The following is a 70,913-nucleotide window of genomic DNA, read 5'->3' as shown; positions in this document are numbered from 1 at the left end:
ATCGAGCATGATGTCGTTAAGCCCAAACAAAATATACTTGAGTCTCGCTTTAATCGAATCCTCCTCGAGAACTCTTTCTCTCTCAATCCGAATAACCATGGTCAGAGATTTGCCTAAGCAAAAACACTCTAATGATATCAAGAGCGGATAATCCTCTATCGATACTCAATTGCCCTTATAAGGTTGGCTATCAATTCCGATGATTGGTTGTGTTAGATTTGAAACTTCCAAATCTATAAGTCTGGTATCAAAGAGTAGAGTACTCATACATGACATCCTTGGTGTCTCAAGTCTAAGGACTGGATACTCCATTGGGACGATAAAATCATTGTCTAATAATGAGTTATTATCAACCATCCAATATTTCGTGAGCGGATCGATCAGTGAACTCATTCTCCAATGAGCATATGCACTGTATCCCTAGTGTCTCCACATGAATAGCTATGAGATCAACCGCCTCCATAATATGGATGGGTATACAATACACTAGTCTGTCCAGTTATCTCGATGTCCCTTTCGAGAAACCTATGATCGAGATTATTTATGGTCTGTGTTTAAAGGTAAATTAATCTTATTATCGTGATCTCGTCATGATCCGATTCTCATTGTATAGATCTATGAACATCACAATATATGCAACATATAATATAAAATAAAATATATCAAACAAATAATAAGTAAAAAGAATATGTATTGTGTCACGTGTGTCATCACTCATGTGATTGGCTTGTAGGGCACATATGACTAGCAGCATAGGCTAGTCATAGGTGTCCCACATGTTCCCCTCAACTAACAACCCATGCTTGGGGCATTTAGATAGCAAAAAGAGTCAACCCTTTCTTAAAGATAGCACAATTTTGTGGTGCATGTGTAGAGAAAGATCATGTTGTGATTTGAGGACCATTGTCGCCATATCTGTTATGTAGATCACTGCTAGAGATGATGATAGTTGACATCTTTCATCCTCTCTTATAGATTGAAGATCTTTCAAGGATATATGATCTCCCTAGGTAACACATCTCACATTATATACATAAATTTTTTGGTTTTATGATTTCTCACAAACAAATCGTTGCACGACAACAAAATATTTTTCTTTGAAAATTTTGAGTTTTTTATTTTCTGATCTTTCGCTGTGTATATAATACTTTAACCAGATTTTCCAATGAGAGCAAACGAGGGTTGGACCATCGATCACAACATAGGGGTCGCCTGTTGGGCTAGTTGGGGTAGGCGAGGGATGGTTGCATATATCATTCCGATGAGATTCTATACTTGATGATTGAGACTAAAAAGGCATCGGAAGGGACGAGTAGATGCCTTGCTCTTGACTCCAACGAGTAAAGGTCAGGGTCATTGAATAGGTGCTAGTAGCATCTCAAAGTTTACGTTGAGGTGGAGGCTTCCACATGTAGGAAGGGGGGCAGTTGCCTTCCTTGCTCGAAGGAGTTGTGTTGGGGGTGGCATTTCCTCACTGGAACGCTCATTGAGAGGGTTCGTAGATGGACGTTCTTATAACATTTGGGTCCCCCTTCTAATGCCAAAATATTATTACGTTGATGTTATTGACCGCAAAGTTAGCATGACTCAATTTCATCCCGAAAGTACAAATCCATCTAAGGGACCCACGGGGGTCAATAGGGACGATCCAGTGGGAAGTAGACTAAGTTGGCGTAATTTCAAGGTGTTATTTACTTGCTGAAGAAGATTTGGTGTCATCCCAAGGTGCACCTTAGCCTTTTCGAGGTCCTTGTATAAGCAGTCAGAGTCGAGGGGATACTATCGACCCGACCCCTCCGATGCCTTAGTAACGAAGTGTGGAAAGAGTTCCGTGGAGTTTAGTAGTGGTTAGTTTGGTTCTCTTTCTTTTTAGATTTTGGGGATTAACTTTTATACCTGAACAACTAAAGTCAATGATGGGTTAGAGTGACTCTTATATCCTCATGAGCTCGTTAATGTCGATGGCTGATGGGTTAGAGTGCCTCTTACGTCCTCAAGAGCTCGTTAACGTCGATGGCTGATGAGCACGCTTCTTTTGTGGGTGGCGTTAGAAAATAACGATCATGAAGGTACTGTTTCTTAGGATTTTGAATCCGTTCGGGATAAACAGAGTGGTCCCTCGCGTCAATCGATCAAAAAGAAAAAACGAATCACGTTGTCGGGGGATTAATGCTCTCTGTCATCGGTCGTATGAGTCTTTCTAGAACTGTGATCGGTAAGAGATGTCAGATTTCTCGTAATGGACGTTTCTAACAAAGAGGAAAGAAGAGATGAGCCTCGTTTGTCAGCTTTTTGAGAGACTGAGATGGGTAGAGTTGGATGGGTCGGTGCTCTGTCGACGACCAGGGAAGAAGATGGGTGTGAGCTTCTCCGCTCATGTTATTGCTTAGGTGACAATTTTGAAAAGGATGAGTTGGCAACGTCATCACTTTCCTTTTCCCTAATACGGATAAAAGAAGTTGCTCATAAATCAAGGTCATGTTGGCAATGCAAGCATCAAAGGCCACGTTTCCCATCGAGATGTTAATGGTGTCAGGATCTCGATGGCTGGTTTATATGTCATTCTTGTCAAGAGCAGACTAACTTGACTGCATGAGTATGATGACGTGGTTAGCATCCAAGCATCTCTTATGGTATTATTATGATATGAACGTCTCTAAGTTTAGAGACTACGACTAAAAGGTGGAATATTTGTTCATCATGTTAAATTCTCAAAACTTGAATAACTTGCTCCACCAATTTGCCTATATCTGTACTATGCACCCAAGTGACCAATTAACCTTATTCAGAGCTTGAACATACACACACGTATATATAACTACTGCTCCTTCGTACGTGTATTCAAATGTAAACAGAAGACTCTTGAGATGTCACATAGGACTGTCATGTATGGAGTAGACTTTTATGGGGAGTCCCTTTCGGAACTCCACGAAGGGGAACGCGAACGCTTGATCCGGCTCGGCTAACTCCCACCTGTAGCGCAGTACGAGGTGGTGCAAGAAGACCGCCATCTCGAGCTTGGCGAGCTCGGAGCCCGCGCAGAGACGGGGGCCACCGCCGTAAGCCATGAAGTTGTTCGTCGCCGCCGTCACGCTGGAGGAGTTGTTCTGCACAAGGCAAAGGTAAGAAGAGGGAGAAGAAAGCAGTTCCTTAGACAAGCATGTAGCAAACAAATGCATGCCCCCTTTCTTCGCCTCCCTCTTCCTCCTCGCTTCTCATGGAGCATTTGAGACGTAGAGAGAGAGAGAGAGGGTGTGTGTGTTTGTGCTCCATCTAAATCAGAGAATAACCATGCAACTATACGTCTAATTTTAATCTAAAGGTGGCTGCGAGGTAGAACATCATGCTGGTGCCAAATCTTGAGCGTGGGTCCGGCGCACGAGCCGAGTCACGCACGCCCTCATGCACGCAACCATCATCCACCTTCTCCACAGGACTTTGGACCACGTCGCATTCATTCCGTCACACTGCCCCCCCATCCACTAAAGATTATGGATCAATCCGCTAAACACAGGACATACGTACGTGTCTGACTAAACGCCATCGTAGAGGTCAAACACATCAGCCAAGACAAATGAAAAGATATCTTGGTCGCACCACCACGCCCCACGAATGATCTTATATAGAGACGTATATCGAACCTAATTTTGTCAGAGCCACAGTTAACGACACATGTAGATCAGTGGACAGTGATTGGGTCACATTTGATGCTACCTTCGAATGAAGGAAGACATGCATAGCGCCAAAGAGTTAAGAGGAGCGCGACTAATTACCTGCCACCTCCATGGGTTGAATTGATGAGGATGATCATAAACAGAAGAGTCCAAGTGAACCGCAGCAAACACCGGAAGAATTTTCCATCCGCAGGGGATGTCGTATCCTTTGCAAGCGAAGGCAAAGATAGATATGTCAGTTCGTGCATGGCGAATCAGATCCCTCGATGATACATACGGACGGCGTACATGGCAGGCATGAATCGACGTACCTTTGTACTGCAAATCCTGTAGAACCTTTCTGTGCACGAACCTTACAACGTTGCCAAGCCGCAGGGTCTCGTTTATAACCTTCATTCACGAGACAAATCGAAGGAATCATAAGAATACAGAGAGATGGGAGTCTTCTTTGGTGTGTTGTACGGAGATCTTACGCATCGGGTGAACTCCATTTGCTTGTAGTCTTCCCAGTTTAGACCAGCCTCTCCTCGTTGCTTCTTTCGGTCGATCTCGCTGTGCTCTTCCTAATCAGTAGCAGCAGATATGTCAACAGCCGAAACCCAAACCTTCCCACTTAGAAACTGAAGCAGAGATGGTGAGACTTGCGATCTACCCGCAGTTGTCGAACAGCTTTCGGGCAGCTTTCGAGGAAAAAGATAACTAAAGCCAAGGCCATCGATGAGGTCTCATGGCCAGCAAAGAGCAAGCTCAGCAAGAGATCGAGGATCTGTTCTTTGGACAGGTTTGACTCCTTTAAAGACCATCCAAGGAGATCCTCTGCTCCTCCTTGTCTCTCGCTCTTCTCCTGGATCCTCTGCTCCATCTTTTGCTCGATGACCCTCAGGATGTTTGACCGTGACTGCGATGGATGCAATGTTACAGCATGGTAAAGAAAACAACATGTGTGAAATCGAATTCGGAGATATCTCATCAGGTATTATTTCACAGATTGTACATTTTGTGGGCCAAGAACTATAACATTATCTCCAGAATTGCTAGTATCTCATGGCTTAGTAATTTTCTTTTCTTTCCTTTTCCATTTGGAATGCTAATTATGATTGAAACCGAGCTGTGACCGTGAAGAGTAGCGTACCCTTAAGGCCTTCCAGTATGGAGTTCCGGGGAAGTTTAGAGGGGCTGATACTACACCCTTCATGAAGGTTATGTACTCCAGCCTCAGCTTCTCGGTCTCAGGTTCACATGGGTCCATGCTCATGATGTTCTTGGCCATCAAATTGAAGGTGAACTGCGTGTTAAGGGACGCGACCGACACTATCAGTAGGGATTCTCAAACTAAATGCTTGAAGATTGATTGACATGAATGTATACCTTCTTAGCTTCTTCCTGAGCAGAGAAAGGAGAATTCTCCCTCCAAGACCGCAGCACAAGCAGCGTGTGGCGCTCCACCTCCGGCAAGAGTTGCGACCGGAGCCTCACGTTGCTCATGAAGTTGAGAGAGATCATCCGCATCTCCCTGTGCATTTCTCCCACCTGAACCAGCATCGACCACTTCCCGAGAATTCCTCCGATGCTCTTCGGGTAACTGCACTGGAACAGCTTCCCTTCGTTCTGAAGTATGAAGCGGTTCAAGCCCGCGTCGGCTGAGACTATGGTCGGCTCACCGAAGAGATTAGACCGATAGATCTTCCCGTACCTAAGGGACAGCATCACTATGGTTATCGGCTGGATCCGAGGCAATATCTAGTGCGGTGGAGTTACCTGGAGACGTGTTGCTCCATGAACAGGCCAGTGGAGGTGGCCAGATGAGGCTTGAGGTATGCGAAGGTGTCGCCGATGAAAGGCCAACCGCTACCGGCAGGTGGGAGGTTCAACCTCTTCAGCCTCTTCCATCTGACGAGGTTGACGTAGAAGAAGAGGGCTACCAGAGCAGGAAGAAGGAGGAGGGGGAGCTCGTCTATTATGAACCCGGACATTGGAGACAAGGCTGAGCGCTGCTCTCTTCCCCTATCTCTTGGGAGTTGGAGCTTTGCTTTCACAGGTCCCTCTCCCTTCGTCTCCTATAGTTTGTGGAAAAGATGGGTTGCCGTTTCACATGGAGAAAGTATCAAGTGGCTTTTTCTCTGCTTGAGATAGGCCATGACACGAATGAGTTGAATTGTCTAAGGAACATTTTACATGTATGCATAGCTTAAACTTTAAAGATTATTTGATGTTGGGAGGAGGGCTCCCAGTGGGAAGAGACGTGCGTGTGGTCGGTCTCACATCAGTATCAATCCAAGAAAGAGAACCCAATGTTGTGATCACGATAGGAACAGACAGGTTCCGTCACCTACTAAAAGTAGTCGATAGAAGGATTGTGGAGATCAGTGGGAGATAGATGTCTGCTCCGTTGGATAATTAATGTCGTAATATTTACATTATTTATTGAAATAATATTACGTGGATTATATATATATATATATATATATATAATATTTTAATAGGAGTCTCATTTCCTTGGGCTATAGTGAAATCTAATCAATGTATTCAAATAGTTACAGAGTTGTGTGAATTAAGTGTCGGTGAGAAGTTACGAAGATATATGATGTGGCTGGAAATAATCGTGTTCTTTGTCCTTCAGGTAATATATAAAAGATTAATTTTTATCAATGTAATTTGGCAAACTATAGAAGATGACAATAATTTATATGAATTATGACGTGTTATAGAGTCGACCATACGTACGAATGTATGTATGTATGTTGTTGATTATTGATATAATTGTGTTCTAGTCATGGCCTGTGCACTGTGTGAGGGATTCCGATCATGTTCGATCATCCCGTTCTTGAGCTTGAATGATAAGATTCATCTACGAGACAAATAGAAAGAGGGCATCGATAGTTGATTGGAAATCTTTTAAGTCAGAGACTATCTATCACATAGCACCTTTTGAGCTTTGATGCTTAGATCAGAGGTTATCATCAGGTGCCTTTTTGAGCTATGCATCCTATTCACTCTCTTTATGAGTTGTTGTTCCCTTCTCATGAATGAAAGGGGTTCTTCGTTCATGAAGAGTACCCTCACTAAGAGAGAGAGAGGCTCGGATCCTTTGTGCAAGCACTATATTTGATTACAAGAATCTACGTAGGTCCTTTTCCCTTCTTCGTTCACGAAGAGTACCCTCACTAAGCCTCTTATATATTATAATCGATTCGATGATGAGTTAGAAAAAGTCAAGTAACATTATAATAAAAAACTTGACGATTATATAATACCCCCTCATAAGATATGTCATCTAATAAGCCTAGGATAACGATAGAATCAATATATAATAGGAGAAATAATATTTATTATTTTTTGATATCGAAAGTTAAACTAATTAATGTTCTCCGTACCTTGATGATGAAATACATAGTAAAAACTTAATTTTATCGATACCGACACAATATATCATGATCTATCTATAGAAGAATAATGATGTCATATATTCCTCTACCGTCCAATCAAAATTTTTAATTATATATTTATTTATTTATATAATTATGTGATGAAATCATGAGTATATACTCAATTTTATCGACATGACATGACATGACACATCTCGATGTATCTAGAATAATCACGGTGTTATATATTAATGGAGTCATATTTTTTTATTATTATACATATATTAGAAAGATATGACATTTGTTTCTTCACTTTATCAATAATCCATTGATAGATTCTCAAAATGGTACTCCCATGATATAAGGCACGGATCGATGCAAACAAATATCGTTACTTTAGAACAAGTCTAACCATGTGAACTTGCTTCTAGATGTTGCTTACGACTATTGCAGTCTCATCCACCCCATCTAGACAATGAACTCATGGTTTCGTACTACATCCCTAATTGCAATGTAAGTTATGATTCATGCTACCATTAATGCTAATAAATATGATAAGATTTTTAGGATAAATAAAAAAGAAAATAGATAATCATTTTGAACTGATCGATCGATTTGTCAAAAGACTAGAATAATATTTCATTAATTATTAAAAAGAAACTTATATGAGTTCTACCCTAAATCTTGTTAAAATAAAGAGATAAATGAGTTGTAGAAGAAGAAGTTAAATGTTATTGACATATCCTCCGTCTTTATATACAGGTTAGAAGGAGAAGTTTCCTCAACGGGTTAGAGGATTTCCCTCAACAGAGTAGAGAGATTTCCTCAACAGTTAGGGAAATCTCATCTACTTATCATGCCCCCGCAAGATGGTGCTCCTATCAAAGAGGCCAATCTTGGACTGATGTAATGCAAACAGCTTACGAGCTATAGGCTTCGTAAGTGAGTCGGCCAATTGATCAGCTGTATGAACATGAGAAACACGGAGTTGACGGCGGACAACTTGATCACGTACAAAGTGGAAGTCAATAGCAATATGTTTCATGCGGGAGTGGAATACCGGATTAGCGCACAGATAGGTAGCTCCAATATTATCACAATATATTGTAGGAGTGGAATCGATGTTGAGTTCCTGGAGAAGATTCGTGATCCAATTGAGTTCTGCAGTGGTAGCGGCAATGGCACGGTATTCCGCTTCAGTTGTAGACCGGGCGACTGTCTTTTGCTTCTTAGAACTCCAACTGATTGGATGAGCACCAAGGAAGATAATATACCCCGATGTGGATGTTCTATCATCAAGGTTGCCCGCCCAATCAGCATCGGCAAATGCATGAAGACGAAGTGGAGAGTGTTTACGAAAAAAGAGTCCATGATTTAGAGTCCCTTTAAGATATCGTAGAAGTCTCTTGACCGCAGACCAGTGTAGAGTAGATGGTTGCTGCATAAACTGTGATAATTTGTTCACAGCAAATGAGATGTCTGGACGCGTGAGAGCTAAGTATTGTAAAGAGCCAACAACTTGGCGGTATTGAGTGGGTTCCGTAGCAGGACTTCCATCTGATAATTTGAGAGAACCGCTAGTAGAGATGGGAGTTGTAACTGCATTTGCATCCTGCATGTTTGTCTTTAATAACAAATCTTGAATGTACTTGCGTTGTGATAAAAGGAGACCGGAAGATGTGAAGGTAGCTTCGACGCCCAAAAAGTAGCTCAAGGGTCCGAGATCCTTAAGCGAGAATCGAGCTGCCAGCTGTTTGACGAACGCTTGGATGCTGGCGGGATTGTTGCCTGTGACAATAATATCATCCACATATACCAGAATATACATTGTGTTTCCATGATGATGTCGCAGAAACAACGAAGTGTCAGATTTGGAGTTAAGAAAGCCGACAGAAGTCAAAAATGAGCTAAGTTGAGTGTACCAAGCTCTCGGAGCCTGACGAAGTCCATAAATGGCTTTCCGAAGTTTGCAAACATGCTGTGGATACTGAGGATGAGTAAAACCGGGGGGTTGTTGCATAAAAACATCTTCAGATAGAGATCCCTGTAGAAAGACATTATTAACATCCAATTGTCGTAATTGCCAGCCTTTAGTGGTAGCCAGACTCAAGATAAGCCGGATTGTAGTGGGTTTAACAACAGGACTAAACGTCTCAGTGAAATCAACTCCAGGTCGTTGATGGAACCCTTTGGCGACCAGGCGTGCCTTATATCGAGCAACTGAGCCATCTGGGTTCCGCTTAATTCTAAAGACCCACTTACACTCGATGATGTTTTGTGAAGGATGAAAAGGAATTAGATCCCATGTTGAATTATGGAGGAGGGCATTATATTCCTCGCTCATGGCAATACGCCAATGCGGAGATTTTTGGGCTTGAGTGAAGGTGGTGGGTTCAATGTTGGGGGATGAGGAATTCATGACAGCTTGTAGGTTAAGTACTTGACGAGGTTTAAAAATACCATGCTTAGAGCGAGTGGTCATAGGATGATTGGAGATGACAGGATTTGGAGGTAATGTTTGGTGAGGATCAGTGGCACAAGCCGGGTCAAGTGGAGACACGTCAGGGGCACTTGGGCGAGAAGGAGGTAAAGAGGATGGTTGTGTTTCGGAACATATTGCCCCATCAATTGGAGAAGAGTGGAGTGGAGTAGGAACAGAGGAAACGGGCAAGTGTTGAACTGGAGTGATATAGTGCGGATCAGGAGGGGAGGAAGTAGACGAAGACATGGGAGGCTCGTCCGATTGATCCGAAGGTATACTCCAGTGAGATAGTGAAGTGGTCCGTATGGCAGGATATGGAAGGGTTTGGAAAGGAAAGTTAGACTCAACAAAGATAACGTGACGTGATACAAAGATTTTGTGAGTGTGGAGATTATAGCAGCGGAAAGCATTATGGTCAAGTGAGTAACCAATAAAGACGCAAGGAGAAGATCGGGATGTTAACTTATGAGAGGCATAAGGACGTAACCAAGGATAACATAAACAACCGAACACGCGGAGTTTACGAAGGTTAGGGGGTTTGTGGAACAGTGTGTCAAAGGGGGACTGGTGTTGTAGAACTGGTGTAGGCATCCGATTAATTAGGTAGACAGCAGTTTGAAAGGCTGCTGTCCAGAAAGTTGAAGGCATGGAAGCCTGATGTAAAAGTGTGAGTCCAGTTTCTACTATATGCCGATGTTTGCGTTCGGCAGAACCAACTAGTTGAGGAGTATGTGGAGGAGACTTGAGGTGTTGAATGCCACAAGCTGAGAGATGAGACGCCAGGGCTTGATATTCACCGCCACCATCAGAGTAGACTGTTTTAATGGTAGACTGAAAATAGTTTTCGACCAACTTCTGGAAAGTGGAAAAAACGCGAGAAACGTCAGATTTATGAGAAAGAGGATATATCCATGTGTACTTGGAGAAGTGATCTACAAAAATAACATAAAATCGAAACTTATCAAAAGATAAGATTGGAGCAGGACCCCAAACATCAGTATATATAATTTCAAAAGGTTTAGAGGAGGAAATTGAAGATGAACCAAAAGGCTGCCGATGACTCTTATTACTAAGACAAGCATCACAATGCATCATAGAATTAGGGGACTTAAAAAGAGGAAGAGAGTGACAAGATAATAATTTCTGCTGAATAAAGGGTGAGGGATGGCCAAGCCGACGATGCCACACATCAACTGGAGCCGCAACAGAAGAATGAACAGTGGGCTGGGTCATTCGAGAGGCTGACGGCCATTCATAAATGTTGTCTTTATTCGGGCCTTGGACCAATGATGCCCCCGTGCTCAAATCCTTAACAAGAAATGAATCAGGAAAGAATTCAATGGAAGTATTGTTATGTTTGCAAAATTGAGAAACAGAAATGAGGTTGCGTTTAATATGAGGGGCGCATAAAACATCATCGAGAGTAAATGTATTAGAGTCAGAATTAAGCGTTGTGGAACCAGTATGAGTTATAGAAAGTCCTTTACCATCACCGATGATGATATCTTCATTGCCGCCATAGGGATTGTGAAGAGACAAATTCTGAAGATCAGCGGTGATGTGATGAGAGGCACCAGAGTCGACAATCCAGTTGGACTGGCTAGGTGTCGGAGTAGTTAGGAGATTTGCCTGTGGCCAGTGTGACGGAGTAGGGAGGCGGAGACGAGACCGGCAAACTTTAGCGGAATGGCCGACTTTGTCACACAGTTGGCAAACGACCCGTCTTTGATGGCTCGGTAGGGCAGGACGCCAAGACGGATGATGGCTGGAGTCGCCACTTTGCGAGAAGGGATGACTAGGAGGATAGGAGGGGTGTTGCATGGAACTCACAGAATCAAGAGGCGTAGTAGCCAAACCTTGGGTGATGTTCGGTGAGTACCGAGTGTTCTTCCGTTTAGACTTGTGACTGACTTGAGCTGTGACAGTTGATCCAGGCAGTTTGTCCGCACGCTTCAAAGACATCTCGCAGTCAGTCAACTTATCATAGAGATCTTCAAAAGAGATTGGCGAGTCGCATGCCCGAATTGCAGCAGCCAATTCTTTGTAGTCGGTGTCGAGACCATTGAGGGTATGAATGACAACCTCTTCATCACATAGGAAATGACCTATCAAGGCCAAGTCATCGATGATAACCTTGATAAGTTGTAAATAATCAGAGATAGTACTTCCCTCTTGTTTTGTCTCCATAAGCTTGGATAGAAGACTGAGCTTGCGAGTACGCGAATGATTTGCCAGGGTGGTTTGCAGTTTAGACCATGCATCGGCAGCTGTCACACATGAAGATATCAAGGGAGCAACGGATCCAGCAACTGAAGCTTGAATGGCTTGGAGAATGAGACGATCTTGACGTAGCCACAGTTTGTGAGCTGGATTGGGTACTGGATTAGGATCACCGGGGATGTTGAGCATGGCCGGAGGACAACTGAAAGAACCATCAACGTAACCTAACAAATCATATCCAAATAAAAGATTAGAGAATTGAGCTCGCCAGGACGCATAGTTGCCACCCTTTGATAACTTAAAGGGGATTAGCGTGGCAGCATTGATGGAGATAAGCCCTGTAGAAGAACAAGAAGTGGGAGTCCCTACAGGAACTGAAACATCAGAAGAAGTGAACGAAGACATTTTCCTTCTTCTTTTTTTCTTTTTTTTTTCTTTTTTTTTTTTCAGAAGAAGGCAGCGAACCTTGTGTGATACTCAGGTCACACAAGGTGGAGAATGAGGGAGGGGGCTGCTGCTATAGATTGCTTGCTGTAGCAGATTGAGCAATCTACAACAGTGCCAAAAGCTGCCGGCAGCTGCTGTGGATTGCTGCTTGCTGCTACAGATTGTAGGGACTGCAGTTCGCCGGGAGATGGCTGCAAAAACTGCAGCGGTACTCAAGACTGCAGTTCGCTGCTGTGGATTGCTGCTTGCTGCAGCAGATTGTAGAGGCTGCAGTTCGCCAGAAGATGGCTGCGAAAACTACAGCGGTACTCAAGACTGCGGTTCGCCGGAAAATGACCGCAAAAATCTGCAACAGTACTCAAGGAAACTGCAGTGAGAGAAATCTGTAGCAATTAGGTGTATAGAGAAAAGCGGCAATGAAAGCTGCTGCGATAGAGGAAGGAAGATGCAGCGGTTGCGGCTGCTGCTGGCCGGGAAGTGGCTGCGACAGCGAAGGAGGAAGACGCGAGAAAGACACCGTCGTTCGCCGTTCGTCGCTACTAAGGAGGAAGACACCGCCGTTGAGGAGGCGCCGTTGTGTAGAGGGAAACGGCAGCGAAAGCTGCTGCGGTAGAGGAAGATGCAGCAGTTGTGACAGCTACTGGCCGGAGAAGTGCAGGAGGCGGCTGCTGCGATAGAGGAAGATGCAGCAGTTGCGACTGCTACTGGCCGGAGAAGTGCAGGAGGCGGCTGATGTCTTCTCTGGTGCTGCCCAACGTGGGGCTGAAGGACCACGTTGTCCTTCCGGCGAAGAAGAAGGAAGAGGAAGGTGCAGCAGTTGCGACTGCTACTGGCCGGGAAGCGAGGAAGACACCGTTGTTCGCCGTTCACTGCTATTGAGGAGAGAATGTTTTCCTCCTTGCGTGACGGCGACGGAGAGTGTCTGCTGTAGGCAGCAAATAGGAGAGGGAGCAAGGCCGGCGAAGAAAAGCAAGACCGGTTAGCACCGGCTCTGAATCCGTGTCTTGGTGCTTCTTCAATGACTCCGCTTGAGGCAGCGTGCTACTGTGGCCGCTTGGCTAACACATGGCGATGCTGCTGTCGCCAAGAGGAGCTGGCTAAGAAGTTGAATGTTATTGACATATCCTCCGTCTTTATATACAGGTTAGAAGGAGAAGTTTCCTCAACGGGTTAGAGGATTTCCCTCAACAGAGTAGAGAGATTTCCTCAACAGTTAGGGAAATCTCATCTACTTATCAAATCTATCAAGATTTAGGACCATAGTTTAAATAATTGACAAAAGTAATCCTAATTCATGATGATTTAAATTAGATGATTGGTTTAAATTCGATGGTTTTCGTAGTTTTTCTTTATAATGTTTGCTTTAGATGATGAATATTTTTTTTTATTATTTTTGAGAAATGTCTCCATTTATTGGAACATTAAAAACTTAACTATTTTAAGAGACAAGAGTTGTTGATATTTGATCCAGAGAAAACTATTAGTAATTAATTGATTCTTATATATATATATATATATATACATAATTTATTTAATTTGGATTTCGTTCACTCTTAAAATCTATTGCCTTCTTGCCGATGTTTTATTTTATTGATTTTATTGCTTGCTTGACCTGAGTCTTATGATATTTTTATTATATTAATATAGGATTCTAATTAAAGTCCAACAAGAACTCATTTAGTTCATATGAACCTTTAGAGTATCTTTTATTATTTCTTTTCTTTTATGCACAATCCTTGCTTTTGTGGAATGGTCATAAAAGACAAACTGTATTGCTTCTTATCATTCATGTAAACGCCTTTTACAATAAGCTAAGAATAATGTTTTAATCGGTCAAAAATGGGATCTTGCATGCCACAAACGTAATAATGAACACAAAGAATGGCGATGACAGAGGACAAATTCCTGAAAAGATGTTTCTCTTTTATTTTAGTTTCAAAAATACAATTGATTAGACATCCAAAAATAGACTCTCACCTTTTCCATTGGATCCGTATGAACTTGTCAAAACCCTATTAAAAACCTAAAATTGAAATAAGAGTTAAGTTTTTACATTTTTTATTTTCAAACCATTAACATATCTATCGAAAATCCCATTAAAAACGATAACTTAGTTTTATGTTTTTGTACTGGTGTGAGTAAAAGTAACCATGTTCAAAAACACTATAACTTATGGTCAAGTTCTTTCTTAAAATAACAAAATATATTTTTTATGAGAAATTTTAGTTTAATAATAAAAATAATTGATCTGGTTTAATATCGAATAGGTTTGACTATTTAGTCTAGTTAGATTTTGATTGAAAATATTTTTATTATATTAAAAATGAAGAGTATTTTGGATGTTTTAGAAATGATGATGCTCTTCAAGAAAAATTTAAAATTTAAGATTTTTTCAAAAAATCATATATATATATATATATATATAATCTAAAAGAATATTGGTCACTTCTAAACATGTAAGGATCGATAAATGAAAGTTTACGTGAGGTTCTCAACCTAGATCTACCATGCAACGTGTTTCACTAACGTTACATAACTCAATGAGGGGAGGGATAATACGTCGGCATTCATACCTCGTATTTACTTGGTGGGCATGGCACGATGTGTAGCACTCACACCACATGGTTGACGATATATCGACATGCATCCTTTTTCACTAATTTCGGTGATGCATTCTATATCGATTGTTAAGAAGCTAAAGTATCTTTTTAAAGATTATAAATTAATATTTTATTTTTTAAAAAAATAAAATTAAATATAGTTGTAGAAATTAAAGATTTTTATATTTCACATATATAAATATATGACATCTACATGTGTAGATCCATCCAAGCCTCAAGTATTCAAGCTTATAGGGTCGAACTCTAAGCGTCATTCAAGATTCGTAAGTGTTTTTTTTTTTTTGAGAAGTTTAATATAGTTTTTCCTTTTCGCCTTAGTTTCTTCTTCTTTCATTTGATTTGATCATAGGCTAGCCACAAGGATGATAATATGCATTTCAAGATCTTCTTGGTGAAGAAGATAATCTTTTTCGACTATAGAATATTACAGTTGAGTTGGTGGATTTGGTATTGAACCTCTTAATCAGTCTAACTATAAGATCTAAAAGACTTGTTTGGAGTCTTATCTCATAAGAGAGGATCTATAGAATGTGATTAGTGATAATGCAACAACAACATCACCGGATGTTCTTTTTCATAAATAAGAAAAAAGATAATGATAACGATAAGGAGAAGAAGGATGATACTAACAATAAGCAAAAGTCTTCTTCGAACAATGGTACAAAGCAAAAGTATTATAGGTGTGGCAAATTAGGCTATATCAAGAAAAATATTTTTTATAAAAATAAAGTGATTATTGATAAATATAAAACTAATTACTTGTAAATCTATGATAAAGTGAGAATCTATGAATGGATTATTGATAAAGTGAAGAAACAAATATAAATCTAATTACTTGCAAATGAGTCTAAGGTGGATATATATCTGAAACTCAGATGGAAGTATAAATCATTAGATAAGACTTATTGCAAGGGAGTTTTCTCAGAAATATGGAGAAGATTATGAGAAAATATTTAATCCTATGGCCAAGATGACAGATGGTGATTACTTTATTAGCTACTCTTAAATAGAAGCTTTGGAAACTTAATATGAAAAATACATTCCTATATAGTGAAATTGATAAAGGATATTTATATGGAACAACCATCTAAGTATATTTTTATTTCTAAATCAAATTATCTTTGCAAGCTTAAGAAAGCTCTCTCTATGGGTTAAAACAAGCTCCTAAGTATGGTATAAAAAAATTATTCAATACATATATTTCTATTATTATTTTTCTTCTTATTCAAATCCTAACTTATTTAGTAAAAAGCACGAAAGCGTATACATTATTGTTCTTTTATACTTGGATGATATGATCATCATCCATAATGATAGAATAGAGATTTCAAAGCTTTGATTTGAAATAAAGCGTATACATTATTGTTCTTTCTCTTTGATTTGAAATAAAAGTTTTAGGAGAGCTTAATATTTTCTTGGTTTGGAGGTGATGAATGCAAAAGAAAGTATACTTATCTCTCAAATAAGCTATGCTCATATTGGTAGTTTCATTTACTTAACAATTATAAGATTAGATATTACATTTTAAAGTCATTTTATGCGATCTCCAAGGTAGCCACATCTTGATGTAACAAAGAAAATTTTAAAATATATGAATTTTATCTTTGATTTGGGATTATTCTATAAGAAGGACATACATATTAAATTGGGAGGTGATTTGGGATAATCATAGATATACTTTTAGCTATATCTTTTTATGTGATTTTGCTTACATCTCATAGTATTGTAAGTGTTGGGAAATCATAGGGGGGGCGACATCATATGCGCAGCGGAAGAACAAGAAAACAAAAATCCCCGATTCCCAAAAAGATGTTCGTCGTCGTGCGAAGATTGGTGCGCAAAAATCCGCGAAACACAAAACTGCGTATAGAGATTGTGTTACCTAGGGAGATCGTATATCCCTGTTTCCTTGCAGATCCTTAGGAGAGGGTGAAGGAGGTCAAGCGTCCTCCTCTCTAGCGGTGATCCACACAGCAGGGTTGCGACGACGCTCCTCAAAACTCCAGGCCTACTCTGAGGTGGAGAGGGAGAGGAGAATAGGAAGGGCAAGCAAAGACTCTAGCCTATGAGGCTGTGAATCCCTCCTATTTATAGAGATCCCGTGTCAAAACCCTAATGGGTCCTTCCCTAGTGGGTATTGGATCTGCATCCAATATGACAAGGGCTCCGTCGGATATCTCATATCCGAACCTCTACTCATCGCAATGCCTACCATATGTGTGTGACCCTCTAGGCCCAATATCGAGCTGGCCGTGAGTCATACCTGTCAGAACTCCTTCTGACTGAGTGAATTATTATCTCTGTAATAATTCACTCGACTCATCGACTACGGAAGTACTAGGCCACTACGCCGTAGTCCCCAGACGATACAGGGGAATCCAATCCATTGGACCTGTCTGTCCTCAGTTACCATGTACCTATAGTCCCTCATCCATCTAATATCCCAGAGACCGTATATCGAGCATGGTGCTGTCAGACCCATACGGTTTCTACTCGAGTCTCGCTCTAATCGGATTCTCCCGGAGAACTCTTTCTCTCTCAACCCGAATGACCCTGGCCAGGGATTTGTCTGAGCAAGAACACATGGGATATACCTCTCATGATGCCGAGAGTGGATGATCCTCTATCGACACTCAATAGCCCTCGTAAGGTCGACTACCACTCCCAATGACCAGCTGTACTAGATCTGGGAACAGCCAAACCTATAAGTCTGGTATCAAAGAGTGGAGCACTCATACAGGACATCCTTGGTGTCTCAAGTCTAAGAACCAGATACACCACTAGGACTACGGAATCGTTGTCTGACAATAAGGCATCATCAACCATCCAGCATTCCGTAAGCGGATCAATCAGTGAACTCATTCTCCAATGAGCACCTGTACTGTATCCCTAGTGTCCCTACACGAGCAGCTATGAGACCAGCTGCATCCATCATATGGACGGGTATACAGCACACCAGTCTATCCGGTTATCACGATGTCCCTCTCGAGTAACCTATGACCGGGATTATTTAGGATATGTGTTTAAAGGTGAATCGATCTCATTATCGTGATCTCATCACGATCCGATTCCCATTGCACAAATCCAAGGACATCACAATATATATGCATTTATGCAATAGTTATAAAGTGATATACGCCAAAATATAATAAGCAAAAAGATTCTGTATCAAGTCACACGTGCCATCACTCATGTGATTGGCTTGCTGGGCACCTATGACTAACAATCTCCCACTTGACCTAAAGCCAATCACCTATGTGTCTGATCCCCATCAGACCCCTGTGACGCTCAAAGACAATCTGAGACAACGGCTTTGTCAGTGGATCTGCAATGTTATCTTCGGATGGAACTCTTTCCACTGCTACATCTCCTCGGGTCACGATCTCTCTGATAAGGTGGAACCTCCTCAGAACATTTCTGATGAGACCCGGGTTCCCTTATTTGAGTAATCACCCCATAGTTGTCGCAATATAAGGAAGTCGACTTGTCGCTATCTGTATCGACTCCCAAATCTGTGATGAACTTCTTCACCCAGACTCCCTCCTTTGCTGCATCTGATGCAGCAATGTACTCCGCCTCTATGGTCGAGTCAGCAGTAGTATCTTGCTTGGAACTCTTCCAGCACACTGCTCCTCCATTCAAGGTGTACACATACCCTGAATTCGACTTGCTATCATCGACATCAGACTGAAAACATGAGTCAGTGAAGCCTTCAACCTTAAGGCTATTACCTCCATTTACTAGTAAAAGATCCTTAGTCCTTCTCAAGTACTTAAGGATACACTTTACTGCTTTCCAGTGCTCCAAGCCTGGATCCGCCTGATACCTGCTCGTGACACTCAGAGCATGCGCTATATCAGGCCTTAGTACATAGCATGGCATACATGATAGACCATATTGTTAAGGCATAAGGTATCATATCCATGTTCGCCCTTTCTTGGAATTTTTCATGCCAAAACTTTTGACAATGGTTTCTATGTACCTGGACTGGGACAAGCCAAGCATCCTCTTAGATCTATCTCTATAGATTCTAATCCCCAAGATATAGGATGCTTCCCCTAAGTCCTTTATGGAGAAGTGTCTAGATAACCAAGTCTTTACTGTGGATAGCATTCCTACGTCATTCCCAATGATGAGGATGTCATCCACATATAACACCAAAAAGGTGATAGCGCTCCCACTTACCTTTCTGTATACACAAGGCTCATCTTCGTTCTTAACGAAGTCATAAGATCTGATTGCCTCATCAAATCTTATGTTCCAACTTCGGGAAGCTTGCTTTAGTCCATAAATGGATCTAAGCAGCCTACACACCTTATCTGGGCAGTTCTTGGACACGAATCCCTCAGGTTGCATCATATACACCTCCTCCTCCAGGTTCCCGTTGAGGAATGCGGTTTTCACATCCATCTGCCAGATCTCATAATCATAGTGTGCTGCAATAGCCAATAGAATTCTGATGGATTTTAGCATTGCTACGGGTGAGAAAGTTTCGTCGTAGTCAACACATTGCCTTTGACGATACCCCTTAGCCACTAGCCTTGCTTTATAGGTCTCTACCTTTCCATCTACTCCGATCTTTTTCTTAAAGATTCACTTGCAACCGATGGGTACAATACCTTCGGGTGCATCAACTAGGTTCCAAACCTTATTGGAGTATATAGAATCCATCTCAGAATTCATGGCTTCTTTCCACTTCCCGGATTCTATACTCATAATAGCCTCCTCGTAGGTCTGAGGATCAATATCCTCTACATCCTCTGCTCTAATATGTCCCACATATCTCTCAGGAGGATGGGATACTCTATCAGACCTGCGTAAAGTTGAAACTTGTGTATTAGATACCTGAACAGACTCGGGCTGTAGAGTGGTGCTTGAGCTTGGTTCCCTAACTTCGCTCAACTCTATCATTCTCCCACTGTCTCCGCCAAGAATGTGTTCCTTCTCAAGGAACACTGCTCTCTTAGCTACAAAGACCTTTTGGTCCTCGAGATGATAGAAATAATACCCACAAGTTTCCTTGGGGTATCCCACAAATTTGCATCGCTCTGTCCTTGATTCTAACTTATCGGGGTTGTGTCTTTTAACATGGGCAGAGCAGCCCCAAATCTTAACAACCTTAAGATTAGGCTTCTTCCCTTTCCATATCTCATATGGTGTAGACACTACCGACTTAGTTGGAACTCTGTTCAGAAGGTAAGCTGCGGTTTCTAGGGCATATCCCCAGAATGAGATGGGTAGGTCAGCGAAACTCATCATGGACCGTACCATATCTAATAATGTACGATTTCTCCTTTTAGAGACACCATTGAGCTGAGGTGTATAAGGAGGTGTCCATTGGGATAATATCCCATGGTCCTTGAGGAAGTGAGTAAACTCTGTACTTAAGTACTCACCACCTCGATCTGATCGAAGAGTTTTGATACTCTTTCCAGTCTGGTTCTCCACCTCATTCTTATACTCTCTGAATTTCTCAAAGGCCTCGGACTTGTACTTCATTAAGTACACATATCCATACCTTGAGAAATCATCAGTAAATGTAATGAAGTAGGAGTAACCTCCAATGGCATGAGTTGACATGGGTCCACATACATCACTATGTATGAGTTCCAACAACTCAGTGGCTCTCTCTCCAGTTCCACTAAATGGAGAGTTGGTCAGTTTTCCACGAATGCAAGGCTCACAAGTTGCATATGACACATAGTCGAATGGATCTAGATATCCATCATTTAGCAACTTTTGAATCCTTCTTTCATGGATGTGACCTAGCCTACAATGCCACAGGTATGCACTGTTCAACTCATCTCGTTTCCTTTTGGACACATTTATATTCATGATATGTGGAGTGGTGTCTAACATAAATAAACCATTATGCAATGTTCCTTTCGTGATGATCTTATCATCTAATAATATCGAACAACCATTGTTCTCAAAAACAAATTTATATCCACTAACTGTTAAACATGAAATGGAAATAATATTTTTGATAATAGAAGGAACAAAATAACATGCATCTAATGCAATAAAAGCTCCACTAGGCAGATGTAGAGCGACCTCGCCAACAGCTAATACAGCAACTTTTGCTCCATTACCCATCTTTAGGTCCATCTCGCCTCTCTCTAGTCTCCTAGGCCTTGCCAGAACCTGCAACGAATTGCATGTATGATAAGCACTACCGGTATCTAATACCCATGTGTTATCATAAGAGTCTGACAAATGGAGACTGATCATGAATGTACCTGAAGCTTCATCAAGCTTTTGTTTCGCCCTTTCTGCAAGGTACTCTTTGCAGTTTCTCTTCCAGTGCCCATCTTTACCACAGTGGAAGCACTGGCCTTTGTCCTTTGTTGGGTCTTTCTTAGCAACCTTTGCTTTACCTTGTTTGCCCTTGCCCTTTCCCTTCTTAAGGGACCTTTCTGCTTTCCTTTTCTTTCTGGTATCACCAGTGTAGAGAACTGGCTTCTCTTTCTTAATAGTACTCTCTGCCTCCCTCAACATAGTGAGGAGCTCTGGGAGAGTCACCTCAAGCTTGTTCATATTAAAATTCATTATGAACTGTGAAAAGGAATCTGGTAGGGACTGAAGCACAATGTCCACACACAAGTTATCCTCTAGGACCATTCCTAGACCTGTGAGTTTCTCTATCCACTCAATCATCTTTAGGACATGGTTCTGAACCGGTGTCCCCTCAGTCATCCTAGCGCGGAAAAGGCTCTTGGATATCTCATATCGTTGAGTCCTTCCCTGTTCCTCAAACAATTTACGGACATGTAGGAGAATGGATCTGGCATCCATCTTTTCATGTTGTCTCTGTAACTCTGGAGTCATAGAGCCCAACATATAGCACTGAGCAAGAGTGGAGTCATCAATGTACTTCACGTAGCGAGCGATCTCATCCTCGTTTGCCCCTTCTTCGGGCGTAGGCATCACTGTATCAAGGACATACACGATTTTCTCCGCTGTGAGAACAATTCTCAAGTTACGGAGCCAATCCGTATAATTTGGACCAGTGAGGCGGTTGACATCAAGTATGCCACGTAAGGGATTTGAAAGCGACATTTTCTGAAAATAAAGATGTAGCAAAAATGAATAACATGCAGATTTTGCAAGAAATAAACTATAAAGATATGGACTTCTATCTTAATATGCTCCCACTATTTTACTAACGAGTCACGCGACACCCTCAGCACGTGAAACGGAAGTCTCCGGCAGACTTCTAGTGGGGATCAGGATCCAATCAGCGTCTTAGTGTAACCTCGAGGGACTCGACCAATCACACTAAGCCTAAAAGGTAGACAACTCTTGCCGATCACAACTCCTTGTGATTCCCGTCCTGTTCGGCCTCCGAATCACCATGGCCTCGAGGGACTCGACCAACCATGATGCTCGGTTAAGTCAACACCTTCGTTACAAGATGAGTCTGATTTGATGATATACCCTCGAGGGACTCGACCAAGCATATCATGCCCTCAGGTCACCGGTGACATCTCTATGTCGTAAGCAAGATAGCGAATCGCGATATAGGTGAGTCTCGAGGGACTCGACCAACTCAACCTACACCGGGATTCGGTTCCTACTCATAACGATGGAAGGCAACGTGGGTCAATCTAATTGCCTCACGTTTACCGACTTAACATTATCGAGAGATGTTTCTATGATTAGGTCTCCTAATATGACATGTCACACATATGCATATTTAATATTTATCTACATCGCATGCAAATATATATACATATCTAGTATGTGTATAAGCAATCACACCAGATGATCATGGACCACAACCTAATATGATTAGGCCCGAGCCAGTAGGCCTAATCACTCACATCAAGATCTATGTGTGCAACGGTGCATCTCCATGCCTTGTGATCGTCCATCTCGTCCTCGTCGGTTCCGTCGACATCTTGATGCATCTCCATGCATCACGATCGTCCGTCTCGTGGGTCCCGCTATGGCATCCACGCTCCCGTTGCGCCTCCTCATGTGATTACAACTTAATCATAGGCACGCAGGCCCGACAATAAACGAGAAATATAATGGAGGTTCGCAGACCTCAATAATAATAATCACAAGTACACACATCACACGGTCCATGATCATCCGTCCACACATCATACATCACATGTATAAATAATCATCATCATGTAGGACTACTAGATAATAAAAATAATAATAATCAACTAAACCTTTTAATTAATTAATATTTTTCTGAAATCAGGGACATGTAGGGAATTTCTCAATTCCTAAGGGTATTTTCGTAATTTGGACAAAAGACAGAAACTGGAATTTCTCAAATTTCGAGGGGCAAAACTGTCTTTTGATCAGAAAACCCTAATGCCCTTTCTCCTTTCGCTGCTGCCGCCGCCGCCACCCTGCCGGCGGCGGCCTGTGCGGCGGGGCGAGGGCACTGCCCTCGCCTGCAGGCAGCACGCCCGCTGGGGGCGCTGCCGCTGCAGGTGGGCGCCCCCGCGGGCGCCGCCGCCTCCGCGGGCGGTTCTGCCCGCGAGGCAGCGCCCGCAGGCGGTGCTGCCTTGCTGGCGGCCGCCCCTGCGGGGTTTTTGCCAGTGGGAGCAGCGGCCACAGGCGCCGCTGCCCTGCGGTGCCTCAGCGCTCGCTGCTGCCCCGCGGCGCCTCTGCCCGCGGGCTCAGCGGCTGCAGGCGCCTCTACCCGCAGGCTGCCAGCCCCGCCGGCCGCAAGCCTGCTGCAAGCAGACCGCCGGCCGGCTGCTGCAGGCACAGCGCTTGCGCATGCGCCGGCGCTGTGCTGCCTGGCTGTGGCTGCGGCTGCCGCTGCAGGTGGCTGCAGGTATGCAGATCGAGGGTAGCAACGGTTTGCTGCCCTTCCTCGCTTTTGCGTCAACGATTTTGACATCAATATTCTTCCTAAACACAACATACGCAGTTCAAAACCAATCATTCGCACGAACAACCTGGCTCTGATACCACTGTTGGGAAATCATAGGGGGGGCGACATCATATGCGCAGCGGAAGAACAAGAAAACAAAAATCCCCGATTCCCAAAAAGATGTTCGTCGTCGTGCGAAGATTGGTGCGCAAAAATCCGCGAAACACAAAACTGCGTATAGAGATTGTGTTACCTAGGGAGATCTTATATTCCTGTTTCCTTGCAGATCCTTAGGAGAGGGTGAAGGAGGTCAAGCGTCCTCCTCTCTAGCGGTGATCCACACAGCAGGGTTGCGACGACGCTCCTCAAAACTCCAGGCCTACTCTGAGGTTGAGAGGGAGAGGAGAATAGGAAGGGCAAGCAAAGACTCTAGCCTATGAGGCTGTGAATCCCTCCTATTTATAGAGATCCCGTGTCAAAACCCTAATGGGTCCTTCCCTAGTGGGTATTGGATCTGCATCCAATATGACAAGGGCTCCGTCGGATATCTCATATCCGAACCTCTACTCATCGCAATGCCTACCATATGTGTGTGACCCTCTAGGCCCAATATCGAGCTGGCCGTGAGTCATACCTGTCAGAACTCCTTCTGACTGAGTGAATTATTATCTCTAACGTCAGGAATTAGCTTTTATACTTAGTCTTAGAGAGGATAATTTGTAACCACCTCAATATCTTTCTCTTGATATTTTATCCACGTGGGCAGTAGGGGCAATAGCCCCGAACAACCTGTCTTAAACTTTTGTCTACATGGACAAATGAGTAGAGGCGACCTGTACCTTTTTCATCCACCATAATTTTCACGTGATGCTTACATGTTAAATTATGATTGATTTTTAATATATTTTCTTTCAATTAACAAAAGACTCTGGGCACTAAATCAATGTACCATTGAAAGTAAAAAAAAGATCCAAAACCTTAAGCAGCTGGTTACTGCTTTGCAGTGCCACCAAACAAGAAAGGTCGAAGTGCAGAGTACGAGGTAGATTAAAGCCTGAATCACTGAGGTGGCAAGCAAACGGCTGATTCGTGTTGTATGACTTTTGCCGAACAAGATCAAGCAGAAGAACCCTAGTTCTTGCTGATCATTGCTGTCCAAGTTTCTGCAATGCAGTATGTTGGATAGCTTCCTCGATGATTGTCTGTGTCGGACCAAAAAATAAAATTCTTTTCGCAAGCTTCTTGTTTCAATTTATAACATTTGAACATGTTTATCTTACAGTATGAGATTAGGATTATGAGAGACTTCAGCCAAGAGATTACTCATGGACAAAGTTGAAGAACACATCAAAAAATTGGACTAAGCCTCATATATACCATGATATGATAATTGTGCTGAGTTTTGATAAAGGTGTTAAACCCGTAAATGAGAGAGATTACAATACACCGTAACAAGGATGTCAGACCCTTAAGTCTGACCGACAAGAGGATATATTACTCTTCACCTAAGCTAAACAACTAATAAAATTAACATATCAATTATCACATGAAAGATCATGACACATAAAATAGACAATTCTTTGGTGCTACTAGTGACAACAAACTTAGCCATGCGAAATCTTATTAACTTGTGTGTATATTTATTTATTCGCAGCACAGCATTATGTAGTCGCTGCATGAATCCACACTCAGAATAAAGACGCATTTTATTCTTCTTCTATGCGAGAATAAAAAGAAGTAGAAAGATTTGAAGTCAAAGACGATAAATTTTCAAATCCATCTCGAGATGAATCCATAGCCTTCTGTGGCTTCATTGTTCCAAGGAGCTGTGCAGGATAGATTGAATCTGCAGGTAATTGAAGAGAAAACTATCATGATAACCTTAATGAGTTCCTTTTTCCTCCATCTGCTGAGCTTTAAAAGAAGGGGCATTACCCAGTTTGCAAGGGTGGTTCTTCTCCTTGGGACTTATAGAATCCTGCTGCTTGAGGAGGCTCATTAGCTGCACTGCTATCGCCATTTGGCCATGACAACTGGAGCAGATTTGGTGAACCAGCTTCTTGCAACTGTCATCAAAAGCTTGCAATTTTAAGTGGGTAGTCATTTGTAATTTGCGTGATCCTGTAGTAGCAAACAGCTCAACACATCCATCATATCTACAACTTATACTACATGAATAAAATATTAGTCACAGCTTTCTAAATTGTCCTCGATACAAATGAGAATGGTAATCTTAAGGTGCAAATTTGTGGGAAGGAAATATTGTCAACCATCAATCACAATTATCATACTACCTGCCTTCTTAGGTTTGTGTTAGCTTCTTGCAACGCTTGTTCCTGCACAAAGATAAGTTACCAAAATAACATGTTTCAATCACGCAATATACACATTTTAGGCATAATCTGTGTTATAGATCTACACTTACCTTGTGGTTAAGATCGCAAAGCTGATCAAACATAACCTGCATCTGAATTACAGACATGTTAACAAAGTTTTAGAGAGAAAAATGAATATGGCGATATCCAAAAACTAAACTTCACAATATCAGATCAAGGAATGCAGTCAAATTTGTATAGGCATAACTCTTCGAAGATTAATTGATGACAAATTTGTAAATGTGTGTAGGAATAGAATCCTTAATCTGATCTATCTTGAAATTTTACAAGTTTCTGTGAAAGCCAATGCTTATAGGACAATGACAGTGGCAGGTTCAAGTTTCTCAACCCAGAATCTGTGTTGTGAATACCGCTCCAAATTACCTTTGTTGATCTGATTTGCTTTAGAGACATCTCGATTTGGTTCTCAAGTTGCTGAAGATCGTGAATACTTAATGGCCCTAAGTCCTCGCCAAGGAGATTGCTATAATACAAGAGAAGTCCAATTATAACAACATTTAAATAGGAAGCAATGAGGGGAACAGAGATTTAAGAGTACACTAAATTATAATTGCTACTTTTGAGAATGTTGCAGATATTCGACTCTTTCCTTCAGCTTAAGATATTCTTGATAACTCATCTGTTTAGACAGCAGAAGATTGCCTAGTTAGATATCCTATGCTTAAGCAAGTTGCAGCTGTTGCCAATAGATGCATTTATAAAAAATGAGATGCTTACAAACCTAAAGATACTTAAGAGAAATTAAAAACTTGAATACAAGATAACTGAAATCTCTCTTGCATGAACACATGTCTAAAAGAATTGTAATCTTTAGGATCTGAAGAGATATGAAAGGTTACCGAAGAAGATTACATGAGTTATGAAAAATAAAGAGTCAATAGTAAATTTTATAGGTTACAATGTATGAATGCAACCATTAAAATGAGTGTTATAACTCTCATCTAGGCTCTATAAATAGATGGAATATTTCATGATCAAGTAGAGAAAGAGTGAATCAATAAGAAGTCTAGAGACTTGTCTAAAAAAAACAGGAGAAATAAAGTTTTCATTTGCCTCTTACATCGAATTCTTATTAATATTCCTCTCTATCTTCTTTTCTTTTCTTATCAAAGATGAGTTGGGAGGTAGAAATAACCTAAGAAACTTTATATATATACATATATATATATGTATATATATATATATATATGTGTATATATATATATATATGTGTATATATATATATATATGTGTATATATATATATATATGTGTATATATATATATATGTATATATATATATATACATATATATATATATATATGTATGTATGTATATATATGTATATGTATGTATATATATGTAAAATATACGTATATATACATATACACACATATAAATATACATATACATACATACATACATACATACATACATACATATATATATATATATATATATATATATATATATATATAATAATAATAATAATAATAATAATAATAATAATAATAATAATAATAATAATAATAATAATAATTTGAGTGCACTAAAGTTGAGATGTCCAAACCTCAAGTGTCATATCTAAGAGCTATCTTTCAAGCATTTGTTATCAATATGCTTTATATTTAATATAAATAATTAGCTATTTGCACTTGTGTAATTATTTTTATGCTTTAATTTCTTAATATAAGAGTTCTAATATCCAAGTGCACATTATATTTTTTTTCTCCAAAAGTTGTCCGAAACTTGAAATGTTTATTTTCATGGGCACATAATAGACATTAGAAATAAAATAATAATTTTTATTTTTAGCTGAAATAAAGATTTTACCTTTTTCTTTCACTTTCATTTTTGAGAAGTCTCTAAATGAAACTTGTTCATTGACTTCTCAAAGATAAAAGTCATCATTGCTCATTCCAAGTTTCTTTTACTTAGAATAAGGATTTTATCTTTCCCCTTCGTCTAGCTCCAAGAAATTATGCTTGTGCTCATATGTGTGATTGTTTGCTCTACTATCCAAGCACCAAACATCTTCATTGTGAATATCTCGTTCCTTTGATGCTAGCAATAAAATATGATCGTTCTTCTTTTCATCCTTTTTCATATAGTTAGCCTTCTCCAACTTGGTTAGAATCATTATACTAATATTTCAATGAATAATGATCAATTTTATTGCAAAGTATAGCAATGAACTTTGGAATTATCATATCTTCTTCCTCTTAAAGAACCACCTCTTTCTCCTATTTTGGGGAATTCTTCATTATCATTATTATATTGTGCTTGTCCTCGATCTCTTCCATGACTTCTATTATGGCCTTGACCATGGCCACAACTACGATCATGACTTCTTTGGGTTCTTTCTCCTTTAACTTCTTCTTTGTTGTCTTTTAGGGAAAGCTCGCTTTGAAGAGCTTGTTTCATTTGATCTCGCTTCTTCTTTTGTATTCTTTGTTCATAAGCTTGTAATGAGCTCCTTAGGTCATCAACGGTCATGGTTTTAAGATCCTTTGACTCTTTTATGGCTACCATAATATACTTGAACTTTGTATCTATGGATCTTAGGATTTTCTCTGTTACTCAATTATGAACTCCGTCTCATTCATCTTCAATACTTTAAACTCACCCTTTAGAGTTTGCAGCCACACATTCTCTACCTTTTCTATTACTTTACTGGAATTTTGAAGGATCTCCCATACTTGAACCTTCTCGAATGCTCCTTCATCATGCCCTTGATAAATCAAGAAGAGAACTTTGCTGTATCTCTTTCTCATATCTCTCCAAGAGTCCTTTCGGTTCACTGTGAGTGTAGCTTTAATTTAGGGCTCATTGTACCCTTTCTCTATTATCTTCTACACATTTTGTGATCCAAGCAAGGCATTCATTTAGACACTCCAATTTTCATAGTTAGTGAGATAGGGATAGGAAATGATACATTGGTAATTATCTTGAATAGCTTGGCTCTGATACCACTTTGTTAGAAATGTGGTGGAGTTGTAGAATAAGAATAGTAGAGGAAGAAGATTAGGTACTAACTTTGTTAGGTTTAAATATTCAAACTTATATTCACAATGACATCCTCTCATCTATAAAATAGGAGATGAGAGTATAAGATTACATTCATAAAGGACAAAAACTAAGGATTTTTTTCAACTTTTAAGAGGATATTTTTTCTCTTTACAAGATATCTTGACAACTTCCTATATATATCAACTTTTTGAGGGATTACAACATCATCCAAAAGGATTTTATCTTCTTCCAAAATATTCAAGATTTTTTTTAAAGAGATCTGTCCTTTTCAAAATGATCAAAATTTTTCTTCATCCAAGATGATCAAGTAAGATCGTCTTCAATTTAACTAAGCTTAATTTCAACGAGCAAGACCGAAAAAAAAAAGTGAGCTTGAATCAATTCTATGTTAATTGAACAATAATAATTTATCTACTAGATTTAATGGTGAACAAAATGCAGCATGATGACATAAACACATTGTGTGACGACTTTCTTATATGAATTTTCAGATGAGATCTTGATTCACTGTTAAAGAACAATTTAAGAAAGATTGCAAAGTATAAGAAGACTAAATTGAAAGACAAAATTTCATCGAATGGAGATAAAAGGAATAACAGTACTCTTGTTATGTCTGAGAAATGTACAGAATTTATATGTTAACCTGTGGCTCATTTGATGATAGTGTATGTTCTGACGCATTATATCTGCAACTTCGATACCTTTCAATTGTCTCGAGTACGCTGAAATCAAGTTGGAAAAGAAAAGGCAAGTGATGAAGAGGTTGTGAAGTTTACACAGTATACAATTTGATGTCTGAAGAAAATGGCATATCAATAACTTATATAAAGACACTGGCATAGAATATAAATGGTAAATTTATATCTCATCTATGATGAATCCATGCCTAATTTCTCGGCTAAATGTTTATGATGAGTTCCCATTGGCAAAATGTAACAAATGCAAACATCTTTTTCTATTTATTTAGTGCAATCCACCTTGAAATAATAAATATTGGTCAGTGGTGCATAGTTTTTTCAAGTGTAGATAGCAAAAGTCAACCCACAAAACACCATCCTTCATGGCGTTCATTAACATGCCCAACTCTAGGTTAAGAGAAAATATTTGTCACACAAACATAATGGCTATGCACTAAATTGTTCCTCAATTCAACTTGACACTCCAATCGGTCACAAAATTTAGGATCCGCACACAGAAGTTGTGAAAGATGATAGAAAACATATCAGCAACACAGTTACACTTCAAGATTTAGGTGCTTTCGCTGGTGTGTTCTCTGTGTATAGTACAATGGATATTGATTAGATGCGCTAAACTGCCTTTGTAAATGCATATGAATCACCAAACTTATCCATCTTAACTTACAATAAGTCAATGTCCACAAGTACACCATTAATCTTTTATCTTTCCTAGAGATCCCTGATGTTGTATATATGTTATACTTCAGTCTCATCCTATGTTGTTATATATTTTCTGCAGTTTATGTTATAAGAATTACCTTAGCACAAAGAGATCTAAAGCAGTAATCTTGGGTGACGTGAGCTTAAACACATCATTGAGATTACTCGTTATAGCAGAATGACCACTAATATATGGACAAACCTAAAATTTCACATGAAAATTGAAAAAAAATTGCATGGCTACTAACATGAGATGTCATGATGGAAAGTTATCTGTTTTTGGATCATTTAAATGGAATGTAGTTTAACTTTAACACATGGCTGATTCTAATTCCATTAATGAAACTATTTATGTTAGTTTTAAATTATGAATGACACCTCTTGTATTTTGTAGTATAAAGATTTAACAACAACTTTCATTTTATAGCTCAATTAAATGGTCTAAGTTCATCTTTAATTTTTGTGAATGTTTGTTGGAGACAAAAGGTGAAATCTCAATTTTTCTGTTGACCCTCATTGTTCTGTCACTGGAATGGGCATGAATGCAAGCATGATTTAGAGAAAACCAAAATTAACCTTTTCAAAATTCATTAATTTTGCTTTAGTTGATTGATCATTACTAGCATAATCCAACTGCTTTGAATTTTCTTATTAAGTTACTAGTCTTCTAACTATGTTATTGTCCATTATCATATAATCCTTATGATCATTGTTAAGCTAGTCGAGAAATCAATGGCTAAGAGTACTACACAAGTCAATCTAGATTTCGTATTCGTACACATGAACAGATGTCTTTTCGCATGATGCTTCATTTCTTTATGTCCATGTCAATTTGCTGCTATGGTGTCGAAAGAACCATCATCAACACATTGGTGTTGATTGTAGGAGGTGTTCACTTATATCTTCTTTTCCATCTTTTTCCTTCCATGATTAAACTACGCTGACATCTTGGATCAAACCCATGCAAACATATACTCTATTCTGTCAATCTAAGGGTGTAACCACTAACCACAATGGATTTTGATCAGAGAGCTAGCAAGTGAAGTAACCACATGGATTTTAAGTTTTCAATGGGTTGGCATGCTCTATATTGTTGCCTAATTACACTTTGTGGTGTTATAAATACTTGAATAGCATTGTTTCATGAGATACATGTTTTTTGTTTGATGTTATTGCATACTGTACAAGTGTCTTGCCCACGTTATATTAACTTGTTTTTTATTTCATGTTTAGCTAAATGTATATTAATTCTGTTTATCTTCATGCTAACTATCAGCAAGCTCATTTTTGTATCAGGTACTAGCAAATGTGGACACATCCTTTCAGACTTTGGGTAAAGATTCCATGTAGAAACCACAATGTAAGAGAGCAAGAACTATAGCATTATAGAGAAGATACAGGTCAAATCAATTGAATACACGTGTTGACATGTAGAATGAGGACGATGTAGCTCTCATAGCAGAGAAGACACGCACAAAACGGAGCAAGCATGTGTTTCTCCATATGAATAATGATCGCATAAGAGGACGGACGATAAAGGGCACAAATTAAAGAGGAAAATAGACATGTAACAATCAAAAAGGCAACAAAGAAAGGTTGGAGAACCGATGACAACCATACGGAGAAAAGAGGACCAGTACTCAAACTGAAAAGGTGGAACGAACAAGATAAAGAAAGCCCTAATCTTTTGTAAGCCCTTCTTGTGTAAGGTGACATATTCCTCTTACCCAACAAAGATCTCTTCACATACACTAAAGAAAGCGAATCTAAAATCTACAGAAACGGACCATAGTACCAGATTAGTATCCAGAGAACCATGGAACTTTGCTATGGCACTCTGGGTGGATGCTCAGATGGAACAGTAAACCCTAAGATCTAAAAGAAACAGCACTAGCAAAGTACTTCCGAAGTAATCGGTGATGCAAAGCCCCTACTGATTACACCATCGATCGACATCCGTTTTCCACTCTCAAATAAATGACAAAATAAACCAAAGAAGAAATGAAGTAAATGATGGGAAAGGTACAAATGAAGAGTTGTATTAAGCCGAAATCCAACAAAGAAACATTTCTTTGAAGTCTTTCGTTTGAGAAAATGACGCCTTTTTTTCGCTGGATCAAAAGAGTTGAAGACGAAAGCAAAGCGGCCAAGAAAAGGACAGAAAGGAGATCGGAGAGCTCACTCGGGAATTAACAGCACGAACATTGGCGTGGACGTGAACATAATACCTGGAGCTGCTGCAGAACTCGAAGAGGCGGCCGCGGCTGGAGAAGATGACGAGCGCCACCTCCACGTCGCACAGCACCGACAGCTCGTACGCCTTCTTCAGCAGCCCGTTGCGGCGCTTCGCGAAGCTCACCTGCCGGTTGACCTTGTTCTCGATCCTCTTCAGCTCCACCTTCCCCCTCCCCATCTTATCAAAGCAATCGATCTATTTCGTCTCCCTCCTCACCTCCCTTCCCCACGATCCTTGGGTTTGATCGAGGAGGAGGAGGATGTACTTCTGCTTCTTTTCCCGTCTTTTGGGGAGGGTGCAAAATTAAATTGGAACTGCGAAGCGTGTCCGAAGGCGAACAACGTCAACACCGGCCAGCGGGGTTGGGGGGGTACGTGTCGATGTCGCAGTGGACAGCATGCTCTTGGTGGGTTTGCCGTTGGGTTCTTTGCATGGGAGTCGCGACAACCAGTTTATTTAGCAAGGGGCTTCTAAAAACATGACACGTAGCATGGCAGACCAACCCAATTGGATCGATCGGACTCGATCTGTGTTAGTCACATTCGACGATTTGATCCAATCCAATTGTCTCATAGCAAACGATATATAACACATGATTCCTTGATATATAATTTTAAGAGTGATTTTTTTTCAGTAAAATATTTCTTTTATTTTTATTTTTCTACATTCGGTTAAGAAAAATAATTGAAACTTATAACTTTATTGTTAGTGTTATTATAAAATATTTTTTAAAAAAAGAAGATAAAAATAGACACCAATTTTCTCCTTCAATTAAATCGGTTTACTCATCACCCATTTTCAAACCGATTTAATCCATTAATCAAACTAGTTTGAATTACTATTAATATATATATATACTATTTTTAAATATATTTAAATAAATATAATACTAATAAAATAATAAAAGTAAAAAAGATAAATTATCATAAAATACATTTAAATAATATATATAATTATTGTAGTTAAAAATAATCAACTTATGAAATAAACTAAGAAGTCGTAATACTAATGAACGATAATTTGATTATGTTGGCATTTAAAATAATAAAATACTATATTTTGATCAATATTAAAATAAGTATCATTATCAATTCAATACCATCATCATCATCATCATTACCATTACAAATAATACTACCATTACCAATATTATTATCATTATTGTAGTCATTATCAATATCATTAGCACCGCCAATACTAATATCAATATAATTACCAATAATATTTTCATTATCAATACCTTTACCATTACCAACAGCATCACCGATGGTAATGGTAATAATATTACACCATTAACAATACCATATTAATATCATTATCAATAGCATCACCACCGTGGATAGTAATGTTAATATAATTATCATTATCATTTAGAGAGTTAAGCAAAGAGGTGTAAGTCAAGATGGCCGAGTTGGTCTAAGGCGCCAGTTTCAGGTACTGGTCCGAAAGGGCATGGGTTCGAATCCCATTCTTGACAGAAATTAAATTCTTTAATTTTAGATTTTTATTGGATAAAATATTATCTTTTGCAATTGGCATTTTTTATATACATTTAATTTTCCAGGATTGTAATAATTTGCAATTAAGTTCAAGTAAATTTGATTTTATTGTTTAAAAGAAATCTAAAATTTTCATTATATATTTTCTTCTATTGTTTTGTAATATTTCTAAAATTTTCATTATATATGTATAGAGTTTTGGGATTACAATTAGATAAATATACATTTTATTTTTTAGATTTGTATTGATTAAAATAAGAAGCTTATTATTCACTACCTTTTTTAACAATCTCTTGATAATCCTTTTTATTATTTATAATCCCAATATTATCCCTTTTTTTTAACCTTCCCCATAACCCCATTTTTCATCCTCAATGCGATGCCACCACACTCTGCAAATGCCATCGTTGCTGATCTCACTCATTACAAACATCGTTTGTCGTTGATATGGTTGACATCCGCACAACAATCTCTTAATGCTCAGTGCCTCTTTGCTTGATGTCATCGTCATCTAAGGAGGAGGAAGAACAAAAAGAAAGAGGAGAGAGGAAGAAAGGAAAAGAAGTAGAAGTGAAAAAAGACGAGTTAGATGCAGTATAAATAGAGGTTTCACTGTACAGCTATAGTTATTGCTGCTGAAGTAAACGTGATATAGGGAGGAGACAAAGTAAAAACCAATACATGATGATCAAAAACTAAGAAATTACTGTAACATTCACAAAAAAAGAAAAAATCCACATCAGGTAACAGCATATTGACATCGATAAGACGAATTCACCATCCCTCCTCTCCTCCTCAATCTCTACATAGAAAAAACTCACTTTGTATCCTTGAACAGAAACACCAATTTATTATCTTCTGCAAAGAACCCCCTCCCTCATCAGAAACCAAGCAGCAATTAAACTCCCTCTCCACCACAACTATGCTCGTGAGAAACAAAATATTCAAACAACCAAGAGGAAAAGAGAAACATCTATCTTGGAAGTTTTGATCTACACAAGACACATTTCCTGGACCCTACAACCATCACATGGCATCTTTGGAACCACCATTACTGACCTCGAGTGCTGAGGCAGCTGCTGAATCCAAGAACCAGACCAGTTTCCCATCAGTTGGCTGAACCATCCTTGCAGGCAAAGAAGAGGAATCAGAGTTTTCGTTGGTGCCGGCAATAGCAAGGTTTGCCGCCATGGCCTTCTCCTCGCCCGTAGCCACTATTGCGATGTTGGAAGCTGAGTTGATCACGGGGAGCGTGAACGTAATCCTCTCGGGTGGCGGCTTGGGAGAATCGGTGATGTAGGTAACCCATTCCTCTTTCAGTTCAAGGGCTGGGTGATGGGGGAATAGTGAAGCAACATGTCCATCAGGTCCAATGCCAAGGAGGATAAGGTCGAACCTTGGACAGTCGTTTCTTTCAGAAACACCTACAGTCCGAATCTTCACCAGCTGGCGAATGGCAAATTCATACTCTCCTGCTGCATCTTCTACTGTTACATGATCATTTATGGAGAACACATGGCTGCTGAGAATTGATACCTAACAATATAATTGAGATACATATGTCAGGGACAGTTAAGAAAAAAATAACAGAAAAAGGACAGGTAGTCAGTGACAGATACTGTTCGTGTACAAATAAAGCCTTTAAACCCAGGTTATCAGATGTAGACTCAGATGTGTGATCTGCCAGACATCAATATTGGCATATAAGGTGAGGGAACTCACGATTGACAGGTTTCAGGTTTGTGCATGAAATAAAATCGAAAAGTTAAATCCATCACTATGCGATCTCAAAACTTGCAAGGTGGCCATATTTACAAAGAGGCGATATTTTGGCTGGAAAATAGGTTTCACAAGTAAAAAGGTAATAATATGCCTTTGAATAAGATATGAAGGATTTATAAGTCAAGCCTCAAGAAAACCATAGTGGAAGAGCAAACGGCATAATGCCCACATTTTCTACAGTCATGCTCAACTAATCCACCGGAAAATGCTAGAAATAAATAAGAGAACAGGAATAAGTAGTATAAAACAATTTTTCTTTCTCAGCTTGTCGATAAGAATTAAGAAACAAGCACCATTTAACATGTAAAGAAGATATATACAGTAGCCTAGAACATATAGTTTTTCTTCCTTTGTCCTGATGTGCACAATGACAAGAAAAGAGGATTTAAAAAATAAATGAAGCTATGCATCAAAATGTAGAAGGCTTCCGGCACTTGGTGGGTACATTTTAATATCACAATCATTGTTTGAAAAGTACTATCAACAGTACCCATTCAATGAACAACAACTTCACTAAAGCTTTCAGCAGGCCTTTGTTTAAAGTAGCATGAAGAGGATCATTTTACAAATGGTAAGTCGAAGCTCAACAATAGGATTACCTTTTATCTTAAATGGGTTTGGACTAGTGCTCTGGGACAACATGAGCAAGCCTAGCAGTGGCAATAAATAAAAAGTATATAGGGGAAAAATGCATGGGGTGTAATAAAAACTACAAACAGAAACCTTTAATTGAGCAACTTGTGAAAATACATATATTGGCAAGTACATGGACACAGATGAGAAAATAAATGCATTTCCATTTCTCTAAAATAACCTTGATGCCTCCAAAGCAAAATTACATGGGATCACCAGCACCAAAGGAAAGAAAAATACATTCCTAAAGGGTAGCTATCTTTTTAAACATATTTTTAATACAATGCTTTGTAGACTCTGACAATCACATAAACAAAGACCCTTTAACACATTCAAACAATTAATAGATCTTAGTACCGAAAGAACCCCAATTCACATAGCTAAAGTGTAACAATGTCACAATAATGCTTAAATTTCTTTGGCACTCCCAACCCAACAGTTCCCCATGATAATGCTTTCGTTGTAGTCTAAGCTCATCCAACCAAGGATCTTCCTCAATATTCCTTAGGCCAACAAAAAAATTTAAGAAATGGCTAGGAGGCCTATATTAAGTTACAGTTACAAAATAAAAGAGACCTCAACAATTTAGATGCACCCTATTACCTGATTAAATAACAGAAAGGCTCCAATGTTCCATCACATAATCTATGCAGTAGTATATGTGACTATCATACATAGCTAATCACAATATATAAACATAATAATGCAATTATTGGAATATACAACGGAGATTGTGACTGTAGTCTACTTAAAGAGACAGATATATCAAATGCACTTTACAAGGCTTTACTTGTTATAATTTCTATCCCTCATATAGATACATACTTAGAAGATATCAAGTGGAAGAACATGAAAGCCATTGGCAAAAGAAAATCCATTTAAGTCGGCAATTTCAATTGCATGATGAGGACCTTCAGATAACAGGGCAGCAGAAGACATATCCTCCTCAACCCAAGAAGGGAGCCAACAGAGGCTCAAATGAATGGCTTCAAACACCAAAGAGAAATTAAACGTGACTACTATTGCAAAGTTAGATTATATTGTTTTTCAACCCAAAAATGCCTCGTCCACCTCAAAAATAAAATTTCAACACCCATATCTGCCCCATTCTAGGTTCCTTGAACTAATACCTCTGAACATCAGTACCAGTCAACAAAGCAAAACAAGTCCGACCAATATAAAAATCCTTGCCTTGTTCTATGGTGATCTCATGAACCATTAAGTCACAACTTAATTCAGGAAAAAACATTTAAATGCTTTTTGACAAATTACTCTAATGTAACTTGCTTTTCTGAAAATAATTAGAAAATATCCTCAAGTTAACATCATAAAATAATGTGATGATGTTCAATGTAGAACATTGATAAGTGATGATGTTCAAGAATTTCGAAAAATAAAATTTTCCAAACTTCATACAAAAAAGTTACCCAAATATTATGCCATGTAAGAATATAACCTATAGACATACAAGGATCCGTCACTTGTCTAGTCTTCAAGAAACAGAACATGAAAATAAATCACAAACCTTAGAGAGAAAGGCATCCTTCGTGAGTTTATAGTTGCTGTCCACATGATTCTTTGCTACTGCACGCTCATCAGCCCAAAACACATACCACTTCGTCCAATCAACGGTCTTGCTATACGGAGCTTCACAGAGTTTCCTGCATCCAAAGTAAGTTCACCGCTCATCTTCCTCGATGATAAAGCAAAAAAGGCAAATCATATAATCGTTTAGGGAATTCTCCAATAGCAATTACCCCATGAAACTTATAAGGGATCCTCCAGATAAAGCAATAGTAAAACATCCACTCTCCTTCACGGAATTCTCCGACAGCTGCGATATGTACTCGGCCAAATCCGTGGCCAGCTCATCCGTACTCTCAAAAACTCTCAATTCGCTTTTGTTCTTGAATTCGCCAGACGCAGCCATTTCTGCAGCCTGTCGCACCTCAGCGTGGCAATTCCCTGCGCGAGAACACCAGAAAACCAAGCCTGATCAGGAAACTCCGCCAAAGAATCTCTTGGAATAGCAAGGATTTGTCCGGGCAACGACGAATGCGGGAGCAGTTGAGGCCTTTGTCCAAAGATAAGGGTTTAGAGAGTCAGCAGCAGTAAAGCTTGTTTTTTTTCAGATAAATCTAGGCGCGGGGTAGGGCAGGGGAGGGGAGGCGAGCGCCGCGGCCGAGTGGCCCGACAGGAAGAAGCGGTAGTGGCTAGGACGGAGGATGCAGAGAAGGAGGACCGCGCCTGCTTGGGGACACGGAGGAGGAGGAGGACTCACGGGTGGCGCGGACGGTGGGGGAACCGGTCGGAATCGGAGGAAAGCATCCAACTTTTGGGGGAAAGAGAATAGGAGGGGGGAATGGTGTTTGGTTTGGGGAAATGGTGGCGGGCAAAATAGGAAATTGACAATGAAAGGATAAATAAAATGGGTCGGATAATATATACGCAGTCGAATCCGTTTCCATATTCGAGTGGAATTGGATACGACGACTGTATAAACATATCTATCCAAAATCTTCCAAATCTAAATATATCATAACATCGATACGCATATCTAAAAGCCATTTTATCTTTATTAATTTATAAAAAAAATAATCATTCGATTTATTTATAACATATCTTTCCTCCTCACGTTCATTATATATGTTTTTGCCTTTGTTTTATTCCTTGATGTATTTGTTTCATGGTATTTTTAGAAGACAATTAATACTTACAATGCATCATTCACTGGTATCTCTATAGACTGCAACAACATATTATAGTTAAATAGTATATTTTATTACCACTTAGACTGCATGTTTATTTCTTGATCTATCACTTTCCTTCCAGCTTAAAGGTCACATACATGATTTGTAAACCTTTTTTTAACATGATATGCAAACCTGACATCTCAAGAAAAGTGGTGGTCACATTAAATAGGACATTAATTTTGTTTTTGTATGATTCTGATAATTGATTATATGAAATAAATACGAAATATATACATTATTGCTGAAACTATGTGGTATGTGGTGTTGTTCTACCATTACCACAATCAGATTATTAGGTACCACTCGTTATCAGTGAGTGGGGATAGAATATTTTCAGCAAAACAAATATATATACGAGTAAATCTGAGTCTATGAAGAGATCAGTCTAAAATATCTGAAACTTCAATATTTTTTGTTACATTACAGGAAATAAAATGCAATATTTTCCTGAGGATTCATACATCATATATGACCATTATGCTCAAAAAATAATTGAAACAAAAGAACAAGGGGACACCTTCATATGGCTCAGAAGAACCGGGAAAGAATGGTCGCAGAGATACTGGCACATACATCCACAGGTTTCTTCAGGGAGATAGGGATGAGCTGAGAAGACACAGTGGGAGATGTGTTGCAAAGCTTGTCCCTTCTCAGATTAGTACCGCACAATTATATATATATATCTGATGCATATAAAACATACACCACTCTTGGTCTCCTCATTGCAGACAATGTTATAGCAGGCAAGCATCTTCAGAATAAAAGCCTGCTCTTAAATCCCCCCTCCTCCCCCTTTTTAATTTTTTTGCAGTGTGCATGGACTCGACAACCATTTGTTAGATGAACAGTTTGACATGCATAAGAAAGTTTAGTCTGATGACAAATCTGGCAGCCTTCATAGAACAACCCCACCTCTTCTTTCATTGGATTCTGGATACCAGCATGGCCCACATTTCAAGATTCATTGGGCTAATGATTGACACAGCTGAAATGATTTAGTGATGAGTCATAACTTCTTAGTTGAGGTTCTGCACATCAAATGGAGTTGGTCAGATGTTGTTTCGCCAGTGGTTGCACCAGTATTAGGTATTGGATGAGCTGCATAAACTTGTCTGCTCAGGATTCCATCTTTATATCCATTCCTTCAACAAAGATTCCCAGTTCTTCATAGATATGTAAGCTTAGAGCATTTCACTTGTGGTAGTCCATAGAAATATTGCCTGACGAAAGGGTGGGCTTTTGTGCTGGGAATCAGAAGACAGCAATGCAGTCTGGTGGTACAAAATGGTCCAAAACAATTGTCTGCATCTTTGTAGTATATCAAAGTCAGGCATGCTGAAGATTTGTTGCACATGTCCATCATCAGCAAAACAACAATGACTCGATTGTTTTTATCACAATAGATGCATGAGCCTGCATGCTAGGGGCAATTAGATGTCATACATACTTCACATTAGATGTCAAGCATCACTCAGAAGAGTAAGCCATGCATGATGGTGGCATGAATTATTTTCATCTTTCTTCTGACATTGTTACAAGGTAAATATAGCTTTGGGCAACCAATTCTATAAAAAGAGATCCACTGTGACGCCAGGTTGTCCTTCAGCCAAGAACAGGATTAGGATGCTGTAAAAAAGTGGTCCAAAAACTGTTCATACAGTCTGTCCACTGTGATAATTGTTATTAGGTGCACATTCATATCAAGTGAAATGGGGTTCAATAATTGTGCCCATCAGTTTGTATACCACAGTTCTTCCATCCATAGATACGTATTCCATCCTTCCACCAGTGGTTCATTTCATCTCTATGCACCTTTTACTCTCAACAAAAACACCTTTTTATCTGCTAACTCATATCTTTCTTGTCTTTTCTATTCCTCCAACACTTGGCCCACTTGGTTTGTCCAAAGAATGCAGCTGAGATGCTGTCACATCACTTCCATTTTCCAGCTTCTCCTCCCTCCACCAGTGAATTGGAATCACGGCTTCATCAAGGAAGCATTGGAATATTATCCTCTTACATGATCACTTGAGGTGTCAGAGGGGGTCAGGTGCAGCGGTAAGAAGACTAATTAATCAAAAGCTACATCATGAGACGAACACCAGCATTGTATGTGAATGATGGACTCCAGTGCCAATGCTTTTTGTGGTGAAAGTTGCATGAACCATTCTTAATAAAGAGATTGCTCTGAGCACTGGGACAGAGGCTTCTTTTGCGCCAGTTTCAATATAGCAGATTGCTTTGCTCATTCTGAGCACACTTCCTGCATGCATGCAAAATATTTACTAGGAAGAAACAGCACAAAGTTCTTGAGATTTGGAAGATCAGACATATAGACTGTGGACACAACAGCAGCAAAATCATTGGCCTTCTAAGGAAAAGCGCACTCAAGTTGGTCATAGTTTCTGATTCCCATCATTGTGATATCAACAGAAACCTTATCGGGGTGCCACTGTCATCAGTTGGAATAAGGTAGTGGGCATCGGTGGAACATTTTCCATAACCAATAAGATCAAATTAGAAGAACTCCATTAAGATTGAGGCACTGCTCACTACTCTGCAAGCTAGCCTTAGAGGAGGTAGATGACAGGAAAAGTAGATGAGCATCCACTAACACAATAAAGGTTATTAATGAGAATGGAAATGGAGGGGGTTGAAGTTAGGTAGGTTGTCCATCGTTCCAATCAACAAGAAAAGATTCATGAGGAAAGCTCACATAGAAGCTGAAGGCTTGTGGTCTGATAATTGCCATGTACAAATGATTGGTCTACTTGAGACCTTTCTTTCTTTGTCACACATGTAGCTCACGAAAGGAGATGTCAAGTGAGCTGACTGCTGAGAGTTTATCTTGTAATCTTTTTGCATGAATTCTTGTAGCGTACGTAACTTCAGCCTTACGGCAATTCGATAGGATGAAGCACTAACCCGTACAACAAGCTAACATGTCAATCATTAGAGCATTACATAGTTTGACTGATCATACTAACTGGCAATCCTTTCTATCTGATAGAAAATTATGCTCAATGGCATAGAGTGCACAACAAGGGATTGTCAGATAATTCAACTGCTACCAGAAAGATCGAATCTTTGGATGAATCGAGGAGCGGATGGAGTGGAGCGAATACCTTAATGGTGCGCGCTTGCTCGGAAGGAAGCCTTGGCGAAGGTCTCTTCGTCCACGAAGACGGCCTTCTCGGCGAGGAACTTTCTGCAGTGGGTTCAGCGCCCCCATCCCCCGGCCATCGCCGATCTCGCCCTCTTTCACAAGCGCGCCGCACGTGCACCATCGGGCACGCCCAATCTACCTTAGTTATGGGCTCAAATTGGGCTATTAGTGAGCTTGCACGCAAAGAGCATAAGAGTATTTATTTATCTGTTTGATAATCAATTTTTAGCACGTATTCTATTTTATTCTCTTGTATTATTTATTTTATTTTATTTATTTATTTATTATTATATATATATAATATTATTCTCCATGCTCAACTTTTCATGATGTGACCCATTAGAATAATAATAATAATAATAATAATAATAATTATTATTATTATTATTATTATTATTATTATTATTATTATCTGTATAACATTATTCTCCATGCTCAACTTGTCATGATGTGACCCATTAGAGTATTTTACTTTAGCTATCCATATTATAGGATTAATCTAGTGTTCGTCCAAATACCTGGTTAACAAGTCTCTCTCAGTCACTAATTCTTTGTAAGCTTATTAGGAGACTGTTAGTTCTTCCGTTTCATCGTAGTTATCGTGATGGTAATCACAAAGATTACACAGATGATAAAGAAGACATGGCATGTTGATGATAATGGTCCAACATCAAATTCTCTCACACACCTGAGGCGTTGAAGGAAAAGAGAAAATTTTTAAAATTAAAAGAATACTTAGAGATCAATAAACTAAAAAGTATATTAAAAAGTTAATATAAGATTAATGTAGTTCGATAAATCTCGTCTACAATCATATTCTTTAATATATGAGATCAATTATAAGATCATTGAGTTACCAACATTTAAGTATAATTTTTTTTATTTATTTTTCACATAAATATGATGAATTATATCAATTCTTTCTAAAAACTTAAGAGATCATATTAGGAGTAAATCCTAATTTATTAAGAAATTTTAATTTAATTAAGACCCTATCAATTACTTTAAATAAAATTAGAACTTCTAAAAATACTTATAAGAAGGGATGATGGCATTTTTGTTGAGAGAACCAAGGGTGCTCCCAAGTCTTATTGCAAAGAGTGGGCTCTAGTTCTTGGGTTCACAACTCTGATGTCTAAAAATAAATAAATAAAATTATTTTGTTAATGACACAAGTGGCACACACATGAACTCCAATATGAGAATTATCACTTGTATAATAAATTATTAACTAATTAAATGTCTCAAAAGAATCACAACTCTGATGTTAATGCATTCCTCTGTAAGCAAGATAAACATGTCATGTGTGATTGGATCCTTCATCTTACTTCAACCATGTCAGATATGAGCATGATTGTGATTGTAATCTTCTTGACAAATGGCATGATTATAACTTTAATCTTCCTGACATGTATTATAATAATTAAGATCAAGTACCCAATTGTTAAGATAAATTTTGATCATAATATGCTCAAATTGATCTGATTTAACTTATTCTTGGCTGTTATTACATTTGGAAGAGGAAGAATTTTATTTGAGAATCTCCTATAAATTTTCTCTTTGTTTCGAAGGTAGAAAATACTTATATTTTTAATCTCTTAAAAAAGATTACTTGAAGATTTATTCAATAAAATCTGTTTGATGGTCAAGTTAATATTTATTCATCGGGCGACTCTCTAACGATTAAATTAATATTTATTTATTTATTTATTATGAAAAAATTTGAAGTATTGGTATCATAATAATTGATATAACGAAGGAATATTTAGTATATATTGATTGGATTCTGTTCTAAATGATAAAAAATAATAATCATATAAGATTTGGGATATCATTTTGGCAAAGGCATTTGGACTTTTTGGACTTGTTGCTGCTGCTGCTGCTGCCTTGTGAAGCAGGAGCTCCCCTAGCTATAGCCCCATGTGATGTTTTCACTTTATTCATGTGCCCTTGCTTCCCTTATTCTTATCCAACATGTCCTCTATCACAACAATCTCATAAAGTTCTAAGGTAACTGATGGCCCTTCTCATGTGGTTCAATTATGTTTCCATATGAATGAATCCGCAGCAATGTTCAATGAACACACAATGATGAATGGTGGTCATTGAGGAAGGCTTCACAGATCTCAGTCGAGCATCAATTTCTTGCCACAATACATGACTAAGATCACAGCCCAGAGATCCTTGACAAAACTAGGCCAATGGTGTCAGCGGTAACATGCAACCAAGAAGAGAGCATCTCACAGTTTCTTTACTGTACAACCAGCCATTCCACTGTTTTTGACTCGACAGTTTCCCTCGAGATGCAGAGTGCAGTCTGCAATGGCAGACAACCCAGATGGCTTCTTCGATTGCAGCCTGCATTCCACTCTTTGCTGTCTTCCCTAACTCAACTGTTTGTAGTACCAGCTAAACCAATTGATTGCTGGGCACTGTTCTTGACCGGACTTTGGTTCATGTTCTGTAAGAACAGGGAAAGGAAATTAAAAGTGAATAGGAAGAAAAATTAATCGGTATGATGTATTTAAAGAACATGTGTTGATGTAATATAAAGAAGAGGGAATAGGTTTTACCACCAGATCATATGAAATCCAAAGAACATCTCATGCTTGAGCAATGCACAGTGGAAGAACAATTAGAAATTTCGCAAAGCAAAGAAGGAATGAGGAGAATGACAGGGTGCAACTGTAGAACTAGAGGATCTCTCCACCGGAGAAGACCAACTATTTTCTCTCTCACAAGCATCACATGCCCATGCAAACTGCTTGAGACCCCTTTCCCTGTGTTTAGTAATCTACATCACAAAGCCCTCTTCTCCCACTCATCCATGTTCGACAGTCTCTCAGCTCTTCCCGACTAGAATCTTCCCCCATGGGAGTAGCGTAAGCCTCATAATTCCCTCTCCTCCTCCTCAAACAATTAATCTCTCGGATCCAAATTCCACTCACTCATTTGTGTTCTCTTAACAAAATTCAACCAAGACAAAACAAAGAGAGAGCTTTTGTCGTGTTAATGGAGGTTTCATGTATTTATATGACGTTTCGAGTGTTGGGTCTGCGACTGTATTGAAATGCAAGAGTTAATGTACTATTTCCTGCACATAGTCGAAAGTTCTTTCGAGGGTGATGATTGAAGACGAGAAAGAAGTGGTTCGATCCTTCTTCCTGATGTTCAAATGATCACAAGAGAGGTTCTCTGAGCAAACGCAGAATCTGATCGGTCCAGGACTTTGCAACTCCACAGCTCCAAGTAGGCGCAAAGTCTCTGTCCAGGTCTTCAGAGATTTCTGCAACGACATTTTGCTTGATCCTTTTTCCTGGAGTGGAGCAAGAGGAGATTGGAGAAGCTTAAGCTACCTGCAAAGCTGCTGAACATGTTCGCCAAAGAAAACCCAGACCTGCAGAAGAAAATTGGATGCGCAACGGGGATCCTTCAGATGTTTGACCGCCACCATTTCCTCACTGGGAGGCACCTCAATGATCACAACCACAAGAAGCTTCTTTCAGGTACCAATCCTATATGTGACTCCGTTCATTCTGGTTAACCAGTCCTCTTTCCTTGCTCCCATGCCACTGTTTGCTTGCACCTCATTGCTGCCAAGATTAAGAGATACATAAATGAAGCATCATTACTCTTTCGATCTGTATTATTCATTCTGATAGCTTGGCATCCGTCAAAGGACGGAGATCATCTTTTTCGAACGCTAATACTTCATGTTTAGTTTTTTGTGATTCTGATTTTTATGATACCATTGGATTTTGGCATTGCAAAGGAATCATATTGTTTCCTTGGCTGAAAATTTATAGGAATCATATTGCAAAGGAATCGTTATGTTGCCATGAAATCCCATGATGAATGCTCTATGATGTGCTTCTTCTGCATTCACTAGGTTTTGATCTCTTTCTTTGTTAGGCTATGGTCTCCAAAGCAGCAGAGAGTCAGAGCAAACTGCATGCTTCTCACAGATTCTTCAGGTACTTTTCCAGTCTCGGAACAGTCACTACAATGTTTTGTTCTGTCTCGACATCACTGATGGATACGAGTTCACCATGCAGGAGAAGAAACTAAGCAAGAACTTGAAGGGGAACCGGAGAGTTCCCATGGAATCCTCATTGGCTTCTTTTTCCTCTTCATCCAGCTCATCCTTCTCTTCCCATGAATACAAGAAATCATCTCAACGAGAGGCCTTCGATAGAACGTTCTTCCCAGAGAGGTCACTCGAGAATTCACCGATGTTTAGGAATTCCCAGAGACGTCTGTCGATGGACTCCCAAGATTACTGCAAGTCTGCTGCCAGACTTGGAGAGATCCCGAGACTGTCACTGGAAAGCAGGGAAAGTTTACTGAGGAGTTCTAACTTTGGTACAGATACCAGTTTGTTCTTGGGGGACTTGGACAGAACTAAGACGACTCCAAGAGTCTCCAAGGCTTCCGATCTGCTTCAGGATCGAAGTCGTCAAGTACGACACCCCAGTGTTGTGGCAAAGCTCATGGGATTGGATAAGATGCCCGAGTTGAATCCAGCAGCTGCAAGAAAAGACTGTGTTCCTTTCCATGAACCAAGACCCAAAGGAATTCGGGGTGCAAGAAGCGATCAATCTCCCCGCTCAGTTCAAAGCAGAGATTTGAATCTCGATAGATTGCTAAAACTCAATTCAAGTATCATGACTGATCAGATGCAGCAGCAGACTGAACCCATCTACAAAAGAGTGGAGGGCAGGATCAAAGATAAGGACCTCAGGGCTCTCAAACAAATGGTACACGCCATGCGTGAGAAAAGGCTTGCACAGACCAAGAAAAGGAATGGCCACACTTGCAAGACTTCACCGCCGGAAGATGATGCAGATCGTACCCCGACACGAAGCAATCCGAGTCCGAGGTCGCCCAAGGCCCGGAAACAACCAGCGAAAGCAGGTGGTGCTCCAAAATCCTTGGAGCCGCCAATTGCAATCATGAAGTCCGAAATGTCACCTGGAGCTCGTGACTCGGTTCTGCTTGAAGGTCTACCGACTCCTGCGAAGCTGCGTACAGGTAGCACAGACGATAGAAGAAGAGCTTCTGCAAACAACCACGGCGACAGAGACCACACTCCCAGAGTCAGACTCCGGGAGACAGATAAGCAATTCAGTAGAAGGGCTACGCTTCGTTCAAATCAAACACAGGGTATATCGAAGTCCCAGCAATCTCTTGGAACCACTCTGAACCCGAAACTACAGCAGAGAAGAAAGGAAGCAGAGAAGAAATCATGCCCACCTACTCCATACTTGAGCAAGGCCCAAGCTCAGTCCACCAACAGGCAAACACTTGAGTCAGTTTCTCCAAGAAGCAAACCAAGGCTGAAACAATCTCAAGTACGAAAAAACAAAGACCAGATTGATGACAGTATCCGTGAGATGAGGGGTCTCCGGTGCAGGGATGATGAAGTTTCTCCATGTTCTTACAAAAGTAGGAGCTCGGCATCGCAGTCAGCTGTCTTGCAGCAACATATAGAGAGCCCATCAAGCAGGGCTGCCCACAACCCAGCGTTGGTCTTGAACCAGAAGGAGCTCACAAATATTGATGCCATGCATAACCCAGATCACAAATATGTGACTGAGATGCTACTGGCAACAGGATTTCTGAACAAAGACTTCCGATTTGGACAGGCGAGCTCTGTTCCATTTCAGCGACTGTCATCAGACCAAGCTATCAACCCTGACTCGTTCTCTGTTCTTGAGCAACCAAAGCATGACTGTCCCTCCAACAATGACCGGAGAAACCACAGGAAGCTTGTTTTCGATGTGGTAAATGAGATTCTAGCTCACAAGATGGAATCGTTCTCCAACGGATTGCTTCAGACAAGGAAACCAAGTGGCCAACATTTACTAGCAGAACTGTGCTCCGAGATCGAACGGCTTCAAGCTGAGAGCACAAGGTCTACGAGCTCGGAGGATGATGTCAATTACATTTCCGGGAAGGAAGTTCTTCATCGATCCGAGTGGGTTGACTTCGACATGGAGCAACCAAGAGTGGCTTTGGAGATCGAGAAGCTGATATCTGAAGATTTGATCCATGAAACTGTAAGCGATGCAACTGAGGCTGTTCTCCGGGTCAAGACAGGTAAGCTAAGAAGACAGCAATCTGCCCAATGACTCCATCTCCTCTTTACTGTTGCCAGAAGTATATGAGCAGATAGTGACTAGTAATAAATAGCTTTATCCATTTACAAATCTCGTGCAAACATTGGATTTGCTCTCTTACCATGGAAGGTTGATATGTCACAGGTTTGATCCTCCCAAGGCTTGGATTATGGTCATGTAGCAGACATATCATGGGCGAGGTTTTGGGGATTATAAGGCTATGATTCGACTCCGGCATTTTGGTGGTGAACATTAGTGTTCCATCTTTGACATAGTGGAGGGCAGCTGAATCCACTCACATTGCCGAAATGCCGTGGTGGGAGTGATGCTCTCCGCCCCCTCCCCTTATCACTTCCCGTAGTAAGAGACCATCGATCGTCCGTTTCTTTGATCACTTCTTGAAGAGGGAGTAGAGTTGCTTAGACACATCCAACATATCCTGTCGATTGAAAACTCATTCTTCATATATCAAGCAGAGATGATCGACACGTGTCAACTAGCCCATCTTGAACGATCAATACGTCTCAATTAACTCATTCTCCGAATCTCCATCCAACCCTTCAACTTTGGTCGGTGAAGGAGGTCAACACTAGACCCACTTGCCTCGGGTAGAAAGGAGGGTCGGCACCCAACCCTCCTTCGTGGTTAGTGGAGGAGGTTAGCACTCGACCCACAAATCTTGATCGAGGAGGGGGTCGACGCTCGACCCATTACTTTAGGCAAAAAGGGGGTCAATGTCCAACCTCTCTATTGTGGTCCATGCCGGACCCCTATACTTCGGGTTAACCTCGTGAAAGTTGAGTTTTCCTAACCTCTATATCTCAAGCAAGCTTTGCTTCAGGTGGGTTGATTTTTTTGACTTGGTTTGACCTACGCCTTTAAGGACTCTTTTTCAGTGCGACATATTTTTTGACTCATGTGTCTCGGATATATTTTGCCTTTTACCTTCTATTGTAATGGATTTCTTAACACATGGGTCGGGTTTTGCTGATTCATATATCTTGGGCACATTTTGCCATGTGCTTCCCACTATGATAGATTTCTTTCTATGTGATCGGATTTTTTAGGCTCATACATTTCAGATATATTTTGTCTTGTGCCTCTCATCATAATATGTTTCTTATACGGGTCGAGTTTTCCCAACTCTACACTCTGACACATTTTATCTTTTGCCTTTCGTGATGACGGGTTTCATCCTACGCAGGTAGGGTTTTGGTGACTCATGCATTTCAGATATATTTTGTATTATGCCTCTTGTCATGGTGGGTTTCTTCCTACGTGAGTTATATTTTCTTAAATTATGTATCTCGAGGCACATTTTGTCTTATGGGTCATGGTTAGGAAAGTTGAGTTTTCCTAACCTCTATCTCTCAAGCAAGCCTTGCTTCAGGTGGGTTGGGCTTTCTTGACCTGGTTTGACCTATGCCTTTAAGGACTCTCTTTCGGTGCGACGTATTCTTTTGACTCATGTGTCTCAGATACATTTTGCCTTCTACCTCCTATTGTAATGGATTTCTTAACACATGGGTCGGGTTTTGCTGATTCATGTATCTTGGGCACATTTTGCCTTGTGCTTCCCACTATGACAAATTTCTTTCTATGCAGTTGGATTTTTTAGGCTTATGCATCTCAGACACATTTGCCTTGTGCCTCTCATCATAATAGGTTTTTTATATGGGTCATGTTTTTCCAACTCTACACTCGGACATATATTATCTTTTGCCTTTTGCTATGGCGAGTTTCATCCTACGAAGGTGGGGTTTTGCTGACTCATGCATCTCAGATATATTTTGTATTATGCCTCTTGTCATGGTGGGTTTCTTCTTACGTGAGTTATATTTTCTTAAATTATGTACCTCGAGGCATATTCTACCTTGTGCCTCCCACCATGACATATCTCTTCCAAGGTGATTTTCGTATATCGATCACTTTTATACTTTTCGAGATGGTCCTTCATCAATTAGTATCTCTTCATATTCGACCTAAAGGGACACTTATCTTCAATATGAGTGGAGATAGATTGATCCCCTTCCTATAAATTACCTTGAGCCATGAGGGTGAGGCTTATTCTCTTATTTGAGCTTTCATGGTTTCCCTTAAAAACTTCTTCTTCTTAGCATTAGCTCTTTTTTTCAAGACAAGTTAGTCCTGTTGGGAAATCATAGGGGGGGCGACATCATATGCGCAGCGGAAGAACAAGAAAACAAAAATCCCCGATTCCCAAAAAGATGTTCATCGTCATGCGAAGATTGGTGCGCAAAATCCGCAAAAACACAAAACTGCGTATAGAGATTGTGTTACCTAGGGAGATCGTATATCCATGTTTCCTTGCAGATCCTTAGGAGAGGGTGAAGGAGGTCAAGCGTCCTCCTCTCTAGCGGTGATCCACACAGCAGGGTTGCGACGACGCTCCTCAAAACTCCAGGCCTACTCTGAGGTGGAGAGGGAGAGGAGAATAGGAAGGGCAAGCAAAGACTCTAGCCTATGAGGCTGTGAATCCCTCCTATTTATAGAGATCCCGTGTCAAAACCCTAATGGGTCCTTTCCCTAGTGGGTATTGGATCTGCATCCAATAAGACAAGGGCTCCGTCGGATATCTCATATCCGAACCTCTACTCATCGCAATGCCTACCATATGTGTGTGACCCTCTAGGCCCAATATCGAGCTGGCCGTGAGTCATACCTGTCAGAACTCCTTCTAACTCAGTGAATTATTATCTCTGTAATAATTCACTCGACTCATCGACTACGGAAGTACTAGGCCACTACGCCGTAGTCCCCAGACGATACAGGGGAATCCAATCCATTGGACCTGTCTGTCCTCAGTTACCATGTACCTATAGTCCCTCATCCATCTAATATCCCAGAGACCGTATATCGAGCATGGTGCTGTCAGACCCATACAGTTTCTACTCGAGTCTCGCTCTAATCGGATTCTCCCGGAGAACTCTTTCTCTCTCAACCCGAATGACCCTGGCCAGGGATTTGTCTGAGCAAGAACACATGGGATATTCCTCTCATGATACCGAGAGTGGATGATCCTCTATCGACACTCAATAGCCCTCGTAAGGTCGACTACCACTCCCAATGACCAGTTGTACTAGATCTGGGAACAGCCAAACCTATAAGTCTGGTATCAAAGAGTGGAGCACTCATACAGGACATCCTTGGTGTCTCAAGTCTAAGAACCAGATACACCACTAGGACTACGGAATCGTTGTCTGATAATAAGGCATCATCAACCATCCAGCATTCCGTAAGCGGATCAATCAGTGAACTCATTCTCCAATGAGCACCTGTACTGTATCCCTAGTGTCCCTACACGAGCAGCTATGAGACCAGCTGCATCCATCATATGGACGGGTATACAGCACACCAGTCTATCCGGTTATCACGATGTCCCTCTCGAGTAACCTATGACCGGGATTATTTAGGATATGTGTTTAAAGGTGAATCGATCTCATTATCGTGATCTCATCACGATCTGATTCCCATTGCACAAATCCAAGGACATCACAATATATATGCATTTATGCAATAGTTATAAAGTGATATACGCCAAAATATAATAAGCAAAAAGATTCTGTATCAAGTCACACGTGCCATCACTCACGTGATTGGCTTGTTGGGCACTTATGACTAGCAAGTCCTTGGTCCTCTTCTTGAAAGTGGGTCGGTTCCCAAGTGTTTTGTCCTCCAGGCACATCAGCTTTCTAATATATCTAACATCTAGCACCTCAATCCCGAAGAAATTCTTCTATCTTTATAGGTTGAGATGTCTTTTTCTCACACAAGCTTCTCCTGATATTATAGTTGCTGAATGGTCGAGGACATTGACACTCCATCCTCGGACAGCCTAGTGGCAAAGGAAGTTCCAACCTCTCCTTCGATGGGAGAGTTGGTGTTTGACCTATCCAAGGACAAGTCATTGTTATTCATAATACTAAAGATAATTAAACTACTAGACCCAATTCTAGACACGTCATTGTAGTCAAGATAGAAGGGCCTACAAGGAGGGAAAGGAAATATGAAGTAACATTGGAGCCACAGAGCAATACTACTAAAGGTCCCTGTGCTCCGGGGTAGCAAAGCAAATTTATCATTCCCCCTCTGAGGTTTTGCTCGACATAGTCTACTGATTAAAGTGTTGGTAAGTCAAGTCAAAGCTAACCCCTTTAGTACCTTATTGTTGTATCATTGCTAATTTCTTTATCTTCGACTTGAAGCATCATCATTATCTCACAGCCCTTTTCGATCACGTATGAGATACTAACTCTATGATTAATCAACAGTCCCTTAAGATTGACAATCTTTGGGATAAGGTGGAGGGATTGAAGAGGGATAGGAGAGATCTGACACTTATTATTGAAGTAGATGCTCAGGGAGTCAAGTTGGCGATGCAACTAGAAGAGGTCGAGCGGTGCTTTATTGATCAAGTCGAATAATTGAAGATGATCCGAAAGAACAACTACAACATGGAAGATAAACTGCTACAACTTACCCAAGGGTTAGGCTCATTGAAGACCTACAAGCTTTGAGCTTGTCAAGCAAGTTGTTATTGCCACCGAGCGAATTATGAGTATGACCAAGCAACTAGCCACCTTGAATGAGTAGATTCATAGTTTGGACAATAAGTTGGTGGCTTTTGAAAAAGACAGTAGAGGTTGATAGAACCATGATATTAAGATATCAAGAGAATGAGGTCAGCAACTACAAAGCCTTTGATGAGTTCATGAAAGGTCTAAAGAGGTTAGGGGTAGACTCGTATTAGTATGGATATTTTATCGTCTTAGCTTGTGTTAAGGTGAGGTGCCTCAAGATAGAGATTGAGGAAAACCCATTTATCGAGTACTTCAAAGACTAAAATATTTTGATGGCTACTTAGGTCCCCTTTAACATCGACCCTAACTCGCCATCTCGTCCTAATGCTTAGTCAGCCATCTTATCATATTATATTGGCCTTCACTAAGTCATTGGGTTTGTCTATCAGATAATTCTTATGTCTTTACTTTGTCACATCATCAAGCTTATCCACTCGATCAATCTTCTACTTTAGTAGGTCGAGTTCTCATTTTAGATATACAGGCTTGACTAAGTTTGTATAGTCTTTTAAAAGTAATGAAACTCTTTCCCCAACTTTTAACATCTACACTTTAAAATATTTTTTTATAATTAACGCTAAAGACATAGAGAATAAGACTTGACGTTTAGGAGATAGTTATCTCGACCAGACCCCGAGGGATGCCTTACAAGTAGAATTTCCTTAAGTTTGTAATGTGTCAAATCCTTGGTAACACCAACCCCACTATTGAGCTCTTCCCAAATTGGTGCTAGCTTGCCCTATGATCTAGTTGGGTTGTTGACTTCAGCTTTTCAAACTATAAATCTCCCAATCAATTTCTTGAGAATACTTCGGTTGTAAAGCTTTACCATCTTTTTTTTTAATCTCAATGCCCTTAAGTATTCTTCTACTCTACCTCACTAATTAGGTTAAGTTTAACCCAAAGTCCTTCTTTGAAAGTTTTTTAATAAAAAATCTTAACTGAATGTATTGAAAAGACTATTTTGATTGACAAGATACTTTTAAGTGTCAAAGGTTAAACTAAATAATACCTCTTGCAACCTAGTTTTAGATATCATTTGAGAGTCTCAATCAAAAGATACTCAGATAATTCATCTATCCAAAATATCTCTTGCTTCAATATTTTTTTATATTAATATTTTTAAAATAATTTTATTAATAAATTCGACGAGACCATTAGTACGAGAATAAACTATCGAGTTGTACCTTTGCTAAACTCATTAAAATTAATCAAACTTTATATCAATATTTAATATTAACAAATCATATAAAATTTATTATATCTGCTGCTTCGTCTCTGCATTAGTACGAGAATAAACTATCGACTTGAAGCATCATCATTATGTCAAACCGGTGACGGCCGTCCTCCCGTTATCTGGCTCGGCCGGCCGACCGACGTGCGGGTGAGACGTAATCCGTCTCTAGAATTGGACCGAAGCGCAGGTGGGGTTTACCGTTCCGGCCAACCGTGCGCGAAGTCCGCGCCTGGGTTGGTTGCCCACCGGACGCTGCCCCACCTCCCTGTCGCCGTCCCGCCGTGGCGTCAACTACGGTGACGTGTCCCGGCAGGCCGAATCCCAGGGAGAGATCGCGTCCTGTCGCACGACGGCGACGTCACCCCCGCCCTCGTCCTTCCCCGCCCCTCGCGCTTCGAAACGTGTCCGCGAGCGGCGCCACTTTACCTGCTCACCCGCGTGAGCTGTCGCGCCCTGACCTCGAGTCGCACGTGCCCCGAGGTCGCTCCTTCTCCACGTGGCGACGCGTGCTGTTCCGCTCCGTCTTCCGATGTCAAGTTGGGGCCAGGTGGTGGCCTTTCTTGTGGACCCCACACTCCAGGGAATGGCACGTGGCTGGCTGGCCCAGCGATGGGCGATTCTTTTGACCGCAAGTCAAAGTTCGGCGCCACGCCGCGCCGCGCCGCAACTGGATCACCGTTGTGGTTGCCTCGGACGGCCGTTGATCGTTTATCTAATTTGAACTCGGGTCGCATATTAATCTTATGGGGGGAGGGGCGTCTTCGAAGCGAGAAACGTCGTGAACTCACGCGGCCCATATGAGGTCACGCGAACACGTGTCCAGTACGGCGAGTCCTGGTCCGCTCGACACGCGTCTCACAAAGCCGCCCCCTCGTCGGACCCCCTGCGCGGCCGAAGAGTCGCGCCGATTGTTTCCAGACAACGCAGGCTCTTCCGGCCCTCGCCACGTGTGTGATGCGGGGCGGTCCGAGCTGGACGCGTGTCATGTCGCGGGGGACGATGGGGGCATATTGGGGTAGCCCGAAAGCTTCGGGAAACACTAAAGCGATGAGTTCTCTTCCTCCTCCGTTACCCCATATCCTATGGCTTCCTCCGTGGTCGCTCTTGCAACTTCACATTCCAAAACGCTCTCTTATCATCAACCTGGGAACCCTTGCTAGCCCTCGCTAAAGATCTTCCTATCGTATGCTTTCTTCTCACGGTTTGGTTTTTGTGCTCTTTTTTTCGTGTTTTCGCGAGATCTCGAATCAAACGCGACCTCACATCTGGTTCTCGAAAGTATGTCAACAAAAAGATCGAAACTGTGAGAAAAAGTTGACTTTTTGATGGAAATTTGGCGGTTTTCTTTCTCGAGTCTTCGGTTTCTTTAGTTTCGGTTCGGATCTTGCGATGGATCACGAAGCAGGGGTGGAGAGGGAGAGGAAGCGATTATTATCAGGAAAGGATAGGCTACCGAAAGATCTGTTGTTGAGGTTTGTTGGAAATGGCTGCGGCGACGAGACCATGGAGGCGACGGAAGGGGACTCCGACGAGATTGAGCTCACCCTCGGCCTCTCCCTCGGCGGGTGCTTCGGCGCGGACCCCAAGGAAAAGAAGCTATTCCGCTCTTCATCGACCGCATCCTTTTCGTCGCTGTCCTGTGTGCCTGAGTTCCAGGTCGTGGCCGCGGCCGTCCTGACGAGGACGAGCTCACTGCCGGTGGAGACGGAGGAGGATCGGCGGAAGCGGAAGCAGATGCAGAGCTTGAAGAGGCTGGAGGCGAAGAGGAAGAGATTGGTGAGGAAGAATTCGATCAGGTCAGGGGCTGCAAAGCCCGGAGAGAAAATGGAGGAGGATGCCGACGGAGGGAAGGGATCGACGGCCGTGGAGCAGACGATGGTTGATAACGTAGAGCTCACAGCACTAGGGAGCAGCCATTCCGGAGGCGCAAGAAATGGCTTTCCCCCACCCGGATTACCAGCGCGGGCTGCTGTATCGAAGAGGGTGGCTGCCGCGCCGGTGGACGTGCCGGGGTGCTTTCCGCTGGTCTCGCAGGGGTCTATTGGGTCGCAGGGGAGCATCTCCTCCAGCAAGCGCGACGACACTCGGGCAGCACGAGGTATTGATCGGTATACTTTTCTTATACTTGGATTCAGATATTTGCAATGACATTTACAGGAGTTTTCATCCTCCTAATGATCAAATTTAACCGAGTAATTGAAGTAGATAGATTTTAATTTAATGGCATATACTTGATGGATAAAGAACTATGCTTCTCTTATTATTCTTGTTATTATTTGTTCTTCCAATAATTGAGGAAACATGTTCAATTGGATATTATTGTTGCTAGTCTTTTGCCAATGGATAGCTCTTCAGCTGATACTGACTACTTGTTTGCTGAGTGCCAAGTTTTCTTGGCTTGTGGATAGCATATTATCTGGTAATTACTGTTCTTGCCTGTTAAGTACTAGTCGATTAAGGACAGTGATGTTGATGAACCCTTGTGGATGTGTGAGTCCACAGTGATGCATAATTTCCCACTTGACTTCATGGCCTCCGATTCCAGCTACTAGTTAGCCGTCATCTAGTGTTGGGAGAGAACACACTTCCATGTTTTGGCTTGGCAGGAACTCTTGAGCAATTGATGTCTTTTGTTTCTCAACTAAGGTGCTATAATCTAAGAAGAGCATGTCTTCAAATTCGCCTAAACTTAGCTACCTTAAATTGGTACAGGCTTCGGCATGGCTGGCTATAGCAATCATGCAGAGACGAAGAGCGGGAAGGCTACAGTTGGAGGAGATGAAGGCATTGCGAAGAAGGTGGCGGCGCAAGCCAACTGGATGAAGGAGACGGAGAGGAGAATTATGGAGGAGATGCCGTTCGTGTCCACCAGAGGCGATGGGCCCAACGGAAGGAGAGTCGAAGGCTTCCTGTACAAGTACAGGAAGGGGGAGGAGGTGAGAATAGTGTGCGTGTGCCACGGCAGCTTCCTCACACCTGCTGAGTTTGTCAAGCACGCGGGCGGTGGCGACGTCGCAAACCCGCTCCGCCACATCGTGGTCAACTCTTTCCCCTTCTCGTAGTGATCATGAACTTTGATCTCACGCAAAAAGAATTCAAATTTGGTTTGCTTTCGGATCAAACACTCTTCATCAATCATATGGTTTTGACTTCCCTTCATCTTTGTTGGTCTCAAGCTTACAGGGGGGGGTGTGCTCCACCATGACACTTTTGATCCATTTTATCAAACCAAAACCAAATACTATGACAAATTGTCGTCAAATGTAGAACAATTCAGCTAAATGTTCAAGGAAAGAAGAAAAAGAATGAGGCATTTCTTCCTGTAGATTGCTCATTGTAAGTTAAAATGAACATTTAGCTGAATTTTGATAGCCAGCATAAACAAAGAGACAGGCATCCTACAAATACAATACCGATCAACCATAAGCAATCAAAAGGTTCCTAGATGAAGTTCCCATTGAAAACCTGTGATCCCAACGCTTAACTTTCGTGGATCCGATCACCAAAAAGTGTAGCTTTCAGATCATAGAAGACAGACTACTCCTGCCATTGGAAGCAAACCTCCGTTACTACCATCCCTGCTGCTGATTGTTCCTGAAGGATTGATACCTCCGATTATTTGGGGGAGAAGGGCCGCCTGCTCACAAATGGGGTCCTAAGAAAGCGAAATTTCTTTGTCATGTAAGTTCTCACCCGCACGAAAGGCGTAACGATCCATCCGTCGTGTTGCCTGTTGTTGAGCTGAAAGTGTTGGGAGTTGCTGTGCTTGATGTGGTGCTCGTGCTTGTTGGTGTGCTTGAGGTTCCTGCAGCACCGATGAAAGAACCAAGAATGTGGTTTAGAAACATCATATTGGCAGCTGATGAACTGCCTAATGAACTGAATGCAGTTCATCAGCTTGGCGTGGATCAAAGGAACACGTCTTAATTCAAGCGATTTAATCTCTTCTCAAGCAAAAGTCCAACGTTCTCTACACAGATTAAACAGAGAAAATAGGTACCTGGGAGTTGCAGGACAGACAGCCATTTGCACCTGCAAGAACACACAAAAAGAAGAGAGGATCATCTTGTTTGAGCATTCTAGTAATTTGATTTGATGGAGCAGGCTTTGCTACTTGGATCTGTGCAGGTAAGCTTGGCTGTTGCAGAGAAGTCACGAGCTGTTTGAGCCTGGCCATTCCTCTGGTGGAAGCTATTGGCACCATAAGAGCAATCGAACAGCACTGTGTTGGGGTTATAGCATGCCCCATCTTGCAGAATAGGGTTGCAGTCAGCTCCAGCCCAACAAGCATAGTCCATTGTCTTTTGCAGTGCAGTGGTGCTCACATGAGCCTGCCAAACACACCAAGCAGCATCTGCCAACATGAAATGGAAACAGAGATGAATACTTTTGGTTCATATGTCTACTGGTGCACGAATGAGCAAAGAGCATATATATATATACAACCTTTGCCAAAAAAAAATAAAGAGATCTTAAAGAGAATGTATCAGAAAATAAAGCAAGGCTATATTAGTCTCACGTTGGCCTCTTAAGAACATTATATGTCGATACTTGTGAACATGAAGCATAACAGGATGTAAAGGTTTAGACATTGCAGATCGAATGTTATTGAGGCCAACAAAGGAATTGCATAATGCAAAAGCAAAACAAGGTGGAAAGGGAAAGAAAAAGCAAAGGAAAAGAGATCATTTTCCACCAATTTGTATATAGTTCAGGAAGAAAAGCAAAAAAACCTATGAAAAGGTTGCTCGAAAACCTCACCTGAACCACCAAATATTGACACAGTAAGCATAAGGAGCAGTAAACCAGCAATGATCATTGAAAAGAAGGGGGAAAATAGGCAGAAAAGCAATGAGCTTAGCAGCTCTGAGAATGGTTGTATTGTATCACCAGGTTGTATTGTATCTTCCCTCGTACGCTGCAGGGACGAGCCTTGGGACGGGGTACGCCAGGAGAGCTGCAGTGTGAGCCCGTAAGCCTCCTCCATGGCGAGATTCTCCGGCCTCATTCCCGCCGGCAAGCTCCAGTCGAAGGCGTGCCCCTGCGCAGACCCTCCGGCCGGCCCCGAAGGGGATGAGCTCGAAGTCCTTCCCCTTGACGTCGACGCTCTCGTGTCAGCCGCCGGGGAGGAACCTGGCCGGGCGGAACTCCAGCGGCTCCGGCCACGACGCCGGGTCGTGGGTGATCGCCCAGATGTTGACCAGCAACGTGGCGCCCTTGGGAATGGAGTAGCCGGAGACCTCGCACGCCTCGGGCGCCATGCGGGGGAGGGAGAGCGGCGAGGCGGGATCGGCCGACCGCCGAGTCGGGCTCGATCTGGGCTCGCTTGAGCACGTCCGGGTGGCGGATGAGCTCAGGCAGGGCCCACTCCACCGTGCTAGATGACGTGTCTGTCCCGGCCGTGAACAAGTTCTGCCACACAAATGTCGATACATAACACTGCTGCCGAGGAGAGAGGGATTAATCGACTATTCATCTGAAATAGTATTATCAGGAAAATGATGGAAGTCTTCTTGTAATTAAAAGCGTTACAATGACAGTTGTAATGACAGTTGTAAGGTAGTCCACTTCGATTAAAAGTTAATCTCTATCGATATATGATTCTTAAATGAACACATCATTTGTCCCGGCAATGTGTCACCACCACCCAGAAAAAGTTGACATAGACAAGCCATCCGTCTGCCTATGCCGATCGATGTCATTGGAAGTAACATCTTATGTCATCCAACCGTGTGATCTGATTAATGACGTCCTTTAAACTTAAATTAATAACAATAGTAATAAACCAATTTAACTCAGTATCTTAAGCTATTATTTTTATAAAAAATAAATGATAAAAATAAAATTTATATCCAGAACTATACCATATACTATCAAGTCTTTATTAAATAAATTAACTGACATTTTCAAGTTTATCATCATCTTCAAAATATGTCAGATGATATTTTAAAAGATTTCAAACTTCAATCATTTGATAAATAAATCTATTATATCATCATCATTATAATTATATATATATATATATATATGTATATATATCACTAAACTAAAATCCAAAAAAAAAAAACTATGTACATATATCTGACTTTATCAATGATAAGGACATCACTTATATATCATTTTGTAAAATATTGGAAAAATCTTCTTTTTTCCATGTAAGTTCGTTTTGTTATCTTATAACACATTATGATGTTGACAGGGTTTTGCATCAATAAAACAAGGAATTTGTGATATTTATTCTTGAAAATGGTTATATTGATTTGGAAAACACATTAGTTGTAATCTCCATTCAAGTATTTTAGCAGTAAAAAAATCTACTTTTTCATAAACAATATATATAAATTAATTAATAAAATTTGAAATATATTCAAGTAATGAAGATTGAGATTAGTTTTGGTAATCAAGAATGACTTATATATTCTTTTCCTTTTGTTGATGATGAAGCAGGAGAAATAGTAATTTATATATATTTTTTATGATAAAACGAGAGAAGTAATGACTTATGTTTCGCTTATATTTTGGATAAAAAAATTATAATGCTTTTATAATTTTTATTTTACTTATGCATTATATCATAATAATGATTGAATATTAATTTTTTAATTTAAAATTTAATTGAATATTTGAGCTTGAAATGATGATATCAACAAGATTGAATTTATTTAACTTAAATTCAAGACTAGTGTTGAAAAGATATATATTTTTATTTTTTAGTTCAAGTTCATCGTAGTCTTTTTAGATGACTTCTATATAGGGAGAGTCTTATTAACACATTATCATCAATTGATTGTTATCGTAAAAATGAATAATATTATTACATTTTAAATTTTGATAATAAATTAATTAATAAATTATTAAAATAATATATTTTTAAAATAAGTGATGCAAATCATTCATTTGGACCGTCGAAGGGATAAATATTAAGTCGGAAGATTGATCGATATGTCAGCCTTGTACTAGATATTTGGACATCATGCCGGAAGGATTGAATATCACATTAAAAGATTAGATGTCATGGTGAAGATGACGTGTTAGAGTAGTAAACAATATTTTGAAGATAAGATGATGGGCCGAGGGTTCGAAAGGTCATAAGATTATAAGATATGTCAAAAGCTTTAATGTTGTGCCAGATGAAATTGTTGAGTTAAGATCAAGGTGTTCTATGGTTATTTTGGATCGATATTGGATAAAAGTAGAGCTCACTTGTTATGATAGTCATGGCTTAAAACTTAATTGAATTGGGCCATTTATAAGGCTAAACTAATATCCTAAATTAGGCATGAGTAGTAGTATCACTAAGCCATTTATAAGGCTAAACTAATATCCTAAATTAGGCATGAGTAGTAGTATCACTAAGCCTATGTGGTGATAGTATTATTTTAGTTGGCAAACACTTTCTAGATTTGTCAACCCTATCGATATCACCCAAATCCCGATGATATGGCTACTAAAATCTAATACCATATTAAATTCTAATCGCTTTCAATGGTCATACTACCCAGCATAGTAATACCACTCAAATCTCAAAAATATCAAAAATTTAAATTTTGACTTAATTCTTGAAGATTTTTGAGGCTATAAATATCTCACTCGAGCTTGGCTAATGCTACATCCATTAATGATCTAGGGCCATTAAGATTTTTTTTTGGGTGTGGAGGCAAAGTTTATATCTTCTAGTTTTTTTCTCTTTTCTCTTTCACAAAAAGTACATTTGAGATCTAATATCATGAATGAACATAAATGCCAAAGAAGTTGCTACCCCTCTCCTTTATTAAGTCACTGAAACTATATGATGATATCCTACTATGGATTCCATATATTATTATCAAATATTTGATTTTCTATAGTACCTATCTTTTACTCATCTAGTTATTTCATTTGCAATAAATAAATTACTATAATTCATATATTGATCCTCTACTATTCATTAGTCTACACTAAAATATATATTATGATATTTTAAAAGAACTCTCAGTCATATATTTCTTTATGAATACTCATTCTTTCAATTTCATATATTCATCGATGTTATTGGACCAATAATATTGATGATATAATATCCACATAGGACTACAATATCTTTCTCGTATTAAACATAATCATTTGAAGTTCAAGAAATATATATTCATAAAATCTATCACAGAAGCTAAGTATCTAGTCATCATCACTATTGCTATAGAACTCAACTAGGTCACTCACTTTTTTTATAAATTTCACTTCTCAATCCACTCTAATGATATATTATGACAATATTGGTATAATCTATCTATGCTCCGACCTAATATTCCACTCTCGTATAAAATATATTATCATCGAATTTCACCTGGTTAGATATCAAGTTAACATACACTAACTATATGAATATCACATCCATACTTTGACCAATTTGCTAATTCTCTCATAAAATCACTTGTTTGTTCGTAAGGTGTTCCACTTACATCATTCTAAGATTGGCATGCACGACATAATCTTAATTTTATGAAAACATGATAGTGAATCAATTGATAGAGGATCAAGATAATATTGCATTTTTAATATGTCACGATCCTTAATCAAGCCCCCGGATACGAGGATCAATTACTATGATACATGTATATGATTGAGGTTAATCTCGCCCTCATCAAATATTTATAAATACATTGTATCTCACAGGAACATCAATCTTTTATAGCAAATCTTTTCATATGCGTCATGAACAAGGTAGCATGTGAGAGGCAAAGATAGAGATGATGATCTATATAAGCTCTTGACACCCATCGCATATGGCCATCTGCAATCAAATACCCATTACAGGGAAAGGCGATTACTTGATCACAAAAGATTGATCTGCCACAAACATTCTCTTCTAAGCAGGAGAAAGAAGAGCTCCCTCCCTCTCTCTCTCACCATAGTTTCCTATCGCCATGGGCAATAACGCCAACCTCTTTCTGATGCTCGCCATCCTGCTCTTCGCTATTCCCTACAGAGGTCATCCTTCATCTTTTGATATGATATAACTATAGCTTTTACACTTGAACTTGTTTCTTGATACCTGCATGCAGGAGCATTAGAGACAGGAACACACTCCAATGATGACGACTACATACCAGTTTTCTCTGTCGAACATCGACCTCTCGGCGACCAGATTAGCGCCTTCCATGATCACGAGTTGATTACTGTGCCACTGTGCTCGGATTGCCAGTGTTGTTCCGGTAGTGACCGCAGCAAGTGCCGGATCACGAAATGTTGTCACAAAATCATTTGCGATCAGCCTGGTCGCTATTGTTCTCTTAAGCCGGTTGCTTGCAACTGCGACAAGTGCATATAAGAGCTCGGCGTGCTTTCGTGGGTGCAGACTGGTGGAGATGTAGAAGATCAAAGGAGACATTTCTCCTTTTGCGTTCACTTCGTGAGATTAGAGAAGTCAAGTATGCCTTTTGTTTTTTTTTTGCTAGAGGATATGGTTTTAATTCTGTACTGAATTCAAACTTATCAGCTTCTCAATGCTTATCGTAGCACTATTTATTTTATATTTTGATTTTATTAGTGCTGGAACATCTTCAAGAATATTTCACAAAGCTCAGTGGATCTGTACCCAATCAATCGTATGTTCGATAATTCTTAATTATTATATCCGACATAGTCGATTTTGTAAGGCCAAATTAGCCTCTTAAGTAGTGCAATGTTGGTAGCCGTGCTATCCGAATGAGATTGAGGTCTCAAGAATAGGTGTGTCAACAGCCATCCATGTCTCATAAACTTGGCCTCCATCATCTCTTAATACACAAAGCAAAGTTCAGAACACAACGTAGATTCTAAAGAGATATCAATGTTTCTTCACTAATTATTCTTTGAAAGATAACTAATTATTCTAAAATTATGTAGGTATTGCACGGAGTCTTTAGTGTCATATGACAATTGGTCGACTAAGGCCTCAATCTTATCGATCTGGGACTCCGCTTCTTCTTTTGAGCTCTCTACCCCAACAAGCCTTCGTTGGCCATGGTAGAGTTCCTCCAAGTTTGCTTTAAGAACATCCAAATGGGTTTTCGCCACTGTGAGTCTCTCCTTATGACTTTTCTTTCCGGTTGACGCTCTAGATTGTACCTCCTCCACTCGCGAAGAGTAGCCAACTTCTCGCTCATCATGTTCATTATCGTGCTCCACTTGAGTGGCTCCAATGACATGAGAGCAAGTATGCACTCGCAGCCCACTTGCGACTGCTTGGGGCAAGGGTCCGGCTTGCCCCGTCTTGCTTGATTCGTCACAGTGCTTTGCCTTGGAAAAAATACAAAGTTTCTTAAACCTTTCTTAATAGGTACAAACTTTAATGGGTATGACCTAAGTTGTTAGATCGCCCTTGCCTTAACTAACCTAATAAGCGATGCCACCACCTCAATCATAGTTAACAGCTTAACTGATGCTAATACCCATCGAGGTTTCCCCACCGTCATCACAATACCAATATCTCTACTAATATATTTTACTTTGACGCTTTCCAAAATTTCAGAATCTTGACTAACAACCTCACCTCTTTAACTTCTTCGCTAATAGGGTTCATTAGCAACTCGATCTCTACTATCAGGACTGTGAATCTACCCGTCATATTTATGGATGAGCCATATTATAAAATAATGATGACTAAACTCATGGTGGTTGATATCCTATCGGCATATAATACGATCATAGGTCAACCCATGTTGAACAGGCTATAGGTGGTGGTGTCAACCTACCTCATGGTAATGAAATTCCTAATGAGGACTGATATTAAAGAGCTAAGAAGTAACTCAAAGGAGTCACGCCAATGCTACCTTATGACGGTATCCCTATTGAAAAGGCATAATCCGAGTCATCACCTATAGACCCTCGAGGTCTTGCCAAATCTCTCCCACACTTAGAGCTAATAGAATCATTGATCAAGGCACCCTTAAATAAAGCCCACCTTGATCAAGTTGTCAAGGTCAGGGTGACACTTCCCATGAAGAAACAAGTGCAATTTATCAATTTCCTTAAAGATAACTTCGAGGTGCTCGCATGGTCGCTAAGAAATATGTCGAGAATCAACTCAGATGTAACCTAGCACCATCTCAACATTTATCTTGAGCTGAGGCCAGTGAAATAAATGCCTCATAGGTTTGCTCCTAATTATCAATAGATGATTAGCAAGGATGTTGATAAGTTGCTAGGAGTAGAGTTTATAACCGATGAAGTCTGATCCACTAGCATCGATCATCGACAAGCAAGTCGAGGATTCATATAGAAAAGTATTATCATCCACTTTAGAATCCTAAGGGCCCTCATTACTAACAATGGGACACAATTCAATAATATAAAGTTTAGGGAGTTCTATCAATCATAATGGATTCAACTAAGGTGCAGCTCAATAGTTCATCCTCAAACTAATGGTCATGTTGAGGTCACTAATCGAGCTATTATCAAGTGCTTAAAGAAATATGTTTCGGGGGCTAAGGGTACCTGGGTGGATGAGCTACTAAGCATCCTATGAGTCTCTCGGATGACACCTAAGATCAAGTCAAGAGAGTTACCATTCAGCTTGGCCTTTGGCACCGAGGCTATCCTGCCACCCGAGATAGTCTTCTCGACACCGGGGATTGAGAACCTTGATTAAAAAACTTTTGAAGAAGGACTTCGAGCCAAACTTAACATAATAAGTAAAATTAGAGCTAAGGCACATATATGAGTTTTGAGATATAAAAAGGTGATAGCCAAGCTATATAACCAAAATGCTTTCCCTTAAGGAGTTGGATTATGCAACCTAGTGCTCCGTAAAGTTGAAGGCAATGACTACGCTCAAAAAATGCTAGTGGCAAACTAGGAAGGGTCATATTGAATTATGAAGGTCGTTTGAGATGGAACATATCATCTTGGGATAACAAAAGTTATGACACTACCGAGAATGTGACATATTACGAACTTGAAAAAGTTTTATCTCTAAAACTTCACTCAAGATTAGGTCAAGAAAATTATATCCCAAGCAACAAATGTTGATCTACAAAGTCCAAAAGCATCGGTTTGTGAGTCGAGTGTATCTTTAAGATACCATTGTTGCAAAATTTAAAAAAAAAAAAACTTCATTGCCTAAGAAAAATTACATTAGTTCGATCATGCCTCTATATTCAAAATGAGACCTAACCATTAAAATGAAAGATTCATGAGGTAGACATGCCTGACATAAGGAGCAAGTCAGGTAAACTAACCCAACAACATTAAAACAAAAGACCAACACAGTGAAGGATGACAATTTAAGCATCGGAATAATGCAATGAATGGGCCCTCCTTGAGCTTTATTTTGGGATACCTTGTCTTGAAATAGGCCAAGGCGATTTGGTATCCGAACTAATATAAGATGACCCTAATCCTCTCTAGACCCTTTTTAAATCTAGTTGATGCCTTGTAATCAATGACCACCTCCTCTCGATATTTTGGTATCATGCACTGCTTAGCCTCAAGCGCATCCTTCAGTTCCTAAGCCTACTCATTAGCCGCCAAAACCTGCTCACCAAGCTCCGAGTTGTGCACTCTCATCGAATCCAACTGTCGAGTGAGCTATAGTAGATCATCCCAATTATTACTCTAAACTTCCTTCAACTACTTAGTGAGGTTAGCAAGGCATAGCCCAGTCTACTCAAGTTGCCATGCTAGCTCAGCTCCCCGAGCCTCTACCTCAGCAATAGCAATAGGAGCACCATCCTTCCTCAGCCCCTCGATCTCTTTCCAAAGATTATCAATTAGAAGGGCCTATTGGTGGATAACCGAGCTAGCATTGCATACACGGTTGATGAGGGCCGTTATGTAGTGATGGTGCTGCAAATAAAAAAAAGTGGATGAGTAAAGCAAATCAAAGAGCTAGCGATAACCTAACTTATCAACACTACATTGCAGAAGCAAGTGTCGATTAGAACCTCTGAAGGGGAATGATAGATTTGCTTTGCCACCCTTGAACATAAGGATTCGTGACAAGACTACTCTAAGGCTACACCATCACTCCATACATTCTGTTCCTTATGCAAACCCTCCCATCTTGATTGCCACTATACTCTTAGGGTGGGTCTAGCATGTCGACTATTTAAATAGCCATGAAGTTTAGGGCTTGCCCCTACATAAATCAAACATCAATCTTGGTCTATCCCCTCATTTTTTCAAAGAGGATTAAGAACCTTGGTGACCCTCTAAGGGCTCTAACGTTGCCGAGATAGGAGGCTCCTTATTGGGAACTGTCCCCTTGGGTTCGACACCCCTTCAAGTGTTAGACAATTTCCTCATAATAATCTTCTACTTCTTTCCTAGCTTGTCAGTGCTAGTATGGTGGTTGGACTGAGTTGAATGTGATGTCTCGAGTGGTGGCTCATGGATCGAGGTTAGAGTTGACGAGACCATCGTCATGCTCGAAGAAGAGCCAGGCTCCTTACTCTTTAAAGAATGCATATTCATGTGTGTAAAGGACCACAATCACAAGGATGTAGAGGATTAAAAATAGGTATGAGATAAAGTAATAAGTTTGGGATATACCCTGAGGAGTTGAGCTAAGACTTACATCGATCAATCAGTCCTCATCCATCTTTCGGATGACCATAAAAGAAGTGAGTATATCTCTCAGTCAAAGCTCCTGACCCACCTCCTTGTCTAATAAGGAAAGGGGGTTTTATCTATATGGTGCACTGACCAACTCAAACCTATGATAGTAGTCATTTCTCCCCTTGCATAGTAAAAAATAAGTCATAAAAAGTTTGTGAGTAAGAGTAATATTGGAGCACCAACATTCCCTAATAAACACTATTATATAGCACCATAAGTTGGTCACCATTTGATAATGTGATATTTTTCATCATTGTAGACAAGATATTATCATTGGATGAAGGAGAAGACGAAGTGTCACCTCAAAGTAGTTATGGGACAAGCAAAGAGACCCTTGCATGGGATCAAGCGAACGTTGATCGGGTTGGAGGACTTGTAAGTCAAACTTGGTCGGGATGAAATATTTGACTCGTAGGTGATCCATAAGTAATGCACTCACCACTGAATTGCAATCATGTAAGCTTTTCATTGACTCTACGTCCTAAAGAACTTTCAAGTTCATAGGAACTGCCTTCCTTGATAAAAGGGAGGTCGGGACTTCCTCCATCCTTAGGCTATTCAAGGACAAAGAGTGGACTTCGATCATCTGATGATAAATAGATTGAGAGGAACTTGTTTAATAAAGGAGAGACATCATGACTTGAGGAGATGAAAGAGCAAAATGGTAAAAGATCAATTTGTTATTGAATCTACTAAGACTACGAGTGACCTAAGAATCAACTCACCCTATAAGGAACCGAGATGCATGAGTCGAAAAAAATCAACCCACGTGAAGAAATCTACCATGACGGCATAAGACCAATTTGCCCAAAATTCATATCAGAAAAACCTGACTCATATAAAAGGAAATCTGTTATAATAGAAACATAAGGCTAACATTTCTAAAATACATGAGTTAAAAAAATTTGACCTAAAAAATCCGTTAGGATAAAGACATAAGGCTAATATGCTCGAGATATATCGGGAAAACCTAAACACTTAAAAGAAATCTTTGGCAACATCAATACTGATTTGATTGTTGTCATGGTTATGGCAAGTGACTAGGTGAGGAAAAATCTAATTGGGATATTTGACCAAGATATGCTATTCATTTGGACGATTGACTAACCTGCACCTAGAAGAGATGTATTAAAACCCACACGTGAGTTTCGCACGTCATCGTATCGAATGGGGTGCACGTAAAAATAAACTATATATACACCTCTCTCTGTCGAATGGGGTGCACCATAGTTTCCTATCGCCATGGGCAATAACGCCAACCTCTTTCTGATGCTCGCCATCCTGCTCTTCGCTATTCCCTACAGAGGTCATCCTCCATCTTTTGATATGATATAACTATAGCTTTTACACTTGAACTTGTTTCTTGATACCTGCATGCAGGAGCATTAGAGACAGGAACACACTCCAATGATGACGACTACATACCAGTTTTCTCTGTCGAACATCGACCTCTAGGCGACCAGATTAGCGCCTTCCATGATCACAAGTTGATTACTGTGCCACTGTGCTCGGATTGCCAGTGTTGTTCCGGTAGTGACTCCAGCAAGTGCCGGATCACGAAATGTTGTCACAAAATCATCTGCGATCAGCCTGGTCGCTATTGTTCTCTTAAGCCGGTTTCTTGCAACTGCGACAAGTGCATATAAGAGCTCGGCGTGCTTTCGTGGGTGCAGACTGGTAGAGATGTAGAAGATCAAAGGAGACATTTCTCCTTTTGCGTTCACTTCGTGAGATTAGAGAAGAAGTCAAGTATGCCTTTTGTTTTTTTTCTTGCTAGAGGATATGGTTTTAATTCTGTACTGAATTCAAACTTATCTACTTCTCAATTCTTATCGTAGCACTATTTATTTTATATTTGATTTTATTAGTTCTGGAACATCTTCAAGAAATTTTCACAAAGCTCAGTGGATCTGTACGCAATCAATCGTATGTTCGATAATTCTTAATTATTATATCCGACATAGTCTATTTGGTAAGGCCAAGTTAGCCTCTTAATTAGTGCAATGTTGGTAGCCGTGCTATCCGAATGAGATTGAGGTCCCAACAATAGGTGTGTCAACAGCCATCCATGTCTCATAAACTTGGCCTCCGTCATCTCTTAAGACACAAAGCAAAGGTCAGAACACAAAGTAGATTCTAAAGAGATATAAATCTTTCTTCACTAATTATTCTAAAATTATAATTCAATGATCATTATTTATTAATCATAAAATTATGAACACAATATATAATTTTTTGAAAGATAACTAATTATTCTAAATTTATAATTCAATGACCATTATTTATTAATCATAAAATTATGAAATTAAAATATTATTATGCATCATATAAATTATAATAATTTTAATATTAAAGATTTTAAAATATAAATAAAATTAATAAGAAATGAATAAAGTATCCTAACTCTCTTCGAGAAATTCTCTACTCAGTCCTCTTATTGTCGAGCTCGATGAGAAATAAAAAAAAAAGGAGCTCAACTCTTTTCAAAAGATAAACAATAATTTAATTTTAATTTTAATTTTACTTTCATATATAAAGGTAGAATTATGATCTTTATTTCTTATGGTTAACATACAAACATAAAATTTAAACTATTTGCTTTCTATCATTCGTTAGAAAATAAATAAATTAATAATTTAATTTATTAACAAAATAAATTAAATAATACTTTTTTAAAAAAGTATTATTTTTTAACCGTATTATATCAAATAATAATAATTTAAATAAAATTACATATTATTTATAATAATTTGATTTATATTAAGAGGAAAGAAAAATCAATGAGTACATGTATATGCATCTCTCTCTAAGATTGTGAGACATGGAGATATTATAGATAATCCTTTTAAAGGTATTAAT

General features: G+C 40.0%; 6 protein-coding genes, 2 long non-coding RNA genes and 1 other non-coding gene across 13 annotated transcripts; 4 read left to right on the top strand and 5 right to left on the bottom strand.

The window, feature by feature from the left end:
- Nucleotides 1–2,768: 2,768 nt before the first annotated feature.
- Nucleotides 2,769–5,824, bottom strand: LOC135642788 (cholesterol 22-monohydroxylase CYP90B52-like). Its single transcript, XM_065159224.1, has 8 exons — nt 5,433–5,824; nt 5,043–5,367; nt 4,807–4,959; nt 4,327–4,572; nt 4,148–4,237; nt 3,986–4,064; nt 3,774–3,880; nt 2,769–3,107 (listed from the first exon to the last, which is right to left on the bottom strand). Exons 1-8 carry the CDS (start codon nt 5,645–5,647, stop codon nt 2,871–2,873), a joined length of 1,452 nt encoding a protein of 483 aa, XP_065015296.1. The 5' UTR covers nt 5,648–5,824; the 3' UTR covers nt 2,769–2,870.
- Nucleotides 5,825–25,255: 19,431 nt separating this feature from the next.
- LOC135642131 (agamous-like MADS-box protein MADS2) lies at nt 25,256–32,989 on the bottom strand. 4 transcript variants are annotated; one of them, XM_065158014.1, is made up of 8 exons: nt 32,682–32,989; nt 29,700–29,778; nt 26,605–26,666; nt 26,411–26,510; nt 26,077–26,118; nt 25,946–25,987; nt 25,587–25,717; nt 25,256–25,497 (listed from the first exon to the last, which is right to left on the bottom strand). In XM_065158014.1, exons 1-8 carry the CDS (start codon nt 32,864–32,866, stop codon nt 25,422–25,424), a joined length of 717 nt encoding a protein of 238 aa, XP_065014086.1. In that variant the 5' UTR covers nt 32,867–32,989; the 3' UTR covers nt 25,256–25,421. The 4 variants fall into 4 exon arrangements, with proteins under 4 accessions (XP_065014086.1, XP_065014084.1, XP_065014087.1 ...); XM_065158012.1 differs by having other exon boundaries at nt 25,950–25,987; XM_065158015.1 differs by having other exon boundaries at nt 26,077–26,112.
- Nucleotides 32,990–34,085: 1,096 nt separating this feature from the next.
- On the top strand, nt 34,086–34,166 carry TRNAL-CAG (transfer RNA leucine (anticodon CAG)). Its single transcript has one exon. It is a non-coding gene; the product is annotated as a tRNA-Leu (tRNA).
- A 690-nt stretch (nt 34,167–34,856) lies between these two features.
- Nucleotides 34,857–39,029, bottom strand: LOC135642011 (probable 6-phosphogluconolactonase 1). 2 transcript variants are annotated; one of them, XM_065157756.1, is made up of 4 exons: nt 38,885–39,029; nt 38,361–38,568; nt 38,129–38,264; nt 34,857–35,724 (listed from the first exon to the last, which is right to left on the bottom strand). In XM_065157756.1, exons 2-4 carry the CDS (start codon nt 38,531–38,533, stop codon nt 35,215–35,217), a joined length of 819 nt encoding a protein of 272 aa, XP_065013828.1. In that variant the 5' UTR covers nt 38,534–38,568; nt 38,885–39,029; the 3' UTR covers nt 34,857–35,214. The 2 variants fall into 2 exon arrangements, with proteins under 2 accessions (XP_065013828.1, XP_065013829.1); XM_065157757.1 differs by having other exon boundaries at nt 38,851–38,961.
- A 691-nt stretch (nt 39,030–39,720) lies between these two features.
- On the bottom strand, nt 39,721–42,749 carry LOC135643188 (uncharacterized). Its single transcript, XR_010498164.1, has 2 exons — nt 42,482–42,749; nt 39,721–41,619 (listed from the first exon to the last, which is right to left on the bottom strand). It is a non-coding gene; the product is annotated as an uncharacterized LOC135643188 (long non-coding RNA).
- A 2,358-nt stretch (nt 42,750–45,107) lies between these two features.
- Nucleotides 45,108–48,806, top strand: LOC135642536 (protein LONGIFOLIA 1-like). The gene is made up of 2 exons (XM_065158766.1): nt 45,108–46,028; nt 46,435–48,806. The coding sequence occupies exons 1-2, from the start codon at nt 45,896–45,898 to the stop codon at nt 48,651–48,653; spliced, it is 2,352 nt and encodes a 783-aa protein (XP_065014838.1). The 5' UTR covers nt 45,108–45,895; the 3' UTR covers nt 48,654–48,806.
- A 6,707-nt stretch (nt 48,807–55,513) lies between these two features.
- LOC135643600 (ninja-family protein AFP3-like) lies at nt 55,514–57,638 on the top strand. The gene is made up of 2 exons (XM_065160753.1): nt 55,514–56,577; nt 57,192–57,638. Exons 1-2 carry the CDS (start codon nt 55,869–55,871, stop codon nt 57,539–57,541), a joined length of 1,059 nt encoding a protein of 352 aa, XP_065016825.1. The 5' UTR covers nt 55,514–55,868; the 3' UTR covers nt 57,542–57,638.
- Nucleotides 57,639–57,938: 300 nt separating this feature from the next.
- Nucleotides 57,939–58,647, bottom strand: LOC135643601 (uncharacterized). The gene is made up of 3 exons (XR_010498315.1): nt 58,480–58,647; nt 58,173–58,284; nt 57,939–58,073 (listed from the first exon to the last, which is right to left on the bottom strand). It is a non-coding gene; the product is annotated as an uncharacterized LOC135643601 (long non-coding RNA).
- Nucleotides 58,648–69,296: 10,649 nt separating this feature from the next.
- On the top strand, nt 69,297–69,700 carry LOC135642974 (uncharacterized). Its single transcript, XM_065159456.1, has 2 exons — nt 69,297–69,360; nt 69,435–69,700. Exons 1-2 carry the CDS (start codon nt 69,297–69,299, stop codon nt 69,698–69,700), a joined length of 330 nt encoding a protein of 109 aa, XP_065015528.1.
- Nucleotides 69,701–70,913: the final 1,213 nt, after the last annotated feature.

Source organism: Musa acuminata, chromosome BXJ3-7, assembly GCF_036884655.1.
Source record: "Musa acuminata AAA Group cultivar baxijiao chromosome BXJ3-7, Cavendish_Baxijiao_AAA, whole genome shotgun sequence".
NCBI lineage: Eukaryota > Viridiplantae > Streptophyta > Magnoliopsida > Zingiberales > Musaceae > Musa > Musa acuminata.
Note: the sequence above shows the minus strand (reverse complement) of the source record. Positions and strands in the feature narration are given on the sequence as shown.

Coding starts and splice junctions, on each gene's coding strand:
- LOC135642788 (XM_065159224.1), bottom strand. CDS start 5,647: ATGTCCGGGTTCATAATAGACGAGCTCCCCCTCCTCCTTCTTCCTGCT. Junction 5,368..5,432: donor ATGGAGCAACACGTCTCCAG/GTAACTCCACCG, acceptor GCTGTCCCTTAG/GTACGGGAAGATCTATCGGT. Junction 4,238..4,326: donor AAGCTGTTCGACAACTGCGG/GTAGATCGCAAG, acceptor GCTACTGATTAG/GAAGAGCACAGCGAGATCGA.
- LOC135642131 (XM_065158012.1), bottom strand. CDS start 32,866: ATGGGGAGGGGGAAGGTGGAGCTGAAGAGGATCGAGAACAAGGTCAAC. Junction 25,718..25,949: donor GCTAACACAAACCTAAGAAG/GCAGGTAGTATG, acceptor TTTTGATGACAG/TTGCAAGAAGCTGGTTCACC. Junction 25,498..25,586: donor GAACCACCCTTGCAAACTGG/GTAATGCCCCTT, acceptor AATTACCTGCAG/ATTCAATCTATCCTGCACAG.
- LOC135642011 (XM_065157756.1), bottom strand. CDS start 38,533: ATGGCTGCGTCTGGCGAATTCAAGAACAAAAGCGAATTGAGAGTTTTT. Junction 38,265..38,360: donor TCCCTTATAAGTTTCATGGG/GTAATTGCTATT, acceptor CTTTGGATGCAG/GAAACTCTGTGAAGCTCCGT. Junction 35,725..38,128: donor AGGATGCCTTTCTCTCTAAG/GTTTGTGATTTA, acceptor TTATATTGTTAG/GTATCAATTCTCAGCAGCCA.
- LOC135642536 (XM_065158766.1), top strand. CDS start 45,896: ATGTTCGCCAAAGAAAACCCAGACCTGCAGAAGAAAATTGGATGCGCA. Junction 46,029..46,434: donor CCACAAGAAGCTTCTTTCAG/GTACCAATCCTA, acceptor TTTCTTTGTTAG/GCTATGGTCTCCAAAGCAGC.
- LOC135643600 (XM_065160753.1), top strand. CDS start 55,869: ATGGATCACGAAGCAGGGGTGGAGAGGGAGAGGAAGCGATTATTATCA. Junction 56,578..57,191: donor CGACACTCGGGCAGCACGAG/GTATTGATCGGT, acceptor AAATTGGTACAG/GCTTCGGCATGGCTGGCTAT.
- LOC135642974 (XM_065159456.1), top strand. CDS start 69,297: ATGGGCAATAACGCCAACCTCTTTCTGATGCTCGCCATCCTGCTCTTC. Junction 69,361..69,434: donor CTTCGCTATTCCCTACAGAG/GTCATCCTCCAT, acceptor ACCTGCATGCAG/GAGCATTAGAGACAGGAACA.